Below are 72,089 nucleotides of genomic sequence, written 5' to 3' on the forward strand. Positions count from 1 at the left end.
GACCCAATGCCAGTTGAGATTCTAAATTCATTTCCTTTGATATCACTTCTTAAAAATCTCTAAAAGTAAAATTTATATCATCATTCTAATTGAGAGTATTCTTAGGGAATTCAGGCATTACCGACGATGTAATTAACTATGAGGGTTTGTGCTCATAGAAGATTTAGAACCCACATCTACTTTTTAAGAGCTCAAATTAATTCTTCCTTGGAAAAATCAAAATCAATGATAATTGTCATCATCATGTTCGAATAATTGATAACAAATGATATTTTCTTCTTTTAGGGAGATATATCATTTGTTAACATACCTCAAATATAAAGTTAACAATAATTCAACTAGATTATCATAGTTTGTTTGTTTTTTAACTAAATTATCATAGTTAAATACTTAATCGAACTCTATTTGGCCCTACGGGGTCATATGTAATTTCTTCTTAGATTTGGTTACGATATTCAAGAGAAAGTTTTTAATTCTAAGTTTGAACCCATTAGGAGATTTTATTTTGCCTTCTGAGATGATATATTATCTTTAATGGTAGGTTCAATTTTAGAATTAAAATTCAAAGTCAATTTCTAATTTTCTTAAGGAAATTTAATTTTGTTTTTTTTTTTTTTTTTTTACATTTTTTCATGCAAGGCAAATGTTCTTTTCAAATATAAACAAAAAGAACACTACTTAGATGGTAGATAGATGTCATAGACTGTTAGGCAGTAGTGGGCAAGCTGTATAGGGAAGTGGAAACTTAGCCTCATTCACATTGGAGGGGGGCCACCTAGCTTTTTTAGGACTAATCCAAGGGTTAATTAAGTTTAAGTTGAGGATTATGGAGTTTTTTAAAAACTTTTGAAAGGCTCGAGGGCTTAGCTTTTGAGGTAAATGGCTTATCAAAATGGTTTAACTAAATAAGGATTTTAATGATACTTATTGAGGTTTGACCAATCAACAAGTCAATCTAAGCTGAGGTGGCTATGGGAATGACTTTAAGCCTTGACGAGGTGGAGTGGATGAGGTTTGAAGCAATGGTGTAAGAGTTTGACTAAAAGTTGACCGTTTGAGTTCATTTGGAGGTTTTGACTAATTTAAATAGTCAAAGCTAGTTAAATCAATTGGGTTAGGCAAAGGGGAATATTTAAAATGATATCGGGATGTCATTATATGAATTTGAAGCCAATATGTAAGGGTTTAATTACATGATGAGTTTATGTAAGATATTTTACCCCTTCTGATGGTTTGACCAAGTCAAACTTATCAAATTGAGTCATGAAAAGTTTTAAATGTATTTGAATCATGTATTGGAAGGATTTTGAAGATTTAATGGGAATGATTTGGGGTTAAATTGGAGGTGATTGAGGTGTATAATCAATTGTGATAGCTTGAGCTAGCTTAATTGGGTCAGGTGGTCTAGTCATTGGCTCAGAGAATCAGTGATGCATGATTTTGATGTATAGAGCTCCTACTGAAGTGATTTAGATCATAATTGAGATCAAAGAGCTAGTACATTAGGTTGGTTGATTATAATGCAGGGATGTAATTATCTAAGTGACTGAGGTTCAGTAATTATTGACCGTAGAAGTTATAATTGATTAATGTAATTGGATAATCAAGGTGGTTATGAATAAATAGGATATAAGCTGAGTGATTGAAAGTCATTTGATTGTGAATCAACTGATTTCCATTTGATTGATTGTAGGTTGAATGAATGTTGGTTGTATGATTGAAGCTTATTGAAGGTTGATTGATTGATTGATTGAAGTGTTACTTATAGAGGGTGATTGAATCTAAACTAAGGAGATGCAAATAAAGATGATTGTGGGTCAATGATTGTAGATCAAGTAATCAGGTAGATGTGGATCAAGTGACCTCAACTAAAAGTGAGGTTAATAGTTCCCTTTCTTAGTACAATGTTTATTAGTATGCATCTAACTGCTTTTAAATATTCTAAAAATAAATATTAAGAAAAATATTTAATAAAAAGAATTTTGATATTTAGATTGATTTGTATGACCTACTGAGCTAATTGAGCTCACTGGAGTTTTTTGTTTTGGTTTCAATTTTCGTACAATCATGACTAGTTTGTTATTTAGTTCTATAGTTTCTATTTCTTGCCATGTATTCTAGTGTAGATACATTTTAAATAAATGAAAGAAAATTTTTGGATGAGTATATTTATAGTATTTTGTATACTTTTAGTAGCTATGTAGTATGCAATTTTTTTTAATGCATATTAAAAGAGAATCTTAATATTCTAAAAGTAGATCTTGGGATTTGTCTATCACGGCTCAACACGATAGGACATATCCTAGTTAGTTAGGGTTGTGATAAACTTATATGGTATTATAGCATTAATTTTGGAATTACTCATAAAATAGAGCTATAGAATATGATATATAATTTAAATGTAGTAATTTCGAGTTTGTTTAGGTGGTCATTATTATTTATTTTATGTGCATGTATATTTAGTTCATATTCAATGTGATTATGAATTTGCCAAACCTAGATATGTCAGATGGGCGAAGTGCTAGTCATGTATCTCCTATACACATTATGACTTTGATAGTTGGTTATGATATAGTTTCATAGTTTACTACTTTGATAGCCCAGACGATGGGTGAGGCATAGAGCAGGATTCTTACTATTAGATCTAATTAGATAGATCGACATCTTGAGATGTTTTTAAGATTGAAGCCTTTAAGGTTTAGGGGTATTGTTGAGCCTATTGTACATGAGGACTGGTTGACGAGGCTGGAGAAGACATTTAACGGTATGCAGTGTCCTCCTTAAAGGAAGGTACAATTACCAGTCTTTTTATTAGATTGTGAAGCTGAACGCCGGTGGATGGGCAAGAAAGACAAGAAATTTAGGGGAAATTTAAACTCTTTGATTAGTTGGGATGAGTTATTAGATGTGTTTAGAGTTTTATTTTTACCACCTTATGCATGAAAATAGATATAAGAAAGTCTTTTTTAGACTAGTTCAAGAGAGAAAGATATTCATGCAGTATGAGGAGGTAAAGTTCATTTATTTGGACAGATATACTCCATAATTTATTAGCACTCATGTGGAGAAGTGTTATAGGTTTCTAAGAGGACTTTGAGATAGTAAGGTAGTCTCTAGTTCTATTTCATATTTTTTATTTTTCTGAGCTTGTGAAAAGAGCTCATTTGATATAGAACAATCTAATAGCTACTTAGCAACGATGGACCAAATGTAGGAAGAGGTTTGGTGGCTAGACTTCTAATAGTAGATTTTCTAAGAAGAAGAGCATATTTGTACCTAGAGAGTCCAGGAAGGGTGGATAATTTGTACCTATGGTAGGTCCGAGTAAGGGTATTGTTACTAGTTCTAGGAGCTTTGTAAAAGGGGCACCTATGTGCTAGAGTTGTGATAGACACCATTTTTATCAATATTACAAGGTGAATGACTAATACTTCAGATGTGGTTAAGCATGACACATGATGGCAAAGTGTCTACAGGTAGGATTTGATATATAATTTGAGCCCATATTTGAGAGTTTTATTAGACCTACAAGGACACCGAGGGTAGTTCCACTTCACATGTTTATTAATAGTTATACTGGTATCAACAGCGGATCGGGTTTTATAATAATTAGATCATCTACAAGTTAAAGAGAAACTGATAGTTCTATTTATACTCCAACTCCAATTCAACCACACGTGTATAGTTTGACTCAGTAGGAGGATCATGATGCTTCAAATGTTATGATAGTTATGATTTACATTTCTGATCATCCATGTCATATTTTATTCCATTCTGGAGTTAGTCATTTATTTATTTCTAAGCATTTTCTTTGATTTAGTGCATATAATTTTAATTGTACAAAATGTTTCTCTTTATATTACTTTATTGACTGGAGATGGTATGAAAGCCAATAGATTTTGTTTCTATAACATTGAGATTTTTTAATAAGAAGTAGAAATAGAGTTTGATTTTATTATCCATTTTCTTATTTAATGTTATTTTGGGTATGGATTGGTTGAGTTAGTATATGAATCAAATTGATTGTTTAAAGTAGCGAGTTACTTTATTTATGGGCAGTGAGAGTTATGTATTTCAGGGAGTTAGAAGAGATCTATCCTATTTGATCTCTATTGTGGAAACATATAGTTTGTCAAATAAGGGTTGTATAGTATTTTTGGTATTAGTCTGGGATAGTAGTATAAATTCTAGTTGTTTTTTTTATGTCTAGGTAGTACGAGATTTTTTCGATGTATTTCCCAAGGAGTTAGTCAATTTACCTCTAGATAGAGACATAGAATTATATATTGATGTATTTTTGGATTTAGGTTGGCACTTAAGGAGCTTCAAAAGTTAAATGTTTAATTACAAGAGTTAGTTTATAAGGGATTTATCCATTTTATTATGTTCTCATAAGGAGCACTTATTTTATCTATGAAGAAAAAAGATGGTATGATGCACATGTGCATTGATTATATGGAATTAGATAAAGTCACTATTAAGAATAAGTATTCTCTACTATGGATTGAAAATTTATTTGATCAGCTTGCTAGATCTTCTGAATTTCAAAAATTGATTTGCATTCCAGATATTATCACGTGAAGTTGAGAAAGTTGGATATGATGAAAATAGCTTTCAATACATGGTACTGACATGATAAGTTCTTAGTTATGACTTTTGGGGGTGCGAATCTACCATCTGTCTTTATGGATCTAATGAATAGAATATTCAAATATTTCTAGATCAATTTGTTATTTTCTTCATCGATAATATTTTAATTTATTCTGCTTCTGATGAGTTTGACTTAGATTTCTATATCTTTGATGAGTTTGAATTAGAGGTTAGTAACTTTTATCTGGATACTAGAGTGTGAGGATATCTTTTAAAGATCGAAGGATTGTTTGACTTCTGCTCTAGTTTTGACTCTTCTAGATGGATTTCAGGTATTTAGTGATGCTTTATTGAGATAGTTAGAATATACTCTAATGCAGCATGGTAGAGTTATAGCTTATGCCTCTAAATAATTGAAACCATATAAAAGAAACTATCTGATACATGATTTAGAGTTAGTTACTATTTTATTTGCTTTAAAAATTTGGTGGCATTACTTGTATTGTGTCAGGTGTGAGATTTTTACTTATCATTAGATTTTGAAGTGCATATTCACTCATAAGAATATAAATCTGCGGTAAAGGAGATGACTTGAGTTGATTAAAGATTATGAATTAACTATTCAGTATCAATTTAGTAAAGCTAATGTGATGGTAGATGCTTTGAACATGAAATCTTCTAGAGTTCTATTTCTTCAGCTCACTCCTAATGAGTCACTGAAACAAGATATGGAGAGATTAAAGTTAGAGGTGATTTCTTTTACTGATTGGAATTATGATATATTAACTAAGATTACATTTAGTCTTCTTTGTAAGGAAAGATTCATGAATCATAGTATCCAAAGTTTATTGATTTAATTAAATATGGTAAGAAATTTGAATAATGAGTATATGATTCTGGTATTATCTTCTACAAGAATAAATTATAGGTTCCTATTTTTGATAATCCGAGGTGATATATTTTGCATGAGGCTCAATATTCAGGTTGTAATATTTACCCAAAAAGTAGTAAAATGTATAGTAATTTATATTTTGGTGGCCTAGATTGAAGAAGGATGTGTCATATTTTGTATCAAAATGTTAAGCCTATTAGTTAGTGAAGGCATATCATCAACAACTAAGAGATTTTCTATAGCTATTACTCATTCTAGAGTAAAGGTGGGAAAAAGTTACTATGGTTTTTCCTATAGGTTAAGATAGGGACATGATGTTAATTGGGTTGTAGTTGATTGTCTGACGAAATCAGCCCATTTCATTTTGATTTAGCAGTCTGATTCTACATACATATTAGTACATGTATATGTGATTGAGAATATCAGAATGCTTGGGATACCGAAGGTTATCATTTCTGGCAGGGATGGAAGGTTTACCTCCAGACTGTAGAGGGGTATTCAGTAAGGATTGGGAATACATTGCACTTTAAAATTATACTAGAGGATCCTCTGAGACTCTATTTTTAGATTTTGATGGCAGTAGAATTTGCTTACAATAATAATTTTCAATTAAGCATAAGTATGTCTTCATATGAAGCTCTATATGATAGAAAATGCAAAACCCTCTATCTTAGATTTAGGTGAGAGAGAGACATATGATTAAGACAACCTTAATAGATGATGCTATTGAAAAATCCTTTTGGTCAGAGATAGATTGAAGGCTATACAAGACAGACAGTGATAATATTTTGATACTAAGTATCGACCTGTAGAATTTTAGATAGGAAATTTTGTATATATGAAGATAAGGCCGATGAAAGACATTAGCATATTTGACAAGGAAGGGAAATTGATTCTAAGGAATGTTTGACCATTTGAGATTATTGAAAGGATTAGGAAATCGGCCTATATGTTATAATTGCCAGATCACATGTATAAGATTCAGAAAGTGTTCCATGTGTCACTTTGAGAAAATGATTTTTTAATTCAGGAAATAGGATCTCTACTGAAGACATCGAGGTACGTCCAAATATAAGCTACAGGTAAGAACTAGATAGGATTCTAGCCTATGATGTTAGAAAACCAATAAGTAAATAGACTAGCTCCTATGATTAGAGTTTAGTGGAAAATAGGACTGAATGAAAAGTTACTTGGGAAAAAGATTCTGAGATGAGATAGTTGTACACTAATCTATTTATGTGATCTAAAACTTGAGTGTTGAAATGTCTAGGGCAATATTTTTTGAGGAGGAAAGAGTTGTGACATCTCTAAGTTCATCATTAAGTTCTATCCATTTTGACCCAATTAGAAAAAAGGTAAAGATTTTAACTTTTTTAGTTTTTTAACCATTTACATGCCTTTGGGAGTGTTTTGGTGCATGAAAATGATTATGTGTGATTTAGAAGGAGTCTTAAGTGTTTGGCGTGAATTTTGGCAAAAATCTAAGAAATGTCACTATTTGAGTGCCTCAGCGTTGAGTGTTAGTGCGCCTAGGCATTGCACTCAGCCAAAGCACCACATTAGGTTTTGAGACTTTTAACTAGTGTTGCAGTGCTATGACATCTTGAGCACTTCAAATATATTTTAAAAGCACTATTCCATTCATTTGAATGAGCAATTGAAAATTTTAGGAGATGGAGAGAGAGAGAGAGAGAGAGAGAGAGAGAGAGAGAGAGAGAGAGAGAGAGAGAGAGAGAGAGAGAGAGAGAGAGAGAGAGGGAGGGAGAGGGAGAGAGAGATAACTTTGGTGAGGGAAAAGTGAATTTGAGCTGCTTCTAGCCATTTTTAAACATCGGGCCGGTTGAAAAAGTTATTCGGATCAAGGTAAGTCACATTTTGATTATCCCAATTTTTAAAAGATATTGTTTTAAAATTTTTTGATTAATTTTTTATTTCTATTAGTGAAAAATGAGAATAACTTTACCATGAAAAAAAAAATTTATCATGTAAATTTTTATATATTATAGAAACTGAAATTATGAACATTTTAAATATTTTGTTAAATAAATTTATGAGACATTTTGAATTCAGCAATTTTTATCGAATAAAAAATAATCCCGACACTAAAAAATAGTGTTCTCGTATAATGAATGTCATAAATTAGTGCTTTACACAATCATTCATAATTTGGTTATATTTTAAAATAGTAAAATTTTATAGAATAGAAATTTTTATTGTAAAAGATGTGCTTGGAGTATCAAAGGGAAAAACTCCTAATAGTAAAAATAGTTGGTGGTGAAATTCAATTGTGCAAGAAAAGATTAAAAATAAGAAGATTTGTTATAAAAATTAGTTTAATTTTAAAAATTCTGATAATTGGAAAATATTTAAAGTGGCTCATAAGGATTTTAAGAAAGCAATATGCGATGCAAAGATATTAGCTTTTAGTGATTTATATAATAGATTAAATACTAAGGAGGGAGAAAGATATATGTATATGTTAGTCAAATAAAGAGATAGGAGTAGTAAGGATTTAGTTCAAGTGAAGTGTATTAAGGATGAAGAGTAAAAAATACTTTTCTTAGAATATGAAATTCAACAAAGGTGGATGAGATATTTTGCTAAAATTTTTAAAGAAGATTGTGAAAATAAGATTGACTATAGTGACCTTAGCACCCTAAATGATAATAAATATTTCTATTTTTATCGGCGTATTAGTAAAACTGAAGTTAGAGAGGCTTTAAAGAAAATGAAGGGTGGAAAAGCTGTTGGACCTGATGATATTCCAATAGAGGTGTGAAAATGCTTAGGAGATGAAGGGATTTCTTGGCTTATTAAACTTTTTAATACTATTTTGAAGACTAAAAAGATGCCAGATGAGTGGAGAATGAGTGTGTTAATTCTTATTTTTAAGAATAAAGGTGATGCACAAGATTATACGAATTATAGAGGTATTAAGTTAATGTGTCATACTTTAAAACTATGGGAGCGAGTTATGGAGCATAGGTTGCGGCGTGATACTAATGTTTCTCAAAATCAATTTGGAATCATGCCGGGTAGGTCGATTATGGAAGCCATACATTTATTAAAAGGTTTGATGGAGAAATATAGAGAAAATAAGGAGGATCTACTTGAAAGTTTGTTAGAGATGTTAGGCACTTATGAACTAGCCCAAGGCTAACCAAAAGGGGGAGTTTTGGACTTTAAGATAAAGGGGCATAAAATAAAAAATAAAGTAAAATAATTTTCTAGGATTAGATGGGGCATTTAAAGAATATTAACCAAAATATTTTTGTGAGTAAGATTTTAGATCTTAAGATTTTGTCTGTGCATGAGGATGCTAATATTATGTGGGAAAAAGTGGCTAGTGATATTAAGAATATTGCAAAAGATGTCCTTGGAGTATCAAAGGGAAAAGCTCCTAATAGTAAAAATAGTTGGTGGTGGAATCCTAATGTGCAAGAAAAGATAAAAAATAAGAAGCTTTGTTATAAAAATTGGTTTAATTTTAAAAATTCCGATAATTGGGAAATATATAAAGTTGCTCGTAAGGATGCTAAGAAAGCCATATGCGATGCAAAGACATTAGCTTTTAGCGATTTATATAATAGATTAAATACTAAGGAGGGAGAAAGATATATGTATAAGTTAGCCAAACAAAGAGATATGAGTAGTAAGGATTTAGTTCAAGTGAAGTGTATTAAGGATGAAGATCAAAAAATACTTTTCTTAGAAGATGATATTCAACAAAGGTGGATGAGATATTTTGCTAAACTTTTTAATGAAGATTGTGAAAATAAGATTGACTATAGTGACCTTAGCACCCTAAATGAAAATAAAGATTTCTGTTTTTATCGGCGTATTAGTAAAACTGAAGTTAGAGAGGCTTTAAATAGAATGAAGGGTGGAAAAGCTGTTGGACCTGATGATATTCCAATAGAGGTGTGGAAATGCTTAGGAGATGAAGGAATTTCATGGCTTACTAAACTTTTTAATACTATTTTGAAGACTAAGAAGATGCCAGATGAGTGGAGAATGAGTGTGTTAATTCCTATTTTTAAGAATAAAGGTGATGTTCAAGATTGTGCGAATTATAGAGGTATTAAGTTAATGTGTCATACTTTAAAACTATGGGAGCGAGTTATGGAGCATAGGTTGCGGCGTGATACTAATGTTTCTCAAAATCAATTTGGATTCATGCCGGGTAGGTCAACTATGAAAGTCATATATTTATTAAGAGGTTTGATGGAGAAATATAGAGAAAATAAGGAGGATCTACATATGATATTTATTGATTTAGAAAAAGCATATGATAAAGTTCCAAGAGAAGTGCTATGGAGAGTTCTTGAAAAGAAAGGAGTCAATATTGCTTATATTCAAATCATTAAAGATATGTATGCAGGAGCTATTACTTGTGTTCAAACACAAATTGGATTGACCAAGTATTTTCCTATTTCGGTTGGGTTACATCAAGGATCAGCCTTAAGCCCATATCTTTTTGCTTTAGTCATGGATGTTCTCACTAGACATTTGCAAGAGGATGTACCTTAGTGTATGCTTTTTGCTGATGATATTCTTCTTGTTGATAAGACTAGAGAGGGAGTTGAAGGTAAACTTGAATTATGGAGGTCAACATGAGGCTAAAGGTTTTCGTATGAGTAGATCTAAAACAGAATATATGGAGTGTAATTTTAGTAGTAATAGTCCTAGTGAAGGGATTGTGACTTTGGGCGATCAAGTCTTTAATAAGAGTACACATTTTAGATATCTTGGATCTATTATTTAGAGTGATGGTGAAATAGATGGGGATATTATCAACAGAATTCAAGTTGGATGGTTAAAGTGGAGGAATGCATCGGGCTTGTTATGTGATAGAAATTTACCCCTCAAACTTAAGGGAAAATTCTATAAGATGGTAGTGAGGTCTGCAATGCTTTATGGTGCCGAATATTGGCCATTAAAAGAGAAGCACAATACTAAGTTAAGTGTGGCAAAGATGAGGATGCTCAGGTGGATGAGTGGCTTTACCCTTAGAGATAGGATACGAAATGAGGTTATATGTGAAAAGGTTGGAGTAGCTCTAGTAGAAGATAAGATTAGAGAGAGTCGCCTTAGATGGTTTGTTCGCATAAAAGGACAGCCTTTCGATGATCCGGTTAGGAGAGTAGAGGTATTAGATTTGACTTGTGTTAAGAAATGTAGGGGTAGACCTAAAAAGACTTGGTTAGAAAATATTAGGAATGACCTTTCTTTATTAGATTTAAATGAGAATTTGACTTTTAATATGACACAATGGAGAAAAAGGATTCATGTAGCCGACCCCATGTAGTGGGATAAAGGCTTGATGTTGTTTGTTTTTGTTTTTTGTTTAGAAATTTTTATTGACTACCATTATAAAACATATGTAATTTTGACACATGCTCAATTATGTTATAAATATTTTAATTGTCATAATCTGATGAAATATGTGCTTATGTGATTGAAATGGGACTACTGGGAGATATAAGGGGTCATAATTCTTTTTAGATTATGTTTATGTTAGAGAATATTCTGATGCTTATTAGACATATTTTGGTTGTTATAAGCCATGTTCCGGTGTCTACGGGCATAAACTAATGTTACAAGTACAAAAGAGAGTTATAATGGGCTATAATCCTTTGAGATTATGTATGAGACTGATATATGTGATATAAAATTCTTTATAATATGAACTACTCTATAATATAAATTTTAGTCTATCTATCCTCTTAGTATTGTTATTTAACAACTTATTTATCTGTTCAATATTATTTTTTAAATAAATTGGATCACTCTTGTGCACTTATTATCGTTCTTAGTACAATGATTTATTAGACTACATTTAAGTTCTTTTAAATATTTCGAAAATAAATATTTAGTAAAATTAATAAAAAGGATTTGGAAATTTAAATAGTTTGTATGGCCTACTGAGTTGGTTGAGCTCATTATAGTTTTGATTATGGTTTTGATTTTCATACAATCATGATTAGTTTATTATTCAATTTTATAGTTTCTGTTTATAACCATATAATACAATGTAGATACATTTTGAAGAAATGAAAGAAATATTGTGGATGAGTTTATTTATAATATTTTGGATGTTTTTAGTTGCTTTGTAGTTTTTAGTTTATTTAAAATGAATATTGAAAGAGAATCTGAACATTTAAAAACTAGAACTTGAGATTTGTTTGTCATAGCTCAACACGATAGGACTTATCCTAATCGGGTTGGGTTTGACATAAACATTGTCAGTTAGGTGATGAAGGCCGATAGATAATAATTGGATGACAATAGTTGAGCAATGGCTGTTAGATAGTGGCAATCATTTAACAACGATGGATGGCGCTTATTATTGATGTTGAATGCTAAGTAGAGCTTTAGAGTTCTTTATATCTCCATGCTCTTTAAACTTAGGTCTCCTTTTTCATGGGGAGAATGAGGATCTTATATTACTTTTAGAGTAGATATTTGGACAACCTATATTGAATTCTTTGATTATAGATTATTTATTCAGCATTTAAGTGCTTAAATAACATCATATTTGAGTGGGCTTGGGTTTGTTGGATTTGTCTTATAGAGCCTCTCATTTTTTTTGCTGTCTCATTTGTTATTATAAGCATGCTAGATTTGAAAAATGTTTGATCCAATCAATGTCTTAAATTTTTTTACTATCTTTTATATATTTGATTTAACCTCATTTGGATTCGGATCAGATCACTTTTGATATTGTAAGATTGTCTTGCCAAAACTCTCAATTTGACTAAATTTATTGAAATTAATCTGCATATGATTACGAATTTAATTTAAAAATTTTCAATATAAAACATTACTTTAAGATTAGTGTTGATGAAAGTAAATTTATATCACGTATAAAATATACATCTATGCTTGACCACACTCATAGTAAATTTAATATCATATATAAAATACAAATCTATGCTCGATGATAATTTATTTTAAATTATAAAAAAATATCCATCATTTCGTAAAAGAGTTGTTGGAGAAAATCAAGGTCTTTCTATCTTAATCAAAATTTAATTAATATAAAATATAAAATTTAATTTTTATAAAGTAATATAATATATAAATAATTAATGGACTTCTTTATTACATTCCTCTTAAAATAAATTTTAAAATTTCTGTCATAATCAAATTTTGACCGTAAAAATTTTGTTTTTGTTTTTGTTTTTTTGTTTTTTTTCATCCAAACGCCTTAAACCTCCATTTGCAAGAAGTTACGTTATTAAAGAAATCAATCCGCTAGATCTGCGCGCGTTTAAGGCTCAAACGTCGCAATCGGATTCTGTTTCTCCCTGTATAGGCGTCAACATGCGACGGTGCGGTTCTGGCTCGCAGGAAGAACCAGGATAAAAGGAGGACTTTCAGCTTCTTCGTTCCGTTGGGATCCTTCCGTCCCTCCCCGCCGACTTCGCTCTCTGTCTTATGAAACGACGGGTGAGGTTAAGAAATGCAAACGAATCCCATAGATCCATTTCAAACCTTGAGCACTAACACTGGCCTAAACCCCAGTTTCTCCCGGCAGGTGGGGAGCAATGCATTGTCGATGGTGTTGCCACCGGCGGTGGCTACTGGAGCTACGGGCACTTCGTTGGTTCCAAATTGCAGCCCGCTCCATAGACGTGCTAGATCCGAGTTTTTTCTGCGGATCCCTGAAGACCTCGGCCTGAGCTCCGGGGATCCTATGGAGACGGGTAGCTTCGAAGAGATCGGGTCCGAGGAAGACCTTTTTTCTACTTATATCGACATTGAGAAGATCGGATGCAAGTTGGAGGGAAGCGGATCGGGGTCGGAGGACGGCGTGGGTCAAGATCGGGTGGCGGAGAGCTCAGGTGGGGACCAGGAGCCGAGGACGGGCAATGCAGGAGATGGCGAGTCTGCGGAGACCTCGAGGGCGAAGCATCGGCACAGCAACTCGTTGGACGGTTCGTCAGTTTCATCGATGGCGGCCAGGAAGGGCGAGGTAGTGTTTGGGGAGATTCTGGAGGCGAAGAAGGCCATGACGGCGGAGCAGCTAGCGGAGCTCACGGCCATTGATCCAAAGAGGGCAAGAAGGTTCGTTCAATTTGCGCATCGTTCTGTTTTGCTGGTTTCATCTAAAATATTTGCATTTTGTATCACCGGCTATCTTTGCATTATCTCATTTTGCAATATTTTTCATAGTATTTATTCCTTGATTCCATATTCTAATTTTTATTGAGGACGCTTCTTTAAATTGATTATTACTTCAGAAGGATTCTTGCCATTAAAAATTTGATCCTGACATGATTTTATCTCACTTTCTTAACAAATCTGAAATGAAATCTAGCCAACCAATATATTGTTTCAATAGCTTTGTAACTCATAGAATTTTATTGCGATATTTAGAAGCATGTGCAAGCTTTGACACAGTTTTCGTTTCGATTGTAAGGCTTTTAAAATGCTTTGTCATTGGAAAAGTAATGTAGGATGCTTAGGGTCTATTCTTTAATGTAATGTTGGATGAGATGCACCAAAAAGCATATAAAAAATCAAATTTGCACTTTTCCAACCCTTAGTTTAGTTCAAATTAGTCTCTTCTGATGCAAATAAAAACATTTAGAATTTACTTCAAATAATAATTTATAATCATTCAAATTTAAATGTTTGTAATCCAAGACTGAATCAAATCATACAACGATTAAGAATCACACCGCGAAGACCAACTTATTCTAGATTTAACCAAATCTTAATTATCCATACAAAATATAATTACAATTATATAAATACAACAACAACAATATTAAGCCTTTATCCCACTACGTGGGGCCGCTAATTTAAATTATGTAAATGAAAGAATAAAATAGATGTCACTAAAGAAGATTCAATCCTAAAATTGGTACAAGGAGAAAACATTCATTGAAAGTGGTCACCAACACTTGCACCACATTTCAATAATTTACATCCAACAACATTGGAAAAAATTGAGTGAAAAAGTGCATTTTATCAAGAAATGAATTCATTTTTATATTCCTCAAAATTTATTTATAATTATAAACTACGACATTCCCTAAAATATGAATTAAGTCAACGACCTTCAATTCTAGTGGAGGAAAGATCATTGAAATCCCACTTTGCGGCACTAACTTACACCTAATTATTCATTAACTCAAAATTACAACTTCAGGGAAATCAAGATGCAAAATCCCATAAATTAGTGGCACCAAGTTCACAACATCCTAAAGAAAATTGTGACCATGTCTGAACAACACAATTCACCATTCTAAATAGATAAGTTGAGTGACGGTCAAAATCATGGCTCAAGGGCATAATATTAGAGAAAAAAGAAATAAGGGTTTGCTTGGGATGATTCCAACTTTCTATAAAATAACATGAGCATATTACCAGAAAAACAAAGTTTTTGAAAGCTTTTGTAGGTATTAAATACTTCTATCCTCCAATAAAACTCAAATATTAACTTTTTTACAATCCCTCTCTAGGTGAAATTGTTCTGAAAAGTTCCTTATGACCTCCAAAAATTTTGAAAAACTACCATAAAGTTGTAACCAATAGAAATGAGTGCTTTGAACAAGCAATTTCAAACACACGCCAAGTCAAGGTCCACAAAACCAAAAGGCAAATAACTATCAAGTGACCCAGCATCAAACAATCTTCCACAACAATAATCATTTAAGGTTCAAAACAATAATGTACAAAGCCACGTTTTATTGAGAACTAATGTTCGAAGTATAATGAATCAACAAAGTAAACCAATGAAACAACTAAACCAAGGAATGAGAGGTTAAATGGACTCGAACCAAAATAATGAATTGAATTTAATCAATACAAACGTTGAAGACGCAACACATTCTCTGTGGTGATCATTATCATAGTCATGTTTCCACAAAAAAATAATAATAAGAAATTATTATATTTTGAACTAAAATAAAGAAAGCAAATCAAACTTTAAGATGTTCATTAGATCATTAGATTGCACTTGCACGATTTACATTTTCAGTGAGCATGGATTTTGAGATTAGTATCATTCAGCTTAGCTTGGAAAATTTTAATTTTGTTGAATTGAGCATTTGATGCTCTCACTTAAATTCAGTCATATATGTTGTGCTTATTATAAAGTAATCTATAAATCATCAAAAGTATGTATGTCATTATAATGCACATGGTGCATCTTATGCCTGGCATTAATAGCTAACGCGATTTTATCATGTAATGTTACTTTTAAAATAAATTGTATAGAATTATCTGATAAAGTTTTGGATGTAAATTATTAAGCGGAAGATGTAAAGAGATAACATTCCAAGGCGTTGATAGTACTTCAAGAAATAATGAAAAATCAAATACATTGAAGATTAAACTAATACTACAACCTCAAGAAATTTCCAACATTGTTTAGAATTGCGCAATATGAGGCTCGCCTTGAAGCCTGTCTCAGCACAATTATAGTGAAAAATGTCTCGAGGCTTAGGCCTCGAGCTTTTTAATGAGGCTTGTGCCTCATCCATGAGGTTTGTGCCTCAGCTTGGCTGAGGCTCTCCTAGCCTCGCTGGCGTAAGTTGTACACCTCACACTATAAAACATACCTAAATCCTAAATTAAACTTAAACATATTCTATATAGACACTAGAGAACTCAACATATTCTATATAGGGATGATCATTTATACATCATTTGAACTAAATAATTTAATAAAATCAGAAAACTTTAAATCAAACTGTTAAAGCAATTCGAAGTAGAAATATTGCTCAGATCATCAAATTGCTTATCTCAGCGCAGACGGTTTGGTTTCTGACGCGTGTAAACTTTTGAGATTAGCATAAAAAATCCTATTTTACAATAACATGATTTTCTTGCTGCTGTCATTTTAGGCTAGCGGTAGCTGATGTGATCCTCGATTGAAACAGATACAGAGGGTAAAAAGGATCCGCCTACTTGACTCTAAATTGAATTGCTCCTTCAAAATATTTTCACAAAAGCAACTAGAGTCATTCTAAAGCATAACTTTTCCCAGGTTCTTCAAGCATTTTATTGATATTATTTCTTCTGATTTATAGACTAATTATTCAGTGCAATATATGCACTATAAATGGCATTAGTTTTGTTTAGATCATTAATGTTCTGTTTACGCAGAAAAACTCATGTAAATTGGAAATGATTAAGATTCATAAGTATCTTCAATCCTATGTAGTTAAGCCTAGAGGGATGAGATGAGGCAGAAATATTATTTGCATTGAGAAGGGACAAATCTCATATAAATGATTTTCAGTTGTTTTAATTTTTTCAAACTCTTTTGAAATCCTGGCGACCCTTCTTGAGATACAATAGTTTTGACCATTCAAATACTGATAATGTCCTTGCTAAGTGTTTTAAGCTAAGACAGTTATTTTTGACAAAACAGTGCAATATTTCTTTCACTAGGGTTTCACATCTCCTAGAGTTTGGGAATCACAATTGCTAGGGTTTCACTTTCACATGCTTAAAAATACCTACACTCCTACACCATCCCACAAAATGCATAAACATATCATTATCAACTTACGTCACCTTAAATGACACAAGCATCCCAAAAGAAAGAATTTCTCCTTCACAAATCACAACTTAGAAACCATAACACTTGCTAAAACATGTTGTGAGCTTCGGGAAATTAACATCTCAAAATTTTATATGGAAACTTATACTAGCAAGCTATCGGCCCATCTTCTCAAAAATAAAAAAACCCGTTGTCCGATTCATGCTACTGAAGGCTGAAGCCTAAACTACCGGACTATGAGAGGAGCAATGGAGGCCTAAAAATATGCATGAAAAGAATGTCATTGCTTCCTTTGATAAAAACCTAACATCCTTCTTCTCTACGAGTGAAAACTTTAAAATTGCACATATTTTTATGCTTTAAAGAGAATTCTATCACTTATTAAAATTTGTGTTATCTTTTTTAACTTCAAATGTACCACATGCATCCACACATGCTTGTGTCACATCTTACCATATTCCTTTGTCCCAAACAAAGTTCATACTTTTGAGATGGAGCTTTTTGTTTGCAACAAATATTATTTTAGCATGGAGATATTGTGGACTAGACATTTATTTATATGATATTTACTATATGATTTGTTAAATTCAAAGAATTGGAGAAGGAAAAGGCTTCAATTTATTATATAAAATTATCCCTATTTATATATTTCTACAAGATATCATAATAAAGAAACAAATAATTACAGAATAATACATAATTGTCCTAATATAATCATTCCTAAATTCACCACATGAATATGGATGGAGATCGGCGTGATCCAGGTGAGCCTCCCACGGATCCCCATTCTGGTTGTGGGGTCAAGGGGCAAGGGATGACTGAGATTTAACAGCGTGATTTAGGTGAGCCTCCCACGGATCCTCATGCTGACCGTGGGATCAAGGGCCAAGGGATGGTTGGGATTTTAACACACCACCTCAAGCTAGGGAATACAGATATGTAGTAATTAGTCCCAGAAAAATAGAGTTATCAAATCCCTTTGTGCACCATAGAATCCTCCATTTGGTTAAAATTTTGAGAGAAATTAGCTTCAGACATTGCGGTGGCAAAATATAGCAATGAAGGCTATATTAAGTAGAACAACAATGAAGGCTGCATTGGTTATAGATAGGATTACAAACACGGGAAGGCCAGGAATGAAGGCATGACAGTAGGAAAAAATCTATTTTTAGGGTTGCGGCAAGCTTCATGAACAACAGTAGAATAATACGTCTCAAGCGGCTCAGCACTTGGCATGCAAATCTCGTCCCGCCCAATCGAGACAGCTTTCTGCCTAATGCAAATCAATCACTCGACTCCACCTGAACACTCATGTTCGATCTACCAATACAGGCGCACACAAGGCCTTTGATCCCTCTGATCTAATCACAGGAAGGAGTGTAGGTCCTGAACTATTGCTTGTCCCAGCCCTAGACCCTCACAAGAGGGAACTCTTAGCTTTTTTCCATATGCACGTAAGAGGAGGTCCTGTGCTCGACTTCTAACGCTTTTGCTCGGTTGACTTTGGATGTTGCATGCGATAGGAGCCTTCCTGCTCGATCTCTCATTGGTTTTGGACGCACGAAGGAATCATGAACAATACTCCTTAGAATTTTGATAATGGAGGCTAGTGGAGGACCAGTTTTCCTCAAAATTCCAGCAATGAAGGTAGGTGGAAAACCCAATATTCCTCAAAGTCCTACAATGAAGGTTAGTGAAAGGCCCAATATTCCTTAAATTCTGGCAATGAAGGCTCGTGGTGGGTACCTATATTTTTTTTAGAATTCTAGCAATGATGGTCGGTGGTGGGAACCTGTATTCCTCATATTTCCAGCAATGAAGGCCGATTGCTCCTCTCTACTTCTATTCAAGGCTCTGATACCATGTTAAATTCAAAGAATTGTTTATTTTATTATACAAAACTATCCCTATTTATAGATCTTTACATGATATCTTAATAAAGAAATAAATAATTATAGAATAATGCATAATTTTCCTAATATAATCCTTCCTAATCCACCTAAATATGGAAGGAGATCGGTGTGATCCAGGAGAGCCTCCCATGGATCCCCATCTTTGTCATGAGATCAAGGTGGGCACCCCATGAATCTAGGTGAGAGCCCCATGAATCCTTATGCTGGCCGTGGGATCAAGAGCCAACGGATGTTTGAGATTTTAACATGATTGAACATTTCAATTATGTACTTGTAGAAGCTATTCTATTTTGTATTTGCATGTGTATATGTTAGGAAGTGGATGAGATTTCCTCAAAATCAGCGAATGATAATAAAAAAATTAGGAAGAAGAACACACTAACCCTCAATTTACTGCAAGATATATATGAAATAAAATAACAAGATGTAATTGGATCTTTAATTGGAGAGGAAGATCCGGCTCTCACAAATCTTTGGCCGACAGTTAGAGCCCAAACACCCTAAGAACAATCTAATTTCAGCAAATAACACCTCATCCTTATCCTAGGAAAACAACATATTTAAATCATTCAATAATTTCCCAAATCCCCAAACAGCCCTCTTATCTTCCCCTCCTAGCCGCTTCTCTTCTCCTATTCAAAATTGTCTTTGGGCCCCACCCCAAGGAGCAGGCAATCATCCTAGGTGGCTCTGTTATGCCACAAACATGCAAAATGCTCCACCTCTAAAAATTCGGGCCGGTCCAGACAAGTAGAAAAACATATCCTTTCCTCAATTTTCTCATCATAACAAATGGCAAGAACATAAAGAGATCGGTCCTTACATCGGTGCCCCAATTTATACCTCTCCTCGTATTTTAAAACAAAATCCTTTCGCCTTCTTCTCCTATAACTCCATTTTTGCAAGCTTCTTGAAGCCTTCCCTAGTCCCCCCTCTTACAGTCTTCTCCTTCGGGGTCTTCCTAAGAGCTCCTTAGATGCCAAAAAGGTGGTGGTTATCCTGTACGAACCTTCTAAGTTCCTGCCTCTAGTCCCTCTCTCTAGGTGCCTATAATCCTCCACTAAGTACGTTAGCTCCATAGCCTCTCCCAAATCACAAGGCCTCATCACTCTAATTGCTGTCCGAATCTCTAGTTTGAGGTCTTTTATAAAGTTTCCCTCCAGTACAGCCTCCGGAAGTAGGTCCAGTTGGATGGCCAGGTGCTCAAATTGCTCACAGTACCCCATACTCTCCTGTTCTGCATCAAAGAGTAGAACTACTCATAGAAATTCCCTCCCCTACTGATTCAAAAACATTCCAACAAGCTGTCCTTATATTCCCTCGAAGTCCATATAGGCTGCCTCGTATCTCTCCACTGGTACTATGCTAAAGCTTTCCCCTCTAAGCACATTCGACCGCCATCAATCGCTCCTCCTCTGTCAACCTATTGATGCTAAAGTATTTTTCCATCATGTAGATCCTCTCATGTGCATCCTCTCATCTCTCTTAAAAATAGGCATCTTCAACTTCCTTTCCCTCGAATCTCTTCCATCCCCCCTATTTCCTTCATAATTCCCATTCCCCAAGGGGTTGTTCCCCCCAAGTGTGCCAATCATCTCTTCTACAGTGGTACCCAAACCTTTCATCAAAATCTTGTATTCTTCCTTCAAATTCAACACCCTTCTCCTTTCAAATTTAGCCCCCCTCCTTTCAAATTTAGCCCCTCTCCTTTCAAATTTAGCCCCTCTCCTTTCAAAGTCAGCACCCCTTCGATTATAACCAACCCCCTCCCCTTTGAAATTCAGCACCCCTCCCATCATAATCAACCCCTTTCTTTTTAAATTTAGCACCCCTTCGCTCATGACCAACTCCCTCATGCTTCTCCCCTACCTTCTACCCGACTCCTCCCTAGAAATAGGCTATAGGAGAAGCATTCTCTCTTTTCCCTCCAAAATCTCTTCCTCCTAATATTCCCTTAGCATTATCAGATTAGGGTTTTCCCTACTTCCTTGGTTGTCAGTGACTTCCATCACCTCCAACAACGTCGTGTTGGTTTGGCCCTCGAGGAACATCTTCAACATCTTCTCCAGAATGGAAAATTTTCTCTCAATCTTCTCGTGGATGGCTAAAATTTAACTTTTGAAATCTAAAACTTGAGATTTGAGATATGAAATTTTATATTTCAATTATCTAATCCCCCCTCCGACACTTTTATCTTTTTTTTTCCTGCCATGGGTATCGGGATCTAGGCTCCAACAACAAAAAAGAATAACTTTGATACGAATCTGGCCTCCAAACAACAAAAACTCTAAGATTAGAGAGGAAAACCCAGCCGAAATCAACTAGGATGACTTATATTTCAACCCAGGAAAGTGCTCTAATACCAATTTGTTAGGATGTCGATACAATTTCCTCGAAATCAGCAAATGTCAATAAGAAATTAGGAAGAAGAATGTTCCAAAACTCTTTTTAATGTCAAGATATATGAAAGAAAATAACAAGATACAATTGGATCTTCAATTGGAGAGAAAGATCTGACTCTCCTATATCTCTAGCTGGTAGCTAGAGCCCAAATGCCCTAAGAACAATATAATTTCAGCAAATAACACCTCATCCTAACCCTAAGAGAACAACATGCTAAAAGCATATAGTAAGTTCTCAAATTCCCAAATAGCCCTCCTATCTTTCCCTCCTAGTTGGCCCCCTTCTCTTATTCAAAATTGCCTTTGGGCTCACCAAGGAGCGGGCAATTAGCTCAGCTGGCTCTGTTCCGCCTCAAATAGGCGGATTGTTCTGCCTCCAAAAAGTTAGAGCTAGTCCATGAAGGATCGACTGGATCGATCTAGGAGGGATTAGGCTAACAGTACATCACAATGCTTAGATTAGATTAGTTCTAGTTCCATTCTTTGAAATTATGCATTGGATTTGTTTCATCATATATTAGTGTTACTGCAAATGATTGAAAGAAGAAAATTGATGGCTATGCTTATGCATGACATGGAAAATACAAGACATTAAATTCTCATTGAATTTGGCAATGATTTCCTATTGATCACATATTTTAGTATGGGCTTAACAAAATTGAATATGTTCTCGAGTTTTTTTAGCATGGTCAAATATGCTATATGCAACACTAGTTGAATTATGTGTGATATTAATATGACTAAAAATGGTTGTTAGTGTTTTAGAACTTCTAATAAACCTTAGATGGTATTTTTGGAATATGAAATTAAGAAAAGTGTAGAAAGGTGTTTTTAGATAAGCTTTTGCATATCTTTAAGGTTAAGAGTGAAAATAACATCATAAATAGAACATAAAAACGAATAAAATTTCACCTTCCAATCATTGTTCTAAGAACTTTCATCTTACAACTTTGTGGTATCTTATGAGATCTTTTGTTAGCATTTTTTCTTGTTATTATGGTGGAGCTTCTATAAATTATATACAATAATATCCCAATTACTCTTTTTCTCACATCTGACTGATCTCAAATTTATTAAATGATACACGCAGGATTTTAGCTAATCGACAGTCTGCGGCTCGCTCTAAAGAAAGAAAGGCACGCTATATTTCTGATCTTGAGAGGAGAGTTCAAACTCTTCAGACTGAAGCTACAACACTATCTGCGCAACTTACTTTATTCCAGGTTTGCACTGAATTGTTTTTACAAAGAAGAGGATTCTAGCTTTCTTGGCTATTGGCCATTGAACCTGCTGAGAATTTTTAATTTATGTAGCTTGTAAATCTTAGAATAAGTTGGGAACTATTAGTGAACTAATGCTTTTTGTTTTGCAATTATTGGTGAACTCCATCATCAGAATCTTCTACCTTCCATGCTCTACAATTTCATTGGAGCACTACAAAAGGAAAACAAAAGTTTGTCCAACACCTTTGCTCCCTCACCAACCCTCTTCCCCTATCCCCTTTAGATAACATTTGTTTCATTCTTTACTTTCTCAATTTTTGTTTAATTACATATAAATAATCCATCTTCTCCTTTGAGCTACTATAAGTTTGCAGTTTTTTCCCTTGTTTTTGTGGAACCGTATCATTCCCAAGCTTGAATTAAAAAAGTCCAAGGATTGATATTAGGTCAATAAAAAAAATTAATAAATGATACTAAATTTGATAGGTAGTAGTCTTGGGTTGTCCGACAAGCCAGTATCTGATTTGATAACGGAGAGAATAATGCAACGATTTATCATGATGCAACATTTTGATGATGCTCCACCACTCAACCTTTTTATGATGAGAAGTATGCAAGAGTTAGGGTAGAAAGTCATCTGCACTTGTGCACCAAAACTTTACCCAATTGTAATGTAAAATGGGCATAAGTTGACTAATTCTAAAATTATGATATAATACTATATGGAGTGTGGGGACTTCGAATGAGATGGGTAGAGATTTGTAGGATACTATGGAAACTAAGTATTACACTTGCAAAAACATAAATGGAAAATATAGAAAGACATTAACGAACTTTTTATGCTCATATATGTTGGAAAGATGAAGAATATAAGTAGGAAAAAAATAATGATGGATATAGATTTGAAAGATAAAATTATTTAGGTGCATATGATTAGTGGTAAGGTGATGGGCCTTAAAATAATTATTTGTGAGAACAAGTTTAAGTGTTAAATTCCTCAAATTGAATGAGAAGATTTATTGGAACATATTTATGTAAAATTTATTTGGAGATATAGGTTCTATTAGGATGGCCTATATGCAGAACTCTTGTTGGATAGACAATTGGGGATGAAAATTAATTATGTTGCCATCCTTGATTTGATAGTAGCATATATCTTGTAATAGTTAACACATTTTTATGCAATATAGGGCCTGCATCAAGTGTATTTCTGATTATTTTAGCTATTTTATATAATTACTAGCATTTTTTTTTCATACAGTGAGTTTTCATGAAAGAAATATATAATTATCCTTTTATTGAGGATTATTCCAGTTATAGGAGCTATCCTTTTGTTGGTTTTAAATTTAAATCAGGTTAAATTTCATTTAACCCGGTTTCTTTGAATGCTTGTAATTTGAATACCTGCATAAAAAAATATCCGTAATTATTTTTCATACACCTCTTCTGAAAACACACCAATAAAACAGTACTCCTGGCATATTTTTGAAGAACTAATTTTTGAAAAATGAAAAAATAATAATATTCTTACAGTTTCTATCAAACAATGTGGGTAAAGGTTTTTTCAAATTCTATTCCATCAACTTTACAAACCCTTGAGCTATAAGTTTGGCCTTTGCTCTTAATGATCACACAAGAAACATTATTTTATTTCTAGACACCCATTTGGTTAATTATTGAATGATTATCATGTCTAGGTGTAAACTCGCAAAACTTTCAAATTGATTTAATTATAATGCATCACAAGCTTTCTAAAATTATCATTTTTGCTTATTTAAATTATAATTGAGGAATAAAAAGACAAAGGTTTGTTACATCTTGTAATCAAGATCTCGTTCCATACCTTATGATGATTTGTTGAGGTGAATGCTATCTTGTATTGTCACTTCATAGAAAGTCTTTGATTGTTCACAACTTGAGTGAAGCTTTGCAGATCTTGTCAAGGAACTTCACTTGCAAAATTTTTTCTCATTCGGGATGCTTAGATTCTTTAACCTTTTCGCAATTTCATTATCTTTATGCAGTTGGGAAAGTGAATTGCTAGACTCATCAAAAGCAACATGTGCCAATTCTTCAACAATCAAAGTTATTTTGTTGTAAATGCAAAAGTGTTTTCTAGTTGAATAATAATAAAGAAAAAATATATTCATCGGAGATAACATCAAACTTACCTAAATTATCTTTACTGTTATTTAGAACAAACCTTATACATATTATGTGCCCTCTTTTGGGCTTAGGATTGTTCCATTGTTCATAAGGAGTTTCATTAAGAGTACTTCTAATCATAACATTGTTTAGCACATAGTAAATTATATTGACTGTTACCGGCCAAAAATAATGAGAAAGACTATGCTCCTAGTTATATCTCAATTAAGGTTCAATTTTTTCCATGAACAATCTTATTTTATTGAGATGTGCTAGAAGATGAAAATTTATGTGCAATACCTTATCACAAAAATTCTCAAACCATTCATTTTCAAATTCTCAATTCTGTTCACTTTGAATAGAAGTAAGATGAAAATATTTTTCATTTAAAAATTATTTATTAATGCATCAAAAGCATCATTCTCAAGTAAATCTGGCATAGTTGTCTACCATGACTTGGCAATATTGCTTGTCCCCATGATTTGGAGTTCACATCAGACTAAGCAATTCCAAAGAATTAGTTGATAAAAGTATGTTCTTAGCCCTAAGGATGTTTTGGATTGCTTCCCAAGTTGACAACATATCTATTTTTATTGAACTAAATGATAAGCGAAGTTTTGACAAGATCATGATATAAAACTTTATCGAAGTATCAAAACTAGCATATCCAAGCCGATGATATCATGGCCATGATTCATTCACATGAGAGATGTGACAAAGCCAATGAATCCATAGCCAAAACATCAATCTTAGGATGTTATCAATTTGTTTTCTAGAAACCAAAACATAATTCAATTATTGGATAAATTAATGTGTATCAAACAGAACATCAAAAGGTTACTAAGGAAAATTTGAACTTAACCATCAACCAAAAAGTCCTTTATCAAGTGAAATGTGTGATACTTACCAACTTTAAGAACACTTAAAATCCTTTCTTTCTAGTGTTGTTACTAAGGGGATGTTTGGCAACGGAATTTAGGGAGGATTTGGTATAAATTTTGCCAAACGAGATTCAAGAATTCTATAAATCTCACAGCGAGATAAATCTGTCATTAGCTGACTTTTGGCATAAATATGGGATTTACTAAATCTTGGGGTTCTACTGATTTACGGGATTTGGTTGAAGAAGCGCGCAAAAAGGAGAAATATTGTTACCTTTTCTGGGAGCGAGCTCCTGTCATCTTTGGAGACTCCCGTCATCTTCGATGGAGGCGAAGAATGTCATCGAGCTTTCGTGGCTTTTGATCGACAAGAAAGCAATGTCGTCAAAGGAGGTGAATTCATTCAAAACTCTATTTCACGCGGAGCAAGTGAAGTCGAACCATAACAGAAGAAGCATGTGAACTCAAATGAAGAATTGGAGAAGAGGAAAAGCAAACTACGGGCCTAAGGTATAAATAGTAATTAAAAATTTATTAAAATAACATTTAAATAATTGATGAAATGATTAATCAAGAAAATAATTAGTAGTATAAGTAATAAGTAATTAGTTATTTTAAATAATAATAAAATAATTAATTTGATAATTAAAAGTTTGATTAGTTATAAATGCTTATTAAAATAATATCTAAATAAATAAATAAATAATTAGCACTATAATTAGTAATTAATTCATTAGTTATATAAATATTTAATTAAATAATTAGTAGTGTAAGTAGTAATTAAATAATTACTTATTTTAAATAATTAATATTATAATTAGATAATCAATATTATAACTAATAATTAAATCATTAGTAAATTTGTTTAATTATTAAGCTATCTTCTAATTATTTTATTTATAATTATAACTTACTAACGATAAATAAAATTAGAATTAATAAGTAACTTTTATTTAAAACACATTAAATTTTATCCTTAGCCTCCATGATGACAGTGGGCTTTGGATCATTGTCTTTTGGAATTGCCCAATTACTTTTCTCATTAATTTTTCATTAGTAAAAGATTTACTCAAAGAAATAAGTCCATTGGTGATGGCGGTAAATCTCGCAAACATCTTGATGCATGCAATCATTTGCATCTCAAACTACTCATGATCATGAATAAGCATTCATCTTTAACTACTTGATTTGTCCCCTTGTAGTTGACCTCAAGTTCTGTTCGTATCTTATGAGCCATTTTTTTGACTACACGCATGAGTGAATTCACAAGGAGCTGTTCCACACTAAATATCACTAAGAGCTTTGGCATTTAGTTGTAATTAACACATTCCCCTCTCTTTTAAGTTGAGAGAGGAAACTTGGGATTTCTCTATAAGGCCAAACCCTACACTTTTCATGGGTTCAAGATCAATCGCTAATGACCTTTTTCTGGGCTAATTTACAAGCCTCATAAATATCTAAAGATAGAACAAGCTAGATAACTCTAACAAAAAATTTACAAGAAACAAACAACCAAAATAGATATTGCAAGGTGAGCTTTAAAGCATAACTATTTAGCCAAGAAAATCTATGTAGATATTTCAAAGACATGAGAAAATCCAAAGCCCAATGATAATCAAGAAATAACTAAGCTTCAACCATATCTCGGTGCACTTGCATTATAATCCCGTAAAGAGAGGTTATGAGGTTATGCAAATAAGAACTTTATTGGCTTATAGAGAAACCATGAGCAACGAAGCTTAGCTAAATGTGGCTTTGAGCTTATCAAGAAAAATAGAAAGATTGATGAGATTTGTAAAGAGTTAAGTTGCTATGACAATAAAGTCTTTCATATGGACACGATAAACTCATATAAAACTAAAAAACCAATGAAGTGTTTTGTGCTAATTTCATATTACGTGTATTCAATTACAAGAGTAGATGGTTAAATCAATTCAATTTCTAATCAAATGAGATCAAACTATCTTTTAGAAGCTACTAAACTAATAAAAATGAAGGTATGCTAGATTTGGCCAAAATGATGGCTAATGGGGATCATAGTTTAACATTGTGCAATTAAAGGCTCACCTCAATGTAATCAAAGAAAAAGGCAATTAAGCATATGCATCACGCTTGCCAATTGAGGCTTACACCTTAGTTGGGGTGAAGCATGCCTCAAGACACACCGAAGCACAATTTTTACGCTATTTTGAAGAGGTGTAAACTCAAAAATTAGAGTATAAGTAATTTTCAAATTTTATTTAAATTTATCATTTTAATATATAATTATATATTTGTTATACATAAACAAACTTAAACTTGTGAAGAAATGCATAACCTCAAACTCACAGCCACACACTACATAACACTTACGTTAGTATACAATCCTACTATGTGGCCATCACTACTTTGCCGCCACCGCTTCTCCTCCAACACCTCCCCTCTTGTTATTGGAAACTCATTTCCTTAATTTTAGTATGAGGGAGGAGATAAAATAGTTAACTACAATGATGATTTTAATGGAGATCCTCGAAGTGTTGAGAGTATAGGAATTTTAAATTTATGAATTATGATATTATACAACTTATTTATGTTGAACTGAGAGTGAGAGAGACTATTTTATTTAATGGTAGTTGTAGCCTTATATGACTTTTAATGGCCTTACATTGCTTTTTTATGAACTTACTTTAATATCTTACTTTGATGTTAGTATGTTATGTTTATTTCATATTTTTCATTCATTTAATGGTTTAATTCAGAGGTTTATGCTTCAAAACCTCTTGAGGCTTATGTCTTATCTCACAGAAAGAAAATGCCTCAATACATAATTGCACAATTTCAAATCTTGATGGGATAATAGGACAAGTAATTTGGAGATCAACCTTCTAAAAATAAAATTTGTAGCAATCCATCAACTTCATACCATACTAAGTTATGTGGGCAAATAGGCTAGCAGGTAATAAGTCATGGAGCTTAGTCGATTTGTTGCCAAATTGAGTGATTGACCTAAACCAAGTGGGGTGGTTGGTTTTATCCTAACATGGTTCGCAACTCTAATTCCAAATAGACCCAATTGACCTGATTCATTTAAAATTAATTTGTCAATGTAGCAAATCAACCTTTATTGGCCAAAAAGTTTTTTTCAAGTATACAAAGTGATCAAAACCAATATTTAAAAATTTAAAGGGATTTTATCATTAAAACATGTAAAATATGCATCATTATAAGCCACATGAAATAGCCATGGTTTAAAATTATACAATTAGAAGCTCTACTTAAGGCTCAATTCAATATAATTTAAAAAATGGCCAATAGGGCACAAGCGTCATGATTGCTAGATTAAGCTTATGCCTTAGTGGAGGTGATGCATACCTCAATGCAATTTTAAAGAGGCAAAGCATCTATATTTTCAATTTAGATAATTTTAAAATTTTAATTTATAAACTTTATATATATATATATATATATACTTATTTACTATACAACAATAGCATCAAGCCTTTTTTCCTGCCACGTGGGTTCGGCTAAATGAATCTATTTTTTCTATTTTGTCATATTAAGAATCAAATTTTAATTTAAATATAATAAAGAATGGTGATTTTTAATAATTTCTAGCCTAGTCTTTTTAGGTTTATATAAACCTTTCTTAACAAAGGTCAGATCTAATACATCTACTCTCCTAATCGGGTTATTAGGAGACCAATATTTTATGTGAACAAACCATCTAAGGTGACTCTCTCTAATTTTATGTTTCATAGGACCTGCTACATCCTTTTCATGTATATACTCGTTTTGCATTCTATCTCTAAAAGTAAGACCATTCATCTACCTAAGCATCCTCATCTCTACAACACTTAATTTTATGCTTCTTTTCATGTATCATAAAGCATTGCATTCTCATCACCATCGTATAGAATTTTCCCTTAAATTTGAGAGGTACTTTCTATCATGCATTTGGCCTGATGCTTTCCCCACTTCAATCATCCATCTTGAATTATACTAATAATATCTTCATCTATTCCACCATCACTTTGATCAATAAACCTGATATATCTAGAATATGTACTTTTTTAATGACTTGATTGCCCAAAGTTAAAATCCTCCCTAGATCCATTACTACTAAAATTACACTATGTATTCGATTGTAGATCAACAATTAAGCTTATTTACTATATTTAAATCATATCAAATTTGAGAAGAATTGCACGGCCTCAAACTCATAAGTGCATGTTGTCAGACCCTCAACTCGCACATGATCCTGCTATGTTTCCATCATTGTTGTTTCATAGTCGCAGTTATACTACCATTGCTTCTTCTTCAACACCTTTCTTGTGTTAAAAATCAATTTCTTTATTTTTAGTATGAGAGAGAAGAGAAAGTAATTAGCTACTATAATGATTCTAATGAAGATTGAGTAATGATATTGAGGAAATTTTTTGAATTTATAAATTATGATCGTAGATTACTTTTTGTTGGACTGTGAGTGAAAGAGACTATTTATTTAGAATTATTTGTAGCATTCTATGGCTTTTTATGAATTGTGTCATTCTATTTCATTTTATTTTAATATTAGTATTTTACTTATTATTTTATATTTTTTATTAATTAAATGAATTAATTTTTTGGTTTACACCTCAAAATGCTTAGAGGCTCATGCCTCACCTCACGAAGAGAAAATGCCTCAATACTCAATTGCACAATTTCAAATCTTGGAAATAACTTGCATGAAAAGCTTCGCAAATCAGTTGTGCTCATATTATTGGCCTAAAATAAAATCAATTATACACTTTAGATATGAACTTGAACTTAATTACTAGAATGTCTTGATTGCATTACTTTGGTTTCTCTTCAAGAGAATCTGACTTTAAACATTGATGAAACATGCTTAGTCCATTAATCATACTGCTTGCACTCATTAAGAACAACATGGGTTGTCAATGCTCCAGAAAATGGGTAAACTTTTATGGCGTGTAGCAGTCAAATTGAAATGAAGTTGAACTCAATTAGATTGGAAAATACCAACGACAATGATTATGCATTTGTGGTAGTAAACTTGCTTGAAATGTTCGAGATACCTTATACTCTCTGGAAACTCCTTTCTTCTTTCTTTTGCAAGATTGGTTTTGAGGCCCTTTGCTCTCATATGACTGTACAATCGGATGTCAGTACGTTTATTTTTCTTGACGGGTGTAAATATACTTAACACTTGAATCTTTTTAAACGTTTGTAGAGTCTAGCAGTAACTAGTGATAGCGTGCAGGTGAATGTATATTAGCAACTTCGTTACATGGGTTCATAATGATTTTATTGTCGTTAGGAGCTAGCAGAGTTCTCTATTGTGCCCTTAGGCTCACAATTAAATTGATGTTCAGGTCTATTCGGGCATGCTCTCATAACTGAAAGGTTTGAATACTGTCAGCAAAGTCCAATGATAACGATGATGACATGATTAAGCCATTTTTTGGGAAAAAAAAAAGAAACCTACTTACCCTGCTTATATTCAAATTAAGATTTGATTCAAGCTAGGGCAATGACTTGTGGTTTGATTTTAGCTTTTAGCTAGCATGATGGCCGTGGCTTATTTTAATTGGTTTACGTTGAGAGGTTTCTAAGCAGTTTTAAACATTGAAGAATTTACTGCCTCTCTTCTCACTGGATCATTTCGGTTTGAATAATTCAGGATTATTCTTGATTAGATTTTTTTTTTACATCCAGTTTCAAAAGCTAAATACATTCTCTTTGTGTTTGCCTTTCCTTGCCAGAGAGACACAACCGGTTTGGCTGCAGAGAATGCAGAACTTAGGCTGCGCTTACAAACTATGGAACAACAAGCCCAGTTGCGTGATGGTATGACCTATGCTGTTCTAGAAATTGAATTTGCTAGTATTTTTATTCTTTTAAATTATTTTTCATTTTATTCATGAACTTATCGTCTGGAATTCTGCTAATTGTAGTGAACAATTTTTAGTTTTGGCTAAAATGGGATGTTATTTGAGAAATTGGGTGCCTAAATTTTCTTGAAATATTTTAAATTTTTTTGGAAATAAAGTCGGATGTTTTAGTTAATAAGATTAAAAATCAGGAGAATTGAATTTGGACATAGCATGTATCTGACATCAAAATTTACAGGCATGTTTTCAAAATTTGCAGGCCAGAATGTTGTTCTGATATTTTTAGATATGATGGTTGAGGAAAGTAGCTTTTCTTGACTACTGTGAATTTTTCCTGTTATGCTCACTTTTTTTCCAAATGAAGATGCTATTTGGATGCTAATTTACCTGTCGTTATATTAAAAAGTGAAGACTCCCTAAAACTTTTGGCAAATGTGTTTTGTTGTTGAAAAATGAAACGAAACTCAAAGGAACAAAATATAAGATGGGTTATCAAGTAGAGTGATACGGCCTGCCACAAAGTAGTCCGAGATGCAGCTAGCAGCCAGTAACGACCCCATTGATGTCATCAGCCACCAACAAAGCTTAAGGATTTCATATTGGGATGGACTATAGCATGCGGGTGATTATGAGTTTATGAAAATCATAGTCTATTTTATTTTATTCATTTTTGCCTATGTTTGTTCAGGGAAGGACATATATCTTGTTTCTACCGATGCTTGGGGCTGAGGTAGGTAGTGGATTTAGGAGACGCCTATCTTGCCAATGATAAGTAGAAATTTTTGGTGAAGGGGTATAAGTGGCTATGGCCAGGACTTAGAAAATCAATGAAAGATCAAAATACCTTATCCTCTACTTCACCTTGCTTCGCTGTTCATTGTTTTATCCATTTCTCCATAGCCCTTCCCTCAACCTCCCCTCCCTCCCCAACCTTTGGAGTCATCGGCACAGTCAAAGTTACCGTTTATCCTAAACATTTGGGGCGTCTCGTCATTACTCACCCTCATTCATGACAGATCGCACATGCTCCCCAATCAATTTCAAAGCTCAGAAGCAAACTACTGAGGAACAACTCGATGAAATTAAAGAAATGTTACTGGGAATGAACCTTTGCCTCACCTTCTTGAGGTGAAACAAAGTCAGCAAACCTTCTCACCAATGGGGTTTAGCGAGACCTGACCACCAGATCCTTCCAACCCTGACAATTCCATGAAGGAGCTCGTTGCAGCTCCCTTTACAAACCACTGTGAATAGCCATTATAAGGTATGCCAGAGTTAACCTCAAATTCTGGATTCAAAATATTAAACACTACTACGGGTTTCACAATCTCTCAGATGTAGATAAGTTGACGCTCACCAGTCACCTCATTCCATATGGACTAGCCAAGGAGTGGTACCTTTAGTTATCTAAAACCAAACTGTTAACATCCTAGACGGGCTTCCTTTCATCCCTTTGAAATTGTTTTCGGCCATGTAAATGCCGCGAACTCCTCGGTGAACTTGTATAATTATTACTACAAACGACAACTATTTCCGGCTATCAATTGGAATTTGAAAAATTGTCCAATCAAATCAACGACATTGTCGAAGCGTTCCTTCAAAGTTACTTAGAATCTGGCCTTCGCTCTGTCATCCTTAAAGAGGTGCGTGTTCATTTTCTAGAAGCTAGAATGATCAACTTCCATTGTCTAGAAGCTTACGTGGAAGAACACATGATGTCGGTCCCTAATATCTGGAGCAATCAGGAATTAGATTCCTATTTCTATGACTCGCTTTTAAAAGAATGAAAAGTTAGTTTCAATTGTAAGAGACTAAGAGCTTGAAGTCATATTGACATTTGATTTTAAACATGATGATGCTAATGGGGAGGATTATAATAATAATAGTTTCAAATCATGTTAACAAAAGGATTAGTGAAGTAGAAATTGCTTAGGGGTTGAATAACGATTATGATACTAAATTAGATTAATTAATCATAAGATTAATTGAGCAAAAATTGATTAGGTTAATTAATTCAGTTTTTATTAATGATTAGATTAAATATAATTTATTTATGATAACAAACCCAAAAAATTAAATATTAACCAATAATTAGAATATCTAATAAATTAAATTAATTTAATTAATTAAGGTTTTGTTATGCAAATAAAATCATTAACTTATGATAAAGGTAAACAATTAGTTTACTTAGTTATGGGGAGATCAAATGATACGTTGGTTAAGATATTTTGGGATTAAGTATCGCTTTGTTATACAATAATGAAAGTGATAAAGAATTTTAATTAGTCATACTTTATTAAAATAAAAAATTAGTTACTTAAATTAAGTATGTGTAAAGTTTGTTTGGTTAGTTTGTCATTCGTTAACCGCTAGAATAATAAATTTGTTTTAATATTCATAGCATATAATGTACTAATTAGTCCAATTAGGTTTATTTTAATTAATTGAAATAGTTAATTTTATTATGTGGATATGATTTAATGATCAGGATATTAAATAATGGCCTTAGTAATCTGGTTGATTATGTACTAGTTAATGATTTAAGTATTACCTTAGCCTAAGCTATGTGAAACTCATTATATCTCAACTACAAGAATTGAGTTCATATAATACAAACCGCCACTTTTTTTTTTTGAAATATATTAAAATTTCCTTCCAGTATTCATATCCAACTGCTTAAACTGGCCCAAAATTTGGGAAAATTTTCAGGCTAAGATATTCAGAGGTCAGATTTGATCTAAAATTTATTGAATTTAATTTAAAATAAATACAATATATATTAGATGACGACGACGACAACAACAACAACATCAAACCTTTATCCCACTATGTGGGTCGACTGCATGAATCTTTTTTCTTCATTGTGTTCTGTTAAAAGTCAAATTCTCGTTTAAATCTAATAAAGAAATATCATTTCAAATATTTTTCAACCAAGTCTTTTTAAGGCTATCTCTACCATTCTTAACATAAGTCAGAATTTATGTCATGATTATTTTACAAATTTTACGTTGAAAGTCGACTACATAATGCAGCCTTCCATTTTTTTCATCTAGGACTTGGGACCTGACAACGACGGTGTTAAATACAATATATGAGAAATAAATCAAAATTAGAATATACTCATTTCATCAATAGTTTTACTATTCATTTGACAAAAAAAAAATTATGAACTTTATTTCTTTCCTCCTATAAAATATCTTTTAATTCTCACAGTCTCATTTTCATCTCTTTACAGCACTAAATGAAGCTCTAAAGAAGGATGTTGAGAGGCTGAAGATCGCAACTGGCGAAACATCTAACACTGCTGAATCCAACGATGTGGGACTAAATCCCTTGACCTTCAATCCCCCGTTCTTCCCAGTCCCGCAGCCACAAACAAGCTTCCCTCTCCAATCCCTTCAGCTACCACCGCCTTCTTTCCATCAGCTTCAACCCACTACCACAAACTTCCCATTGCTCTCTTACTCACATCCCCTTTCTGATACAATTCCTCACGACCATCTTGGAAGACTTCGGCGATTAGATATCAGCAAAGGTCCTCTCATTGTTAAATCAGAAAGCTCCATATCAGCTGGCGAGAGCAGCAATATCTTTTGATTAAAATAATGCTTCATGTAATGGGCATCATCGATGTTTATAATAACCTTGACATCCATTCTTCTTCCATCATTATTACTCTTATTTTGGCCATTTGTTTTATTTTTTAAGGCAATATTCATCTATTGCATTACAGTTGACATATTTATTCATAAACTATGTTGACATATTTATTTAAACTATGGCTCCGACATGTTCGTTTGTGGGTTTTGTTTTGTGTTGTTCTCATGTTTTTGATTTGATCATTTTTCTTGGTTGTGTTGCTGTGGTGATTCAAGTTCCATACTTGAAAAAACAAATCCTCTTGTGTTTAGATTCTTTTGGTTGTTAACTTGTCCAAAAAATTGGACAGGATATTTTCATATGCTGTTGGATTTATTTTAAGATAAATATAATATAAGAAAAATTATGCTTGAATCTGATGCATGATCATATAAATGTATATGGCTTTGAGATATTTTAATGAGCTTGATGTTTGTTTGAAGTAAGGAATGTTCCATCCTCTTGTAAGAATATTTATAAATTTGTCCCCCATGAAAAACTAAGTTATTTATGTATTTCCAAGATACCACCCAAGTTAGAGCAGCTAGTTTATCGAATTTTATTCCTTATTGTTTTCTTTTGAGGCTACTTCATGAGTGTGTCTTCCTAAGATTGTTGTTATAAGTAATATTATTTATATAAAACTTCATTGATAATTTAAATAAAACTTTGAAAGATATATAATTTGAACATTCTAAAGAGTTTAGATCCTACGAGGAATTTTAATCATGAGGATAAACTTATTCAATAATGCTAATAATTTCTTTGGCATGATTCTTTTGATCTCCTCTATCATCAGGCTTATGATCAACAACTTACTTTTTTTAATAATGACCTAAATGTCCTTATTGAATTGTGCATTCAATCTCATCATTTAATTGAAAGCATTTTCAATTGAATGTCCCTTTGATTGATGAAGGTTACAATATTGAGTATGGATTCTACCCGTTGGATTTCTTGGAGGTTTTGGCCACTTGAGATGTTTAGAATTTTAAATCTATATTAGAATGTAAGCCCTTGATGTATTTAAAAGTGTATATCAGGTGATCATGGGTGAATTTGATGAGAATTATTTTTTGACTTCTCTTGCCTTTTTTTTATTGTATAGGTTGATTAAATTCTTGTGAATATTTTTTGTTTGAAGTATGATTAATGCTCAAATTTCTTTCGAAGAACATTGATGGCCTCATATGTAGTTATTTGAGCTTCCATTCAATAAATCATATATAAGAAAATAGTCTCTCACATTAATGATGAGTAGAATGGTCCAAGTCGAAGGCCTTCTAGAAATCAGGATCTGCTCCTAAAATTTGCTGAGTTTCAAAAAAAAAAATCTTTTGAAGTACTTCTGCAGTGTTTCTCCCTCATTTTGATGAATCCAAAAAAGATGAGAGGAGTCTTTGATAATTCTTCAATTAGCAATAAATTATTCAACACAATGTTTAGCAAGGTGGGTGAAGTTGTGGATAGTATTTCTTAAGAGTGAGTAGAATCAAGTGCAAGCTTGACCCTTGAGAGTTGTAGGGAAAACCTAAAAAAGAAGTGCATCATAAATTTTTAGGATATGTATGTGTTGACCTCATTTTTGTGTAAGATTAAAACTCTAATATCAAAACTCTAATCTTGAATCAAATTCAAGATCAAATCCAAGCCACAATCCCAAATTCAAAATCCAATGTTCAAAATCAAAACCCAAAACCCTTTAGAATTTTCCTTATTTTAGGGAATTTACCCTTGATTAAAAATCCTATCTAATGACCTTGGAATCATTTTTTGTTAGTTGCATTTTAATTAGGCATGTCCCAAGTGTCTTTCATATCATTTTGAAGGCATTCATAGCTCTCTAAATCTCAAAATCCAAAGCATGTTCCAAGCATGTAAAACCTTCAAATATTTATAAAGCATGCCACAAGACTTTGCATCTTATGGAAAATCACCTTGGAAACTTTCTCAAATTCATTGAATATGTTCATAATAATTTTCATTTTGATTTGAATCTCATTGAAACCTTGGTGGACCATGGTTGGCCAAGAAAACCAATAAACCTAAATCACCTAAATCAAACTTGTCATAAACTTCAACATGACTCAACCAAACCAAACTTTGAAACCTCTTCCAACATACTCCAAATCTCATTTGGAGTGGGTTGGACCCAAACCTAATTAAACCTTGGTCAAGCTTGGTTGACCAAGTCAACTATAGTTGACCAATGGAACCCTTGAAAAAACCCTAAACATGTAATTCATATATGGAGACCTCGCCATAGTATGAGACCTCTTCCAACAAGTTCTAATGCCATTTGGAATGCGTTGGACCCAACTGCAACCACTGGTCAAATTTGGTTGACCAAACCATACATAAACATTTTGAAATCCAAATCCAATGATCCAAGCTTTGCCAAACCCAATTAACCCCATAGGACTGTCCATTGGGTCCCTGGGAATCTATCATAGGTGGCCCAACCCTTTCCATCAGCCAAAACCAAACCCAAATTAAATTGGCATAAGCTAATCCCTACATTGTATGCCCCTTAATCATATGCATCTAACATGTTTACCCTAGCCCATGATTGATATATATATATATATATATATCTTCTAAGATTTTAATCCTTCTAAGAGTTTTATGTATCTGTATCTTTTGAGGTTTTTAGTCTTTTAAAATTTTTAGTATACTTGTACCTTTTAAGGTACTTAGCCTTCTTAATTTGTTGGTGTACCTATGTCTTTTAAGGTTTTTTTATAATTTATAATCCTCTAAGATTTTTATCTTCTACAATCTTTGAATGAGTGATGATACTATTAATCACTTGCTCTCATGGAGACTTTCTAGTAAGGACCTTATCCACTACTAGCATTCCTTCAAGGCTATTTAATGGGCAGATCTTAGGTTATGAGTGGAGACCTTGTCTATCATTTTTCCTAATGGGATCTTTCTATTAAGGACCTTGTCCACTAATAGTTTTCTTTTGAGGCTACTTCATGAGTGTGTCTTCCTAAGATTGTTGTTATAAGTAATATTATTTATATAAAACTTCATTAATAATTTAAATAAAACTTTGAAAGATATATAATTTGAACATTTTAAAGAGTTTAGATCATTCGAGGAATTTTAAACATGAGGATAAACTTATTCAATAATGCTAATAATTTCTTTGACATGGTTCTTTTGATCTCCTCTATTATCAGGCTTATGATCAACAAATTACTTTTTTAAATAATGACCTAAATGTCCTTGTTGAATCACACATTCAATCTCATCATTTAATTGAAAGCATTTTCAGTTGAATGTCCCTTTGATTGATGAAGGTTACAATATTGAGTTTGAAATATACCTGTTGGATTTCTTGGAGGCTTTGGCCACTTGAGATGTTTAGAATTTTAAATCTATATTAGAATGTAAGCCTTTGATGTATTTAAAAGAGTATAACAGGTGATCATGGGTGAATTTGATGAGAATTATTTTTTTGACTTCTCTTGCCTTTTTTTTATTGTATAGGTTGATTAAATTTTTGTGAATATTTTTTGTTTGAAGTATGATTAATGCTCAAATTTCTTTCGAAGAAGATTGATGGCCTCATTTGTAGTAATTTGAACTTCCATTCAATAAATCATATTAACATATAAGAAAATAGTCTCTCGCATTAATGATGAGTAGAATGGTCCAGGTCGAAGGCCTTCTAGAAATCAGGATCTACTCTTAAAATTTGTCGAGCTTCAAAAAAAAAAATCTTTTGAAAGTACTCCTATAGTGTTTCTCCCTCATTTTAATGAATCGAAAAAAGATGAGAGGAATCTTTGAGAATTCTTCAATTAGCAATAAATTATTCAACAAAAAGTTTAACAAGGTGGGTGAAGTTGTGGATAGTATTTCTTAAGAGTGAGTAGAATTAAGTGCAAGCTTGACCCTTGAGAGTTTTAGGGAAAACCTAATAAAGAAGCGCATCATAAATTTTTAGGATATGTATGTGTTGACCTCATTTTTGTGTGAGATTAAAACTCTAAAATCAAAACTCTAATCTTGAGTCAAATTCAAGATCAAATCCAAGCCACAATCCCAAATTCAAAATCCAATGTTCAAAATCAAAACCCAAAAGCCTTTAGAATTTTCCTTATTTCAGGGAATTTACACTTGATTAAAAATCCTATCTAATGACCTTGGAATCATTTTTGGTTAGTTGCATTTTAATTAGGCATGTCCCAAGTGTCGTTCATATCATTTTGAAGGCATTCATAGCTCTCTAAATCTCAAAATACAAAGCATGTTCTAAGTGTGTAAAACCTTCAATATTTATAATTCATGCCACAAGACTTTGCATCTTATGGAAAATCACCTTGGAAACTTTCTCAAATTCATTGAATATGTTCATAATAATTTTTATTTTGATTTGAATCTCATTGAAACCTTGGTGGACCATTAGGGTTGGCCAAGAAAACTAATAAACCTAAATCACCTAAATCAAACTTTTCATAAACTTCAACATGGCTCAACCAAACCAAACTTTGAAACCTCTTCCAACAAACTCCAAATCTCATTTGGAGTGGGTTGGACCCAAACCTAATTAAGCCTTGGTCAAGCTTGGTTGACCAAGTCAACTATAGTTGACCAATGGAACCCTTGAAACCCTAAACATGTAATTCATATATGGAGACCTCGCCATAGTATGAGACCTCTTCCAACAAGTTCTAATGCCACTTGGAATGCGTTTGACCCAACCGAAATCGCTGGTCAAATTTGGTTGACCAAACCATAATAAACATTTTGAAATCCAAATCCATTAATCCAAGCTTTGCCAAACCCAATTAACCCCATAGGACTATCCATTGGGTCCCTGGGAATCTATCATAGGTGGCCCAACCCTTTCCATCAGCCAAAATCAAACTCAAACCAAATTGGCCTAAGCTAATCCCTACATTGTATGCCCCTTGATCATATGCATCTACCATGTTTACCCTAGCCCATGATTGATTTAGGTCAGCCAATTTCTATCACACCCCAACCCAATCAAGATAGGTTCCATTGTGTTGAGTTGTGTCAGGCTATTCTCAATATTTGGTTTTGGAATGTTCAGATTCACTTCCAAATTATATATCAATAAATTATAAACTACAATGCTACTAAAATATCTAAGTACTGAAAATAATTCATCAATAAGATTTCTCTCATTTCATCAAAATATAGATCTACATTACATTACATGGCTAATACAAAAGCTACATAGCTGACTAGCCATGATTGTAACTAGCCATGATTGTATAAGAATAAAAAAAAAACAAATAAATACTCATAATCTCAGATATAATCTTGAATTATTAATCGACGGTCTCCTTCTCTTTCCCGAATCCTAAAAATCACAATCAAATTATAGTAAAGTACAACAACTCAGCTAGCCACATAAATCAATCTAAATTTCTAAATTCTTTTATTAAATATTTTTATTGAATATTTAAAAGAACTTAAATACAATCTAATAAATCATTGTCTATATAAAGAAAGGAAATAAAAGCATAAGAGTTATCCAATTTATTTAAATAACAATTATGAGCAGATAACCAAAATGATCAGATAAATCATAGAACAAATTATATTATTAAGTAGTTCATATCATATATCTCAGTCCCAGATAGAATCTTAAAGGATTTTGACCCCCTACATCTCCAGTTTGTGCTTATAACATCAGAATATGCCCGTAAGCATCAGAACATGGCTTATATGCACCAGAATATGAATTTCTATCCACTAGAATATGACTTTATAGCCAGTAGAATATGGCTTTATAGCCACCAAAATATGTCTTATAGGCACCACAATAATCCCTGACACAGATAAAATCTCAAAGGATTATGACCTCTTATAGATCCCAACAAATGTTTTTCAATCATATAAGCATATATCTCATCACATAAGTATATATTTCATCACATTGTAATAGTTAAAGCTAAATTTAGCACATATCAAGAATTTAGCAGTGTTTTATAATGGTAGACAACTGAACTTAATAATGAGCAAATTTTTACAGTGCTAGAACAAAACTAAATTATAAAAGATTGTGTAAAATATTATTTTAAGACATTCATTGTACTACAATATTAATTTTTAGCATCCATAATATTTTTTGTTTAATTAAAATCGCATAAATTCCAAAATACCTAGTATAAAATTTTCATAAAATATTTAAAATGTTCATGATCATGAGCTCTATATCATATAAAAAGTTACGTGGTGAAAATTTTTCCAGTACAAAGTTATACACATTTTTTTGCTAAGAAAAATAAAAATTTAATTGGAAAATTTGGTAAAATTTTATATTTTTGAATACTGAGATAGGCATAATGTGATCTATCTAAATCGGGACAACTTTCCGATTGGGCCGACTGTTGAAAGCAATCCGAAGTAGCTCAAAACATAATTTTCCCTCTCTAAAATTGTCTATTTATCTCCCGTTCTCTCTCCTATTCTGCTTGTTGCTTGAGAGAAATGGCAATGGAATAGCGAATTAATATATATTTAATGAGTTCATATTGGCCTAACACCACGACACTCAAATTGAAGCTCTATGGCACTTAAAACCCCACAAAAACTCGAGAGCACGGTGCTGCAATGTCATTATTTGCCACTTTGGGTGAGTGCAATGCCATTGCGCTCCTGAGCACCTAGCGCCATTGCATTTCAAAAGTGACATTCTCATATTTTGTCAAAATTCACTTCAAATACTTGGGACACATTCTAGAGCACACTCAATCATTTTCATGCATTAAAATACTCCTAAAGACATACAAATGGTTGAAAAACTCATAAGTTCAAATATTTAACTTTTTTTCATTCAGGTCAGAATAGGTAAAGTTGAATGCTGAACCAAGATTCGTCACATAATTAGACAGACCCAAAGTGACCAAAACCATTGATCTTGAACCAATTTGAACACCTAAGCCTCACCAAAGGAAAACTAACACTTGCACTACATTCAAGAAGCTTCCAAACTTCTTGCCACCTCACCTCCCCCATGTGTTGGTTGGAGCTAGCTGCAATCAAGAAACTACCCATATGACTCATAAGTTCAACCCAAACTTGCAAACCATGTAACTCCAGGCCTTGGAAGTCTCTAGAAGGCTTCCCTAGGCCACATGTGACGGTCCCAAATAGCTTAGAAGGCCTAAGGAAGGGGGTGTATCAAGCTAATTAGCTGGCTAGGTGCACTTTCAAAAGCATATAAATACTCTAAGTTTTATTGAATAGAAGTTGCTTGATTCATTTCGAAAAGACTCTAGAGTGCCCTAGGACCAATTCCCCAGCTCCCAAGCCCCTCTACTAACCTCCTCCAATGAGTTTGAGTTAGCTCCAGTGGCCCCTTTCTATCCAAAATCCAATTCTCGGCGCATTGCTCCTCCGTGAAATCAAAAGTATAAGCATGAACTCATGCTTAGGCATTTGGAGCATTGACTGAGGTAATTACCAAAATCCCGAGCTCCTAGTTTGTATAGCGCAGTCAATTATAAAGAAAACCTCCAATCCAGTGGAATTTGACTGTTGGATTTAAGGTTCTTTATTGGGTGATGCCCTATGAGAAATTTCAATAAGATTCATCCAACCAATCTCCCGAATCTTGCCAAAATTTGATTGCGATTGAGAAGCGAAGCTGAAGGTTTAAGATGAAATTAATGCGGGTGATTCCGATCGATGGCTCTAATTAGATATTGAGATGATTCTGCAATCTGTTTGATCTTGAATCAGACAGTCGCAGTTCATGCTACATTTTAACATTAGCTGCTAATCATTGCTCGACCAATTGGACATCATTGCATGTAAAAGCATGGATGGTTGTGTAAATGGTTAAGAAAAAAATTCAAAAAAAATCATCCAAGCTTCTCAAAATCATAACTCCTCGCACAATTGTCAAATTAGGGTGTTCTTAGGCTCTATGGATTTTTCTTGATAAAGAGAACAAAAGACCTAAGGTTTGAAACCAAAATTCCTAATGGGTTAAAAATAATTTCAAGAATACTCTCTAGGGTATTATTAGAATTATTCATTAAATTTAATTCACCATGGCTTGAAATTCATAGGGATGAATCTTGGGAATGTTTTACACATCTCTAAAATTTTCCCTTAGCATTTGAAGTGTTTAAGGACTCTAATTCATTTACCCAAGTTCATAGGTAAAGAAAAGAGCTAAAATCCATAAGGATTTAGGGGTTGTTTTTCCATGGTATGTTAATTCATGAATCAAGGGTTAATCTAGATTGCCTTGAATGAATTTCCAAATGTATAGTTATATTTACTTTAGAAATTGATTAAAATTCTAGGACTTCAATGGCCTTCAAACTTCTTGGGATTGGACCTCTAGTTTTGGTGAGTATGGTTTAAATTTCAAGAAATCTAAAGGTCATTTGGTCTATCAATTAAGGAACCCAAAATTACCTTACACTACAGGAAAATCCGGCATTTTCGACCAACTATATCCATCGGTAACATGAAAATTTTGATGGAAAAAGTAAATTTCCATTGAAATTTTGGTGGAATTTCATACGCTGGTTTGACATGCGTCGAAAAAACTCTTCTAGCATAAATAATACGCCGGAATGCTTTCCGCCGTACTTTCCGACGCATTACCGACGGATTAGTGGGTGCTAGTTACGTCGATTTCTATAAGCTTATTATGGCGTTAATTACACCAGAATTATCGGCGTATAATTTTGCCGATATTAGGTGCTAGTTACGTCGATTTCTATAAGCTTATTATGGCGTTAATTACGCCAGAATTATCGGCGTATAATTTCGCTTGAAATACCGGCAGATTAAGCGACGCAACATACGCCGAAACGTAAACAATGGATGACACTGGCGCATTATCCGCCAAAAATGCCGGCGTAACACAGACGCCAGAAATGCTTATGGAATTCATTTATCGTCATTTCCGGTGGATTGCCGGCGGTTTATCCATCGAAAACCTGTAGCATAAACAAAAAAAAAATGCCTTCTCAGGAAGTAATCAGATTTCCACACCTGCAAACAATTAGAAATTCTAACAAAAATTACTCCATAGCACAAATTTAGTTTCGTAATAGTTCCATCACATACCACGCCGTAATAGTTCTGTCACATACCACGTCGGTAAAAATGTCGTAGTTACTGACATATATAAATCCGCCGGAAGCTCCGACGATAATTCTGCTTTTTCCTGTAGTGTTACATAATTGATTTAGAAATTTTTTAATTCATAATTAATCCAAATTAAATTATAAAAATGTAAAATAAATCTCTTTCATTCATAAACGAAATATTTTATCATGGAAAAATAAAAGCCCCATCAAAATCTTGAAAAATAAAAAGTAAATAAAAAATAAGAAAATTAAATAATTAAAAAAAAATATAAATAAATTTTTAAGTATTAAAATTAGAAAAAACATAGTAACCAAAATAAAACTAAGAAAAAATGGTATATTATCTGGCAACTCAAGCAAGTAGGGCTATAGGCCTGAAGGGGGGTGAAACAGAACCAGTGACTTTAATTTCACAATGACAATTGTCACTCAACATAAATAATCAGTAATAAATTATTAATAAAATGAACCTTTCATACCTTATGTTAGATTCCATTTAGAGGACATAAGTGTATTGGATTTGAAAACTTAAGGATTAAGGTGGCTAATCAAAATATAGGACTTTAGATAATCAATCATTAATAAACTTCAACATTAAAAATCTTCCTTAAAATAAATCACAAAATATTAAAATATTAAAAATTAAATTAAGATTAAATATTCCTTGGACAAAAACAAATAACAAATAAAATGATAGATAACCCTAAAGAATAATAAACATAGGACATATCCAAATCACGTAGCTTATAACACACACTATGATTTTCTTGTTAGGATAATCAACTCTAGCCTTAAGTTTGTTGACCTCACTTTTAGCTTAAGTCCACTTGATCCATTCCACCCTACAACGAACCTTCAATTGACCTCAATATATATCTAGTGGATTTATAGTCACCACGGATATCCAATCATATTGATCAATCATCACTTGTACATTCAAAATACACTAAATTATAATCTCCTAGATAATTGCAGCCCTTCACAATAATTAGGTAGCTCAATACACTGCCTTACACATTGCACTTGTCCTTTGACCTCAGTCATGACCCACAACCCTTCACTAGGAGCTTTCATGCCGTAAATCATCCATCCTTAAATCTTTCAGCCATTAACTGATCCATCAGACAGAATTGGGCTAACTCAACCTAACCCAATTGATCATACACATCACCTCAACTCAATCAATCCCCCATATGAACCCTGATCTTCATCAAACTTCTATGATCATCATTTCTAGTGGATTGGGCCAACTGGTCACCCTGACTGAATTAATAGTTGACTTGGTCATCATAACCCATGCTTGGTCAAACTAAGTCAACATTAGGTCAATTCAATGTATATAATCAATGTAAACACCTTAACCTCTCATAATCACTCCCTTGTATATTTTAAAAATCTCTAAGCTATCCATGAATCAAATCATGGTTGGTTTGATTTGGTTAGACATCCATGTGTGGTCAAACCTCAATACACACACACCTATTTGCTTAAATATTATTAGCAAGTTAACTCCTCAAGTCCACATCAGCAAGGTTTGACCAGCTGATTGATAAAATTGTCAATAAACATCAACAAAACTCCTCAAATGGTCAAACTTTCTCAAACCTTCTATCTCTTCTAGCCCAAGCCATCTCAATTGTTTAATACTCTTCCATAATCTTCCTAAACATCACCTAAACCCATTCTAACCTTGCTTTGCCCTAAATAGGCAAGTGGTCTCTTACCCATGTGTAAGGCAACCACGACAACTTCCTCATTATACACATTGCCTCCCTTCTCCCTAATGACTTGGGAAAGCTAGTGGATATCTAGGGGCTAAACCTGGTCAATCACAACAATCCACAGCAGCATCCAAACCCTGAAATACCCAAAAGATCATTTGAAACCCTCATTTTAATCATAATCTCAACCTAGCTTCACTTTAGTGCAACTATCATTTTATTTTGCCTCCCTAGAAGCCCTTAAGCATTTCTTAGATCATTCCTTACTGTTTGGTGATCTTCGGCAACATGATCAACAATAAACTAAATCATATTAATTCCATCCAAGCTTATTGAGATCCTTCCTCAACCTCCATCTAGTTTTGGTTCCTTCATCAAAGTCATAGAGAAGCTCTTAACAAAGAAAACAAGACCTTACTCTTTAGGATCATTTGTGTAGAGGTATAATTGGAACCCTAGAATCTACTTGTCTTTCTTGAATAATCCTTAAAGCATTGCTTCTAATCCATTCTAAATTATTCCCTATTTCTTCTACAATCATTTTTAATGTCTATTTAAAGCTTTAGATAATTTAACCTTAAATATATAAAGTTTAAAATGAAATATGGGTTTAGGGTTTTTTATTTTCAGACAATAAAGATGATATCAAGGCCTATAATTTACTTTGGATATTTCCAATGGTTGTGATTTTTCCATACGCCATATGATCTAATCCATTAGATATTAAAATCGTGGGATTCAACCTAAGCAGTGCATCTCACTCCATGCTTGATTTAACATGGATGGCGTTAGCACGTAAGTCCAATGCCACACTGCATTGTCATCCAAGTGGCCCAATTATCTGTTGCCACCTATAAAGTGATCTGCTGTCCTTTTTTTTGGGACATTTAGGCCATTTAAGACAAACTCTGAAATACCCAAAAGATCATTTGAAACCCTCATTTTAAGCATAATCTCATCCTAGCTTCACTTTAGTGCAACTATCATTTCATTTTGCCTCCCTAGAAGCCCTTAAGCATTTCTTAGATCATTCCTTATTGTTTGGAGATCTTCGGCAACATGATCAACAATAAACTAAATCATATTAATTCCATCCAAGCTTATTGAGATCCTTCCTCAACCTCCATCTAGTTTTGGTTCCTTCATCAAAGTCATAGAGAAGCTCTTAACAAAGAAAACAAGACCTTACTCACTCTTTAGGATCATTTGTGTAGAGGTATAATTAGAACTCTAGAATCTACTTGTCTTTCTTAAATAATCCTTAAAGCATTGCATCTAATCCATTCTAAATTATTCCTTATTTCTTCTACAATAATTTTTAATGTCTGTTTAAAGCTTTAGATAATTTAACCTTAAATATATAAAGTTTAAAATGAAATATGGGTTTAGGGTTTTTTATTTTCAGACAATAAAGATGATATCAAGGCCTATAATTTACTTTGGATATTTCCAATGGTTGTGATTTTTCCATACGCCATATGATCTAATCCATTAGATATTAAAATCGTGGGATTCAACCTAAGCCATGCATCTCACTCCATGCTTGATTTAACATGGATGGCGTTAGCACGTAAGTCCAATGCCACACTGCATCATCATCCAAGTGGCCCAATTATCTGTTGCCACCTATAAAGCGGTCTGTCGTCCTTTTTTTTGGACATTTAGGCCATTTAAGACAAACTCACACACACAACACATACACATAGACTCGAACCCTAGACCTCTTAGTTGGAAGCCTAAGCTCCCAACCAATAGGCTAAGGAGAGCTGTGTATCTGTCGTCCTTTCCTTTAAGCCAATTTCTTGCCGCTAGTTATTTTAATTTAATTAGTGATATATATTCATATTTTTAAACACACGTAGCTTCTAAAATTATAATGAATCAAATACTTAACCAAAAATCACAAATAAATACCCATTTTCATTATATTTAAATTTCCTACATTTTAAAAATAAAATCAAGCCATAATTATTAATATTTAAGGAATATTTTTACTTATATACTTTATTAAATCTCTCTAATTATTCTCAAATTAATGATATGATTAATTATAAACTTAAAAGGAATGAATTAGAAGGCATTTAGCGTATTTAGTGATTTTCTCAGGGGTGTCTGAGGTTAGCTCCATCTATATATGAATTTGCAAAAGTTTAACTCATGATTTTAATTGAAGTATTGAAAATTCATTATGAATAATCCATTTCTTTTGCATATCATACAGTTATGGCACTACAGAAAAACCACCTATTATCGACAGCAGTTTTTGGCAAATATTGATTATTTTTTGGCTGAATTTGAATTTACCAACGGCTTTCTGGCGGCAAATTTTTCACCAGTAAAACCCGTACAGGAAAAATATTTCGGTCATTTTCTGGAAAAAATAAGGCCGTCAGAGAATAAAAAAAATTAATTAAGAAATCAGGCCACTTGCCCGCCCAACCCTGCCTGTTGCCTGCCTAGGATTCAAACTAAGTCCAAATTTCATTCTAAAGCCCTAACCATTTTCTTGGAAGGAAAAATGGGTTAAAATACTTATTATTATTTATTTAAACTAGAATTAAATGAAAATTATAATAAAAACTAATAAAAAAATATTAAAGTTAAAAATTTATTAAATAAGTTATTAAATTAAAAATTAATTAGACTAGTTAAGTAAATTAAAAATTAATTTAAAATATTAATATTTAATTAAAATAAACTATAAAATTATTAGTTAATTAAATTATAATATGTGATTTTTTAAAAATTAATAAAAAAACACTAGAAAAGCTGTTAGAAACTTCACTAGAAATAAAACCGCCGGAAGGCCGCCAAAAATTCTTTCAAAAAATCAAGTCGCTGAATTATTGCCGGAAAATAGCCCGCCAGAAAACTACTAGAAAAATGTGCCGGTAATTGGTGATTTTCATGTAGTGATTTTAGGGTATAATGTTTTATGTAAGAAATTTGAGTTAGTTAATTTTAATGAATGATATAAAGATAATTTTGAATTTCCCAAATTCCTTTAATTTGCCTCAAATCATTCATTAACATTATTTCAATTTTAACTAGGAGGTATCATATACATCTTGTGATGCTCCTAGTTCTAAATAATTGATCAATTTAGCTTACTTAAATTTTCAAGCATATAGGTTAAAATTAACCTAAATGATTGAAAATTTCTCTATACCCTTTGCAAGTAGAATTAGGAAACATGATTGCTATGGCTTGGACATGTGCACAAGGGTTAGAGATAATGATTGCAAAACCATTAAAACACTAGTGGAAATTAAGGATAATAATTAAGGCTGTGTCTAGTAAACTTAAAAAACTCATAGGAATTCATAAACATGTCAATAGGGACGAAATTTCAAACACTTAAACTTAAGCCTCATTTGAGGGAGCATATTTTTGTCTTTTCTATTTCAAAATGGTAAAGGTGTTTTTGAGTTGCTGTTTGTTTGTAAAATTATTTTTCATGGAATTGTATTTTTGTACTATTTTCATAAGCTTTTAATATTGTCTTCTTCGTTACAAAACTCCATTCTCTCAATCAAAATTTTGAAAACTACCTTTTAGAAAAAGCACTAGGTAACCAAAAGAAGCCTTAGTGACATCATATACCTCAGGAATTAAATTCACCCACATTTGACATTAATTGGTGCTAAAACAAAATTAATAATTAATTTACTCTTAATTAAGGTTTAATTCTTCTAAAATAATTAATTTATTAATATAATTAAACAAATATAATAAATACAACTTAAAAATGCATAAATAATCAAATAAAAACCAATAAAGTTTAGAAATTAATCATTAGAATTTAACAAAAACTTTTTAATAAAATTTAATTATGATTCATTAATAATTCATTACGAATTCAATAATTAAAAAAAATCTTATTAAAAAAATTAGAAAAATTCATTAAAAGTTTAAAATATGAAAAAAAAATAGTTTAATAGTTTCTTTTGGTTAAAATTTATTTTAAATAAATAAATTTGATAATTAATATTAATTTAATTGTAAGGCTTTATGCTTAATGCTTGATTCCTTTTTGAGGGACTTTTAGCATATCATTTAATGCCTTTAATACACCTTAAACTAACTAATAATCTCCTTATGTAATGCATAATTCCTTGAGGATATTAGGAGTTTTCTTAATTAAAATTTTAATAATCAATTAAAGATTTAGGCACCATACTAGCTCCACTTATGAATGGCATAGTTGTATAAAATTTACAACCCTTAATAAAATCTTAATAAATCATTGATATTATATATCATGTTTGATTCTGAAAGTTCATGTAGGTTGTTAAACCTAACGAAACTAGCCTAAGGTTAACCAAGAGGAGGGATGAATTAGTTATTTAAAAATTTTAAACAAAAAAGAAAGCACCTCAATTCCCTTAATGCAAAAGCAAATTAAAATTACAATAACAGAAATTCAAAGTTTAACAACCACACAATAAATCACAGGAAAATAAAATTACAGAATAATAAAAATAGAACACAAAAATTTATAGTGGTTCGGTCTGACCTGACCTACGTCCACTCACTAGAAAACTCCTTTTTCAGGTATTGTACTAAAAGTACTTTCTATCTTTTTGCCCCCACAATAAGACAGAGAAGCCCTTACAAAATCTTTTTCACCAACCCGATGAAGGCAAAGAACATGAAGTCCTTTTTTAACCTCCTAATGAAGGCAAATAACTTGCAATCCTTTTTCATCCTCCTGTTGATGGCCGAGAACTTGTAATCCTTTTTTTCCTCGTGGAGAAGGCAGAGAACTTGGGACTGTTGCTACAGAATATATTCTGAAGCCTCCAAAGGATCAAGGCAGAAGCTTGAAGAAGACGAGGAAGAACCTTTCTTGGAGTAACCTTGTGAATCCCTCATAAATCTCCCTTTAAAAAAATCTCTCCCTCTCTTCTCTAGCCCAAAGCTCTCCTATACACCTCTTTGCTCCCTCACAAGAACACTTAGAAGATAAAAGCCTTATGAAATAAGATAATAGAAGACTTTAAATAAAGAGACTTCATGAAAGCCCTAAATTTCAATTTTGGTATATTTGATGGTCCAGTATGATCCAAAATTGTACTACACAAATAATTTAAAATAACACTTTTAGCCAGTATGAACTATAACCCACTGTACGATCAATTAAAATGTTTATATTGATCATCACATATGATTAGGATTATCATCCTATATGATTAGTACAAACACATAAATAATCATTTAGTACGAGGGGCAATGTTTAATTATTGTCCTATGTAGGAATTGGGTTTTATAGTACGATCATCTTTGATTGTCCTCTACAATCTCATTGAATAATTTAACCATAATTAAACACTTAATAACATGATCAATTTAGGCTTGATTGTCATATATCATACAATACGATATTTATCATATGGTAAGATTAGACACAAATTTAAATAATGCTTAAATTGTTATTTGTAGTTGAATATTATGATTATAATTTATCATCCTGTATGATATGGATCATTTAGTAATATTAATTTAATTAGTCTTAATTAACAAAAGGTGCTCTAATTAGGATTTTCTAGTTAACTGATCCTCCTGTATGATATAAATTATATTATTTGATAAGTTTAAAAAATAAAAATTTTTCTAACTCACTAACTCACTCCCTTGAGTGTGTGTGTGCAAGGTTATTCAGCTTAGGATCCACCATATACATGACTTGACTCAAGAAAGACAAAAGTATATTGAAATTGAAATTACGAATAGACTCAACCCCAGTCTACCTAATCTTGAGCTGATTGAAATTGCAAGCAAACTGTGGACTTGAAATGCTAGTGAGGATGGCAACATAATAGATATTCAATAATAATAATTAATAGAAGATAACAATACATAAATAATAATGTTTATTGTCATTAAAATTATAGTGCTTGGCTTCATATTTATAATAATTCCTCCCTTTTTATGATGGAAAACATTGTTGTTAAAGAAATCCAAGCACTTTGACTTTCTTTAAAACTTCTCTTAAGAAGATGAAATTTAAAAAATAAGAAGTGTTTAATTTTTATATATTTTTTATTTTAATGTTTTATAAAGAAATATAAGCCGAACATAAGTAAAATATAAAATAGGTAAAATAGTAAATAAGTAAAATAAAAAATAAGTAAAATAGAAATCCAGTTTCATTAAAATACAAGATTCAAATAATTAATAACACTACTATAATTAATCAAATTATTCTCTAAACTAAGCTATATCCTGATCATGTTGCTTTTGTTGCTGGGCTACATAGGAGTTGAAGCGAGCTAAATCGTGTTCATGTTTATACTGCTCTGCTATGTAGGAGTCAAAATAGGCCTAGAACTGATCAAACCTCTGAACCAGCTGATCAATCTAAAATTGCTGGCAGATAGAAGTAGGTGCTTGAGGGTATTCTTCCTCTCCCTCCTCTAGCTCACGGTCAACATATCAAACGTTATGGAAATGAGTATTGTGAAGGATGTGGAAGGAGATATTGGAATAGAAGACTAGGATTTGATCATGTGGAGCAGAAATTAAATATTGTATTTAGACTCTAGGATAAAGGTAATGAGATGTTCTCAGGAAAGGTTAGGCTTCTTTTATATCTAGGATCTTTAATACAATTTAGATTATCAAGATATCAAATTATAAGATCAACTATATTAAAGTCAATATGAGCCATAATATAATAGTTAGCAAGTGAGAGGACATGTGCAATGTTAATCCTATCACCAGCTTTAGGAGTTAAAAAATTTTGAAGAATATGTTGGATGATCTTAGCATCTTGCACTAATAACAGGAATTTGATAGTTAGCAGTGAATTCTATAAGAACAGTGTTGGCTTGGATCCAATTATAGTCAGGATCTGAGGCTAAAATGTAAATTTTGTCACTAGTAATGGAAAGGTGAAGAAGGTCAGGGAAGTATTGGTAGATTATTTCAATATATCTTATATTAATATATGATTGTAGGGCAATAACTTCATTATTAATTCGAAGGCTTGCAAAAAATTCAAATAGAAGTGCAGAATTGAATGGATAGATAAGGGTGAGGATGAAGCCAAGAGTGGAATGGGTAAAGAGATTTAGTACTTGAAAGTTTAGAACTTCATAGGTGATGATTTTAGAAGGGGTCATTCCTGTAGTTTTATATCACTGATATGCCTCTTCATCAGTGGCCTTAGTAAATCTAGGATTGATAGTGCATCTTGAGGAACTACCTAGAAGTGCTCGGGAATGCTTACCTTCATCCATAGAGATCTCAAGAGGGAAGCAAAGGATTTGAAGTGTATAATTGTGTGAAGAGAATGAAGGAAGTATTGTAATTTAAATAGAACTTTGACATATCTCATTCTATGGTTGTGAGATTATACAGGATGATTAGATGCAATAAATTCATCCAGGTGATCAGTCAAGAAAAGGTGGTCTTATCATACCATACAATCAGGCATCATACAATATAATTAGAGATATGGCCTTTATCATGAGAAGTCATCATGTATGATCGTTGACTTATATGATCTTCCAGTACAAACATGTGGATCATATTATGATGTGTCATTAAAAATCATAGCGGCTGAGATCAATTCGGCTAACGGCTCCTACCATGTGGATCGTACAATACATAAAGGAAATTATACAGTACGATCACCAATAATTAATCAATATTAGCCGTTGGATGTACTATGATCAGATATTTAATATTTTTTAAAGATTTTACAGTATGATATGAATCATATTGGATAATGTAAACAAAATTTAGAGATGTTAAATAATGGAATGTAGTGATCAAAACGGGTAAAAAATAAGAATAACATAAAACAAATTGAAAAAAAAAAGACAAAAACAACCATAACAAAATTAAAGAGTTTTTTTTAGAATCAATCAGTTTCAGTAAATGAAAATTTTACCATATGATTAGAGAAACAACTCAGTAAGAATTGTATTAACAGCATAAGATCTAGAAAGGTTAAAAATTTTAATTTTGTCAACCCTAGCTCAGGCTCCTTATAGGTTAAAATTCTTTTTAAACAAAAATCTAATTTAAAAAAAGAAATAAGAAAATTTTAGATATATATATAAAAGATAATAACAATGTAAAGTTATGAACCAGAAATGATGATTTTTAAACTCATGTGTGGTCGATATCAATTGTTATATGAATTTATTTAAGATTTAAAGATTTGAAAGGAATGGAAGCTAACTCATTGTTGGCTCATTTTGTGCCTCTTTTATCAATGTTTAGCGCACTTTATGCATCTTTTGATTTTTTATACACTTTGTGCATCTTTCAATTTTACTGTTCATTGGGCATCTTTTTAGCTTTTGTGCTCATTTTTAGCCTCTTTTTTACTTTTATAAACTTTCTTCCTTTCTAAGTCTTAACAGACTTTGAGTTTTGAGATTATCTTCCAAATATATAAGAAGAAGAACTCACCCTCTTATATAAGGAAGAGTAAATCACAAACCAAAGCCTGGTCCATTTGATATTGATAATAGCTTGATTAAGAAAATTTGAAATATATTCATTAATTTATAAAAAAGTTCAAATGAGATAGAGAATTATAGGAAGATGAAACAAATCTCTATTTCTTTATCCAATTTTTAATTTGAAATAGTTTTGGATTCAAAAAGAAATTACACCCCTAAAGGATTAGAGGAAGAGAGATAATCTTTAAATTTTCCTCCCTTAACAGCTTTAGTGTAGTCAATCACTGCTTAAAAAAATAGGTAAGATTTTTATTTAAAAAAGAGCTCAACTACTAAAGTAAGTAGTGATTAGATTCTAAAATTTTATAAGAAATAAATATGCACATGAATAAAGAAAAAAAAAACACTAAAAGGAAAAAAACATAAAACAGAAAATAAGAATCATATGTTAGATTTTCAAGCATGAATATCTATGACACCTAATATGGTCCTTAAAGTATTGAAGGTTTCAAAAGCAAGTAATTTTATAAAGATATCTGCAAGCTGATTTTTAGTGGCTATATGATGTAGCTCTATGTCTCTCTTAGTGAAATGGTCCTAATGAAATAGTACATTATGTCTATGTGTTTGATCCTAGAGTGTTGAATTAGATTTTTTAAAATACATATGACACTAGTGTTATCACATAAGATTGGAATAATGCTTAAAATAGTCTTAAATATAGGATTTATTTCTTTAACAAAAGGACTTGTGCCACACAACTTCTTAAGGTTATGTAGGTTATGTATTTAGCTTCTACAATGGACAAGGCTACTAAGTTCTATTTTTTACTAGATTAGGAGACTAAAGATTATCCTATTAATTGACAGGTTCCATAAGTGTTTTTCTTATCAACCCTACATCTAACAAAGTCTGAATCAGAATATCCTATGATTTTAAAAGAAGTGTTGTGCCTAGGATACCATATTCCAAAGTTTTTTATTCCTAAAAGATATCTTAGGATTCTCTTAAAATTAGTTAGGTGGAATTCTTGGATAAGCCTGAAATCAAATACATAGATAAATACTAAACATAATATCAGGTATACTAGCATTAAGTAAAGAAGCGATCTAATTATTCTCATGTATTTCTTTTGATCAATTGACTTTCCACTTCAGTCCTTATCCAACTAAACTGTAGAGCTCATAGGAGTGTTAATTATCTTCACTTTATCCATTTTATATTTCTTAAGAATTTTCTTAATGTATTTTGATTGACTAAAGAAAATTCTATCATCCTTCTACCTTATACTAAATTTAAGAAAGTATTTCATTTCTCCCATCATATTCATCTCAAACTCCTTGCTCATTATCTTATAAAATTTATCACATAACTTTTTATCAGAAGATACAAACAAATTTTCATCAACATAGATTTAGAGAATGAGTTATTCTTCTCCTACCTTTTTTAGAAATAGGGTGGTGTCGACGCTCCCCTTAACAAAGTATCTATACAGTAGGAATGTGCTTAGCCTTTTATACCATGCTCTAGGTGCTTATTTCAGTCCATATATTATCTCTTTTAATTTGAGTACATCATTAAAAATTGTGAATTTTTAATTCTTGGGGGGGTGTTCAACATATGCATATTTTTTATTACCTCTTTCAAAAAAAAAACAATTTTAATATCCTTTTAATTTAATTTGAATCCCTTAAAGTAGAAAAAAGCTAGTAGCACCCTTATGACATCTAGTCTAGTTACAGGAGCAAATGTTTCTTCTAGATCTAGAAGGATCCTAAGGTCTAGAATAGACCCTAAGGTCGGGCTCTAGGAAAGGATCTCAAAATCTAGAATAGATCCTAGGGTCTAGGTCTAGGAAGGGGTCTTAAGGTCTAGAGTGGATCCTAGGGTCTAGAATTAGATCTGGATTCTGGAAGGGTCTTAGTGACCTCATACAAAAATGAGGTCAACACCTACCCTTAAGGATTTCATAAGGTGTCTTATTTAACTTGGATCTAAGATTAACCCTATTTAGAACATAACAGGTTGTATTTATCGCTTCTGCCCAAAAGTATTTAAGAAGTAAGTATTCATCTAACATGACTCTAATGACTTCTATCAATGTCTTATTCTTTCTTTCAGTTACCCCATTATGTTGAAAGGTTCTAGGAATTGAAATGTTATAATTATCCCTTGCTCCTTATAGTAAGATTCAAAATTTTTATCCTCAAACTCTTCAACATCATTATTATGAATTATCAGAAACAACCTAGCTTCTTCTAAATTCAAGTGGAGAATGTCCTAAATTTCTCGAATGATTCAATTTTATGAGATAAGAATCTAACCCAAGTAACCCAAAGACTTTACCTCCTAGACTTGTAGTGCTAATGGATCCAAAGAGACCCATGTGAAGGACTTTTAATAGTTTGCTAATGTTAATATCCTTAATTTAGTGGAAGGAGGATTTGACTTGCTTTCATAACTGACAAACATCACACATGTGTTAATCAAATAGCCAGTAGATAAAAATTTTATACTGAAGCATTTTCAAGGATTTGGCTAATGCTGAAATTATGTTTTAAGCCATTTACAAGTAAAATATTTTCAATCATGAAATTTTTTGAGTTGACAATTATACCTGATCCAACCACCTTCCTAGTGGTGTAATCTATAAGTGTTACCTTACCCCCTGCCTTGGCCTCCAGCATGATGAATTTCTTTATATATCTAATCATGTACCTTGAACATCTGCTATCCAAGTACCACATGCTCTCACATGGTCTTTCATGAGAGAAGCCCTACAAAATCATCAAGGGATAGATTTAGGAACATTAATAAGTTTGGGTTCAACCTTAAGAATTAATGAATGAGATGCCCGCATGTTATGATGTGGTTTATGAAATTTTGGTCTCCACACCAAATATATTCTATGATGGAGAATATAAGTGTGGGAGATATGTCCTAGCATGCCACAAGAAAAGCACCTAACTCCTAGAAATTGATTTACTAGTCTATTTGGGTTATGGTGCCTTTTTATAGGTTTAAATGATGCATGATGTTGCAATGATTTATTAAATTCTGTTAGTGTAGGTGATGGTTTATTTTCTTTAAAAGTAGCTACTTCAACATACAAAAATTTATTTGCACTTTCATGAATTGAGTTATCAATTTTTAATGCTTGCTCCCTATCATCAACTTCATCTAAACATTCTTTTAATTCTTTGATAGAATTTTCTAATTCAATATGAGATGCTTTCAAGGAATCATGCTCAGTAGTTAAGTCAAATTGCTTTTTGTTCAATGCATCAAATTCATCAAGCAAGACCATATAATTATTATCCAGAGTAGAGTGGTCTTTTCTAAGGCATTAACATTCTTTTTGCATAGTAAAAAATATATATAATTAAGGCATGCATATATTTTCTTTATCTTCCTATATACATTATAAGTTTTCTTATAAACTTTAAATAGTTCATCATAGGAAAGCTCCTATGCCTCCTCTTGATCATAATGATTAAGAAGGTTATCTGCCATTAAGCACAGGTTAGTTACCTCATATTCAGATTCTATCTAATATGAGTCTGAAGTAGAGTCTGACCAAAAAGCCTTTTGAATTTTTTACTTGCTCTTTTTTAATTTGGCTTTTTCTTCACCCTTTTCCTTGATTGGGTAAGCTTTAAGATTTAACCAATCAATCTTCATGTGCCCTGACTTTCTGCATTCAAAATAGATGACATCAAAAAAAGTTTTAAATTTTTTATTAGATTTATCTTTATTTCATTACTAACGATGTCTTTTTTTTCTTCAAAAATATTTAGAAATATCTTGTCATCAGTGCAATATCATCTTCGCCTTCAGATAAAGAATCGTCACTTTCAAAATCATTAGCCTTTAAAGAAACTTTTTTCTCTTTTCTTTTCTCATTTACATCAATCTATCATTGACTCACTCATTACTCATAAGAAATGAGTGATCCAAATAAGTTATCAATTGAATAAATATTTAAATTCTTAGATTTAGTAACAGTAATATTTTTGGCATTATATGAACTAGGTAGACAATGCATAATTTTATCAACCTTTTCAAAATTAGTGAGTTCTCTACCTAATGCATGGAGGGAAGTGACAATTTGGGTTAATCTAGTATACATTAAGAAATAGACTCACTAGGTTTCAAGCAAAATAGTTCATAATCATAGAGTAAAATATTCAACCTAGATTAGTTTACTTCATTTATTTCTTCATAAGTTATGCAAAGTTTATCCCAAATTTATTTTCCAGTTGTGCAAGTAGATATACACATGTAATCTTTAGATTTAATGCACAAAAAAAGTTTAAATAATTTGCATTCAGTTGGACTAAATCTCTATCCTCTATACTCAATTCAAAAAAAGTATTTCAATTTTAATACCATTTACTAAATGTGAAGCTACAAAATATCCTTCCCGAACTAACTTTCACATACGATAATCAATAGATTACAAGAAAGTTGGCTCATGAATTTTCTAAAAAATAGAAGGAATATTATCAAATAAAGTTGGCCTTATGATCGAATACACTTTCACAGTTTTACAATTATCAAAAGCAGTCATGGATCATTTTTCAGAAGTTCTCTAAAACTTAGTTTTTAAATCTCGCTCTAATACCACTTGAAAGTTCGTGTAGGTTATTAAACCTAAAGAAACTAGTCTGAGGCTAACCAAGATGGGGGTGGGTGAATTGGTTATTTAAAAAATTTAAACAAAAGGAAAGCACATTAATACCCTTAATATAAAAGAAAATTAAAATTATGTTAATAGAAATTCAAAGTTTGTTAACCACACAATAAACCACAGAAAAATAAAAGTGCAAAATAATAAAAATAGAACACATAGAAATTTAAAGTTGTTTGGTACAACCTAACCTATCTCCACTCCCTTGAAGCCTTCTTTCTAGGTATTGCACTAAAAGTAGTGTCTCTCCTTTTTCCCCCATAGCAAGGCAAAGAAGCCCTTATAAAATCTTTTTCACCAACTCGATAAAGGTAGAGAACCTGAAATCCTTTTTTACCCTAGTGCTGAAGGCAAGGAACCTGCAATACTTTTTCACCCTCCTGATGATAATAGAGAACCAATAATTCTTTTTCTCTCTCCTAAAGAAGGCAGAGAACCTGAGACTGTTGCTGCAAAATATCTTTTGGAGCCTCCAAAGGATCAAGGAAGAAGCTTGAAGAAGATAAGGAAGAACCTTGCTTGGAGTAACCTCTTTTCTCTCCCAAAGTTCTCCTATATACCTCTTTACTCCTTCACAAGAACACTTAGCAGCTAAAAGTCTTATAAAATAAGATAATAGAAGACTTTAAATAGAGAGCCTCCAAGAAATTCCTAAATTTCAATCTAGCTCTTCTGATCATCCATTATGATCCAAGATCGTATTGTACGAATAATTCAAAATAAAACTTTCAGGATGTACGAACTGCAACCCATTATACAATGAGTTCAAGTGTTTATATTGATCATCCCATATGATTGGGAACATCATCCTATATGATTAGTACAAAAACATAGCTAATCATTTAGTACAAGGGGCCGCATTTAATAGTTGTCCCATGCAGGAATCAAGACGTACAGTATGAACATCTCTGATTACCCTGTATGATCAATACAAATATGTAGCTAATCATCCAATACAAGGGGTGACATTTAATTGTCATCCTATACATGAATCAGGTCATAAAGTATGATCATCTCTGATCATCCTTAATAATCTGATTAAATAATTTAATTATAATTAAACACTTAATCATCAAATTAATTTAGGCATGATTTTTGTATATAGTATATTATGATATATATTGTATAATATGATTAGACACAAATATGAATATTAAAGTTCCTAAATTATAATTGGTAGTTGAATATTATGATTATAACTAATCATCATGTATAATATGGATCATCTAGTATGATTAGTTTAACCAGTCTCAATTAATAAAGGGTGCCCTAATTACGGTTTTCTGGTTAACTGATCGTCAAGTACTATATAAATCATACTATACAATTAATTCATTTTTTTTTCTAACTCTCTAACTCACTCCCTTGAGTGTGTGTGTGAAAGGTTACTCAGCTTAGTATCCACCATATACTTGACTTGACTCAAGAAAGGTAAAAGTATATTGAAGTTGAAATTATAAACATACTCAACCCTAATCTTCCTAATCTTGACTTGATTGAAGTTTCAATTGAACTGTGGTCTTAAAATGTTAGTGAGTAGGGCAACAAAATAGATATTCAATAATAATAATTAATAGAAGATAGCAATATGAAAATAAAAAATATTTGTTGTCATCAAAATCATAGTGTTGGGGTTAAGATTTGTAATAGATTCCACTTGAAGGGTATGTGTATTGATTTTAAGCTCCCTTTTCTATCCCTGAATAAATCATTAATAAATCTCTAAAGGCTTTATGTAGTCATTTATCCTATATGGGGGATGGTAACATTGTGATTATAAGCCTTAAAATTTGTAGGATGGTGACTTCTACACTTTGAGGTTTACAGACTTACAAATTCTTCAAAACTAAATGATAACTTCAACATTTAAAACTTCTAATAATCAAATCCAAATTCATATAAGGTAACCTTTAATTAAATAACCATTTTCGACCTTAATGAAAAAATACCTTAAATGTAAGCAATTTGATCAATAAACTCTTATACGATATATAAAAATCACACAACGTCTTTCATACTCTGAAATTGTTGGTTATGACAACAAACTCTAGCTTAAGCTAGGTCGGTGATGTGAATTATTTGTTAGGTGTTTTGTTTGGAGAGAACCCTATGCTTAACTACTTATCTATAACACTCTTGATGTTATATCTATTTTTTTTATTGGTGAACTTCGGCTCTTTTAGGACTGTATTAGAAGCATTAAGATATTACACAACTTTTCTATACATTCTATATTCTTAAATGCTTATTACTTTTTATACAATCTTTTACATTCCTATAAGAGTCAAAGTAGAATGTAACTAGGAGATGTTGTATACATGTATAGGTCATTATAAATGTAGTTTGTATATAGATCAAGTCATACAACATCCTAAGTTATAAAAGAGTCTAATACACTTGCTATACATGCAAGTGGGCAGTAAAAGATGATATAATCTCCTTTGGAGGATAATCTCTTTTGGAATTCCATAGAAGAATTAGAGATCGAAGATCTTAAGCATATATTTAATTCTATAAGTATGGTTGGCCTAAAAACCTAGGTTTGTTACAGTAGAGACTGACCACAATACTAACATGCAAATTGAATTAATTATTTGATGATTGTACAATACGAACAAGAAAATTGAACTATTTGTAATGTACTAATTGGTGATCATACATTACTAACAAGTCAAATTCTACACATCATATTAGATGATCTTGAGATCGTAATGTATGAACTTTAAAGGCTGAATTAATTTTTTAGGGTTATGAAGCCCTCTATTTAATCATTCTCCAAAGACATTGTATGTTTCTTTGGCATGCATTGAGTCTTCGTTCTTCTGGAGAAAGCTTAAAGAAAAAGCCTTGAAAGGGCGAGAGGAAAGGGTAGAGTTTGTGAGGGAGAAGATTCTTGTGGGTTTCAAGGGAGTGTGGAGAGGGTTTCACATAGTTGCTCCTACAAGTTTGCATCTTAGTACCATTAAATTCATTGTTTATCTTGAGGGAAGTTTTGAAAAAAAGAAGATATCTTTGTTGTCAAAGGACTCAGCTACTCCACTGCACCGGGGAAGGTGAAAGTGATTCAAGGTTCTCTGCAAGGAGTTCAGGTTGTCTGCCTCACCAGGAGGGTGAAAGGAGTCAAGGTTCTATGCCTATGAAAGGAGTACGGTCCTCTATCGAACTAACTTGGTGGAAAAGAGTTTATAAGGGCTTCTCTGCCTAGTTGTAGGAGCTAAAGGAGAGACACTATAGTGATAGTGCAATACCTAAAGTGGGTGACTCTTAGGAGTGGACGTAAGCTATGGTTTGACTGAACCACTATAAAATCTAGTGTGTTCTTTCTAATTTTATTTTCTGCAGTTTATTTTTTCATATTTTATTTTCTATTATAATTCCTTGGTTAAAAATCTATGATTGATATTGTATGGTATTGATTAGATTATTATTATCATCTTTGTAACTTTTGATAAGTGTACTACCTTATGTATCATGTGATAGTATTACTTTCGTATATTGAGCCTTAGGGATAGTTCATTGAGGTCTTACAACCTCCCCAAGGACTTTCATGAACTCCAGCCACATATAAAGGAAAATAAGTTGTAAATAATCAAGAAACTCATAATTAACCTCAATAAGTTTAACAACTAGATATGGAGAATATAGAAGCTCCAAAGGTGCATTACAGTGTCTTAGTGCACCTTTGAAAATGCTATGAAATTAAGTATTTATGATGTACTGGTTCTTCCTAAGGAAATGAGGGAGGCTTTAATCAGAGCCTTACTTGACCTAGAGATCTGTAGGGCTCATTTAACATCAATATAATCAGAACAATCACTATACTTCAAATAAATTTCAGGACTCTTATTTTCAGACAAACATTTATAACTGGGAATACTTTTCACTATCATGTGAAGGTGAGAGACACTGATGTGATAAAGACAGGTTTCAATACTCGGTATAGACACTATGATTTTTCTATTAATGTCATTTAGGGGGACTAATGCACCCGTTATTTTTATGGATCTGATGAACAGAGTATTTAGAGATTATTTGGATCAGTTTATGATTATTTTCATAGATGATGTTTTGGTCTATTCTACTTTTGAGGAATATTATGCTAGACATCTTAGAAGTATATTAGAGACTTTGAGGAACACCAATTATATGTAAAATTCTTTAAATATGAGTTTTGATTTAGGAGTGTTTCTGTTCTAAGACATGTAGTTAGTGGTGAGGGTAACTCTATTGATCGCCATAAAGTTTAGGCAGTCACTAATTAGTCGAGGCCTACTACTATGTTCGAGATATGTAGTTTCATGGATATGGTTAGATATTATAAGAAGTTTGTGAAGGGATTTTCTCATATTTCTGCACCTCTAATGAGACTGATTTAGAAGTTAGTAGCTTTTTATTTGGACACAAGAGTGTGAGGCTAGTTATTTAACTTTTACTCCAATTTTGGCTATTCTCTCTGGTACAAAAAGATTTCAAGTATTTAGAGATGATTTACTAAGAGATTTATGATGTGTTTTGATGTAGTATATTCGAGTGATAATTTATGCTTCAAGATAGTTGCAGCCACATGAAAGAAATTATTTGATACATGATCTAGAGTTGGTTATTATTGTATTTACTTTGAAGATCTGACATCATTATTTGTATAGTGTTATGTGTGAGATATTTAGTGATCATTAGAGTCTAAAATATTTATTCACTCAGAAAGATCTGAATTTGAGAAAAAGAATGTGGCTTGAGTTGATTAAGGACTATGATCTGACTATTCAATATCAGTATGATAAGGCTAATTGGTGGCAGATGCTCTGAAAAGGAAGTTTTTTATTATCACGTATACAACTCGCTTCTGATGAGTATTTGATATAAGATATAGAGATATTGTAGTTAGAGGTGATTTATTCTATCGATTGAGATTTTTGTATCGTGACTCAAATAATCATTCAGCCTTCTTTAGAAGTAAAGATTCATGAATCTCAAAAATTATATGCAGAATATCTAAAGTTGATTGATCAGATCAGATATAGTAAGAAATCTAAACTACAAGTTTCTGATTTTGATGTTATTTTCTACAAGGATAGACTTTAGGTTCCTATTTTTGGAGATCTAAGGTATGAAATTCTATAAGAGGCTCATTATTCAAGCTATATTATTCATCCAGGAATTAACAAGATATACAAAGATATGAAGGGTATGTTTTGGTGGCCTATGTTAAAGAAGAATATAGTGGAGTTTGTGTTGAAGTGTGAGTCCTGTCAACCAGTGAAGACAAAGCATCAGTGATCGAGAGGTCTTTTGCAGTCATTATCTATTCTAGAGTTGAAATGGGAAGAATTAATAATGAATTTTACTATGGATTTCCCTAAATCTATTGTGAATATGGATTCCGGAATTATAATTTTGATGATAGCAAATATTTCTGATACTTCTATTTTTTCTATGATCGTCATGCCTACTAATATTTCAAGTCTACAAGATCAAATTACAAATCAAGCCACCTCAAGATTGGATAGATTAGGACTGAGTCAGTCTGTAAGTGTACGTTAATGGTCTTTTTCTTTTCTTGAGTTAATTGTAACAATATGGGACAATCTAAAATCATCCTAGACGATCAGTTAAAAATAAAAACACTAATTAGAGTATCCTGGTTAAAGCAATCATAATTAAGTAAATCATCCTAGAATATATTAACATCATCTTAGACGATAGGCTCAAAATAGAAAGACTCAACCGCCAAATCCTTTTAGGCATATTTTATTTTTGGACATCATCCAGGATATCAACCTGGACTATGCACTACAATTATGCCTAAATTTATTTGGTAATTAAAAAAATTAATTAAGGTTTGATTGCTCAATCATATAGTTATGGATGATCACAGGATCGTTCAGGACAATCAGTTAAACAAACCTTAATTTCTCCCTGGATGATCAGAATGATATTTTGGACGATGTGTATGATTTTGTACTAATTATCCGGGATGATCATAAATCATCCTAGACAATCAATTATTTATTTATCATCAAGATTTATAATCAGGGCAATGTTTTGGATGATATTTGTTATTTTGAACTAATCGTCCAGGATAATTATGAAATCATCTTAGATGATCAATTTAGTATTTACATCATCCATATATTATTCAGGGCAATATTCTGCATGATATTTGACGACTTTAATTAATCGTATAGGATGATGTCCTATCATCCTGGATGATCAGAATAAATAAACCTTCTAATCATCCAGACTATCTACCAGATCATCCTAGCTGATTGAGCTGAATTTGAACTATTGTATAGGACGATCGGTTGATCGTCTAGGACGATCTTTGGCGATTAATTGCAAATTAGGAAAAATTTAAATCCCTTATATTTAAGATCTTTATTTACTCAAGAGGAGATCTTTTGCTGCTATCCTGACCTGAGAGAGCCAAGAGGAGAGGAAGAGCAAGGGAGAGAGAGGGAGGATCTTTTGAGGGGGAGTTTGTGAGGGGTTTCTCAAAGGTTTCTCCAAGTAAGGATCCAAGTTATCTTCTCTTGTCTGTTGACCTCATTTTTATATGATGTCACATTAGGATCTAATCCAGACCCTATGATCAAATCCATACTTTAAAACCAAAAATCCAAGGCTAAAAGCTCCACCCTGAAAGCCTTTTTCAAGGATTTTTCAAACACTTTAAAATCTAACTAAGTGACCTCTGATTTAGAGTCTACCAATTTCATATTGATAGGACATGTCTCTAAAGGCAACCCTCTAGATTTGAGTCCATTCTGAGGTCTCTAACCCTAAAAATTGAATTGAAATCCAAAGGCTGTAAAACCTTCAAATATTTATAGCCTATGCCACTAGACCTACCACATAGTGGATTTTGACCTTGGAGCTTTCTACAAAGCCTCCAATCACTTCCAGACACTTGATTAGGACCTATTGAATATTAAACTGCATTTTTTGGACTCACTTTGACCCTCAGTCGATCAGGGGTCAAAATGACCAAAATACCCCTTAGGGGTTCAAACATCAATATCAAACCAAATGACTTCCAAATTGCTTGGAACCTCTCCCAGTAATTTTCAAATATCATTTCAAATCTGTTGAACCTGATTCCAGCTCCTGGGTCAACCTGGTTGACCAAGTCAACCTAGGTTGACCTAATAATCCTTGAGGGTTCAAAAGGGTTATTCTAACCCATTTGATTAAATCAAATCCTTTAAACCCTCAAATCCATTTCAAAATAAGATTAAAATATTTTCAAATCCTTTTGAAGTCAAATCACCATAGATTTTGACTTAGTCAAACCTTTAACCATAGGCAAACATACACATACACATATCTAATTCATTCAAACCCAATTTCCTTAAACATCAAACCCTTCCAACCACCTCAAATCCACTCCTTCCATGCCATATAGGCAGCCATTTGACTGTTGACCGGTCAATATGGTCAACAAATCAAATGAGTGGATCAAATGTGGTCAAATTCTCCCTTGAACCCCTTTCAAGTTTCAATCTCACTATATGAATGCCTTGAGATCCATCTAATCAGCTCCTCAATCTCCAGCCATGCCACCTCAACTGCCATGTGGCATGGGGACCAATCAACTTGTCAAACAAAGGGATTATAGCGGTCAAAATTGGTCAAAGCAACATTTAAATTTAATCCACTCTTCCCTAATCCTCTCCAGCTGTTAGGACCCTCTCTAGAACCTTCCTTGAGCTCAATCCATCCCTTATATCAAGATCTAATGGTTCTCATTCATTTCCATTTAGACAAAAGGCCAAAAAAGGACTTGCCATCTCATTATTCCTTTAGTACTCTTGCTATCCTGTTCCCACCAACTTCAAGACACCTGGCATCATCAAGGGATGAGTTTAAAGTGATCAGGGCCATCCAAAACAACCTAGAGCTTTTGAATAGGGCAAAATGAAGAATAGAGCCACATTCCTTTAAGCCATACTCTCTCACCATTCAAGACATATCCAGTCCCTCTGAGATTTCGTTCAAGCTTCTCAAAGGTTCCTCAAGCTCCCCCAAATCGAATCCAACAGGTTGGAGCCGCCGGCGATGAGCCTCCAGCTACCACCACCTCAATATTCGTCCAAATCTTCAAACCCTACTATATCTCCATTCAAGCTCTCCCTGAGCTCAAACTCTTTTCGTTTGAGCATTCCAGACCACAATCCACATATTCCCAGCTCAATCCGGCCGGCTAAAGCTCGCTAGCGGCCGGCTAAAGCTCGCTAGCGGCCAGACTCCGACGAGCTTAAGCCAAACTCCATCCAAGCCGTTTTGTCGTTGATCTAGGAGCTTTCGAGCCAAGTTTTCTTCTACAAAATGGAGCGTGGACAACAGCCTACAAATGCAACATGCCTTTAAACGGATTAATCCATCCATTAAATGAGGTATAATCTCAAACCCTAGTATAGCACACTTAGGTTAAATAACTCTTGATACAACACATATTTGTCTATTAATATATATCCCCATGATTTCTGTTTATAGCTTAAATCTAACATTTAAAATTTCATCATTTTTCATTAACCGAGTTGAGAGAAGAGCCATTATTATGTTTAAGGCTTCGGTTTTCTACTCAGGCCCAGTATACGAAATCCTATTCGTTGATCTTATGATCAAATATCAGGAGTTCATTCTTCCACGCATGGGTTCTATCGCATCCAGGCCTCCACCGGATCGAGTCATTGTCCAACTTGATCTGGATCGTTGCTTTGAAAACGTGGAGATCATACGGACAATGCCATGCGCTGATTCAGATTAATATAAAATGCGTGGACCCCGAGCGCTGCCGGCAATGATTAGCCGTTGTTTTGAGCTGCGAAACAGCGCCTGCCATGTGTCCAGCCACCGCCAGCTATGATTTAATTGGTTTTAACCTTTTTTTTTAAATATATTTTAAATAACAAAAAATTCAAAAAATCATTAAAAATTAAATATAATTCCAAAAAATTAATATTTTACATCAAATTGCTCATATTTTAAGCCTCTTTAATTTAAAATTAAAATAGATTAAAAATATTGAATATATTTTAAATTATTTAAAACATTTAAATGTTAAATTTTTCTTTGTTAATATTTAATTTAAATTAAATTCATTAATTTATTTGGATATCTTTAATATTTATTAAGTATTTAATTAAATATTATATGAAGTATTTTAAAATTAAAAATTATTTTCAAATAACTTAAAATTTCAGTGGATCTCTCAATCCTTTAAAATTTTATTTTGATAATATTTTGAATTATTTTATTTTAAAATGTATATTTATATATATGGGTATATATATATACTTATGTATTTTTAAATCTATTTGAAAACATATACGTATTTAAATCCTTAAAATTTGAGAGATTCTTTGAAACTTTAAACATAAATTAAGCATGATTGAATAGAATTTATGGGGAGTGTTGATTAATCAATGAATAATTACTTTGCTAATTGTTAAAGAAATAATCCTTCAATTAGTTAAGCTCTAAATTGATTTGCATGTTTAGGGTGCACACACCACATAGTTTAAGGCTCTCTTAGATTTAGGAGTTGATTGTGTTTGTGCATGTTCATGTATATGTTGTGTTCAAGAGTTAGAATGGCATTGATTGCAAACCTACAACTTAGTGTCATTAAGAACAATAATTAAGGACCTATGTCTAGAAAACTTAGATTAATTCTATACATTAGGATACACATCCTTTTGACTCAAAAATTTAAACATTTAAACATAGTGACATGTACAGCCACTAGGAAAATTTTCTCTGATTTTAGAAATAATTAAAATATTTAATTAATTAATCCATTAATTAAGCCTTAAAACCTTCCACAAATTCTAATAAATCAAATTTAAACCCAAAAAATACAAATAATACCTCAAACTGACCAGAATTGAATTCTTAACTCATGAAAAACAAAATCTTTTTGAGTTGACTGCAAATTAAATCTTAATTTAATTTTAAGTGAAATTGAATATTTAATTAATTTAATTAATAAAAAATAATTTAAAATTCCATAAAATTCCCAAACACTTGGGAATCTTTTCTTAGGTCATTTCTGACCTTTGTAGCTGATTTGAAGGATTTTGGAGTCCATTTGGATTCAAATCAACAAAGGACCCTTAATTAAAACAATTTAAATAATTCAATTAATTATCAAACTTTAGAAAATCATAACTAACTCTAGAAAACTCCAAATTGACCAAACTCAAAGGAATTCAACTCAAATTTAAGTCTAGTATTTATTAAAATTTTCAAACCTTCCAAAATCTGTCAAAGTCAAAAAGTCAACAATCAGGTCAAACTTAAGTCAAAATGAAGCTAAAACTTCAAACATTCATAATTAAATATAGGAAAATCTAAATCCAACAAACTTAGTGTCTAACAACTCATCTTAAGGTCTAATATTTTAATAAAATATTTACTTTCTATAATTTAAACTTAATTAAAAAGTCAATTTTAAAACCCTTAATTAAATGATTAAAATAATTCATAAAACTTAAAAATCACCTTAAAACTCAAAAAATATTTAATCAACCTTAAAACCAAAAATCAACCAACTTTAATTAAAATTCATTAACATCTAAATATTAATCAAATCAAATCACTTAATCATATCGGGTACCACTAGCTAACACAAGCCTACGAGGCTATTAGCTTAGCCCCAAGGAAGTTGAAATAAACTTCACGGTCTCGGTGAAAAACAAAGGTGATATCTAACAAATAATTAAAATCAATCTTAAAATAAATTTCAAATCATTAATACTTAAACTTTAATTAAATATTCCTCTTAAACCTTTCAACCAATCAAACTTCAAACAACTTTAACAAATTGCCCTTCATAGGACATATCCAAATCACAAGGCCTACCTCACACACTTTAAATAATTTGCTAGGACAATCAACTCTAGTTTTAGGCTAGGCCGATGTTTACTTTTTCACTATGTGCCGAGTTTTCGAGCTTTCAACACATGTTGTTTGCTAGTTTAGAATTGATGTATTTATTTACTTACTTTTCTGCACTCTGTGTTATGAGTAATTGAGTATTTTAAATTTCAAATATTAACTACTTGAGATTTATTATAACTGCTTGAGGTATTAATTAACTGCTAATTATTAGGATAACCCTACAGGATCAAATCTGGATTTTTTAATTTTGATTAATATAAATTTGATATAATTTGAGTTGTACTTTAAGTGCTTTGAGAATTGGGATTATAAGCATCCAATTTGGGATCCAAAGAGGAAGAAACATCCCTTAGGGGAGAGTTCCTTTCCATTTGGAGATTTAAATTAGGATGATTTTAAATATCCAAAGAGAAAAGATAACACCCTATTCAAAGGGGAGTTTCTTTTCATTTGGATATCTAGACGCGATGATCCAAGAAACAGTTGAAGGATGAAGAAGTGAATAACGAGAAGATCCATTCTCAAAGTCACTTGAGTCTTAGGATTAAAAATCTGGGTTATTGTCAGTGGTGCCCAGCCACTTTACTTTTCTATAAATTTTGGGATATAATAATAAGTGGCACTTGCCACATGGACATTCAATTTGAGCTATTAATTTATTTCATTGATTGCGCAATAGAACTACTTGCTTTTCTAGTCTTTTTACCTGCATGTCGATTTTGATTTGACCTGGAATTCAATTGTAGGCTCCTAAGAACTTATTAAAAAATTTCTACTTAAATCAAATTAAAATTTTTTTAAGTCAACATAGAAATTCTAACGCTTTAAAAAGTAAGCTCGGGACCGCCGGGAGTTCGCATGCATACTTGTTGCATTTTTCTTTCCTTTGCTAGGCACCTCCCCTCCTGCGGGTTTTGGCAAATCACCTGGCCTATGAGGGTGCAGATCTGTCCAAGGGGATTTATGCATCTTTAGGATAAAACCTATTTTTAAGCCTTTTTAAAATTGCTTCATATTTGATTTAAGCATTTAATCGAGTCAATTAGCATACATTGCATTAATAATAAATTTAAAAGAGTCTAAATTCTAATTACATTTGTTTAGACATCAAACACCCAACATAAGTCAAGGGGTCAATTAAGGATCTGCTCTAGATGTTAATCCCATTCCTTTGAACTTTTCTTAAATAACGTCCCTACCACTCAACATTAAAATATCAGATACATTTTTAAAAAAATGCCTAGGTGGTTTAGCTGGCTCCCCAATCTAGGCCGGGGTAAGTCCAGATTTGCACTATATTAACTAGATTTGGGTTACTAATTTTCAGAACCTAATTTAGACTTAGGTTCTGAGGCTGGCTAGGGCTATAAGACCTCAACCTCCGGGAATTGAATCCCAAACTTCTAATAAAATTGATCATTCAAACTAAATATCTTTTTAATCAAATTTAAGCCCAACACTTAGGATAGGCTGAGGTGTTTCTGAAGTAATTCAGAATCTCAAAAGACCTCCTACCCCTCCTCCTTTGACTCCAAAAATAAGTGTTCAACATTGAACCATTCCCTTTTGAAAATTCCAACTCTTACCTCCTTTAACATCAAACTTTGAAATCCTTAAATAAAATTTTTACCGCTATTTTAATCAAGAGTATTCATAGGAAATCTTAGTTTCCTAGGATGTAATTAACTACGAGGGCTTGTGCTCGTAGAAGATTTAGTAACCCAGACCAGATTTTCAAAAATCAAAATTTCAAAACCTCAATTAATTCTCTTTGAGAAATTAAACAAAAAAATGATGATCGTTATCGTCATATTCAAATAATTGATAATAGACAATATCATCTTTCCTCGGGAGGATATATTGCTTTATTATAATTACTTTGATTATGAAATTAACGATCTTCTATCCAGATTAGCATAGTTGAACATTCGATTCAACCCCATTTTGACCCTTCGGGGTCAAATGTGATTCGTTCCGGAGTTTGACTACGATAATCAGGATAGAAATTTAAAGTTTTAAAATTTGAACTAATTAGGGAATGGTATGTTCACCACCTAAGGTGATATACTATTCATAATGATACATTTAATTTAAAAACTAAAATTCTATACATTAAGTTTTTCCCAAAGAAAATTAAGATTTTCAAACTAACATTTTGAAATCAAATATGACAGTCATTTAT

General features: G+C 32.3%; 1 protein-coding gene across 3 annotated transcripts; it reads left to right on the plus strand.

Annotated features, from left to right (window-relative positions):
- The first annotated feature begins 12,752 nt into the window (after positions 1 to 12,752).
- On the plus strand, positions 12,753 to 35,233 carry LOC110114853 (transcription factor RF2b). 3 transcript variants are annotated; one of them, XM_028695046.1, is made up of 5 exons: positions 12,753 to 12,934; positions 13,023 to 13,552; positions 22,409 to 22,541; positions 31,309 to 31,393; positions 34,673 to 35,233. In XM_028695046.1, the coding sequence occupies exons 1-5, from the start codon at positions 12,923 to 12,925 to the stop codon at positions 35,032 to 35,034; spliced, it is 1,122 nt and encodes a 373-aa protein (XP_028550879.1). In that variant the 5' UTR covers positions 12,753 to 12,922; the 3' UTR covers positions 35,035 to 35,233. The 3 variants fall into 3 exon arrangements, with proteins under 3 accessions (XP_028550879.1, XP_020703539.1, XP_020703546.1); XM_020847887.2 differs by having other exon boundaries at positions 12,754 to 12,934; positions 13,010 to 13,552; XM_020847880.2 differs by having other exon boundaries at positions 12,753 to 13,552.
- Positions 35,234 to 72,089: the final 36,856 nt, after the last annotated feature.

The sequence above is a fragment of the Dendrobium catenatum genome, unplaced genomic scaffold (assembly GCF_001605985.2).
Source record: "Dendrobium catenatum unplaced genomic scaffold, ASM160598v2 fragScaff_scaffold_621, whole genome shotgun sequence".
NCBI lineage: Eukaryota > Viridiplantae > Streptophyta > Magnoliopsida > Asparagales > Orchidaceae > Dendrobium > Dendrobium catenatum.

Bases quoted from the DNA above. Each gene is read 5' to 3' on its own strand.
- LOC110114853 (XM_020847880.2), top strand. From the start codon at position 12,948: ATGCAAACGAATCCCATAGATCCATTTCAAACCTTGAGCACTAACACT. The intron at 13,553-22,408 runs GTTCGTTCAATT...TGATACACGCAG, and splicing joins GATCCAAAGAGGGCAAGAAG to GATTTTAGCTAATCGACAGT. The intron at 22,542-31,308 runs GTTTGCACTGAA...TTTCCTTGCCAG, and splicing joins CGCAACTTACTTTATTCCAG to AGAGACACAACCGGTTTGGC.